Below are 56,780 nucleotides of genomic sequence, written 5' to 3'. Positions count from 1 at the left end.
ATATTGATTTTTCACCATTCTGATTGCCCCAGTGTAGACTCAAATATCAGCACATGCAGCCCTACTTTTTTAAAAGTTTCATTTCTTAGAGATCCTCAGTAAACCAACCCTTCTCCAGATTCTGTATTCAGAAAAGGTTCAATCCTATGTATGACTCTAATATCTTCCCTATTCTAGAGAGGGAAAACTTCTAAAGGATGGGATTATGGATTAGACTGTATTTATCAATTCATCAATCCTGAATAAATATAACTTGTGGCACTCTGCCTCAGATCATAACAAAAGAATAATAATGAAGTCCTCCACTTTCAATTTACACACCATCTCCAGGGTAAAAAGTAAATGCAGCATGTGTCCATGGATTGAGCCCAATATCTATTGGGACGTATCCTTTACCCCATGTTAAGTATATAAAATTGCCCAACACTAATAGTTTTGAGATGAGCTCAAGAAGTTTAGATGGTGTTAGAAAATAATTAGAAATTTTACAAGGGAAGATAGCGTTTCTTCATAATACATACACAAGAGGGCCTTGTAGACAAATAAGAAAGGAATAAGAAGAAACTAACAGGGATAAGGTGTATCAATTAGAAAGTGACAAATCGGGCTATATCTTATTTGGAAAGTTAAACTTGAGAATTTTATAATTGGACAAGCACAAATTAGCTATTTACATCTGACTATAAGAAGCTATTAATACATTCTATGTATTTACTTAATGTGCTATTTTTTAACTCTTAAATGCAAAGTTTGACCTGAGTAAGGAACAAACCATAGGGAAAAGATTCTGCTAACAATAGTAATGCTGTTTTCTTTGAAGCCCAGATAGAACTACTTGAATCTAATGACCTCTAGACTACAGCAATTCCTCTAGAAACGATCAAGTTATTCAGGAAAATCACCACTACCATGCCTTTCTAACCTTGACTTATAGTTGCTACACCATGTGAAAACCTGGAAGCCAGTTCTTAGAGAGAACTCAGGGAACACCCATTCTCTTTGCTAGCCAAGATTTAGTGATTAGGTCTGCTAAGTGTTCAGAGACAGAGTGCTCAAAGATTCATGTAGAGATTACTGAACAATAAGAAGGGGCTAGAACCATTGGCTGTCCTTCACTAATACTGTAATGGCCAGACCAGCACCTACCACCATATGTCCTTCTGCAAGTCATAGTAAAAATGACTATCACTCTCTTACCCATGTTAAATAACCTGTACCTACCCGCATTTGCCAAATCTTGACCTGTAATGCCTGCTCCCATCTACAAATCAATACCCACTAGCCTGCCTCTACCTAATAATGCCTCTACATTATTATTACATTGATTTCAACCACGCAGCTAATGCTATCCTCTCAGACAAGCTTTAGTCTATCATTAGTCTTGAAGTTACAAAGACCAACCTTCAATTTTGTTCCAAGATAAGGTTAGGCTCTTCTACTTCCTGCTTTTCATCTGGAAAGTGGGGCTCCTTGCAGCTATTTATCCCACTCAACGTACTGATGTGTTTCAGGAAAGAACCAAGTGATTGCTGTTGATAGCCACATCATACATGCAAGGTTCTCCGTCTAAAGCAGAGGTCTTCAAACTTGGCCCTTTTATGACTTGTGGCAGAAATCTGGGAGTTGAAGTCCAGAAGTCATAAAAGGGCCAAGTTTGAAGACCCCTGCTCTAAAGTCTTTAAAAACTCAGCATGTAACAGCTGCTGTATTGCAAATTACCAACAATGATGGCACTTGCATCTCCCTACAGCCTCATTAATGAGTCTGAACTGCCTCTTCACTGATGACAACACAGCCTTTTTCCTTTTTCACACCATCTCTTATTTCTAAACCATGGTAGGGATGCCAGAGCTGACAACATTCTGCTGACCATCTTATACAGGTAGTCCTCAACTTACAAACACAATGGAGCCCAAAATTTCTGTTGTTAAGTGAGACATTTGTTAAGTGAGTTTTGCCCAATTTTATGACTTTTCTTGCTTCAGTTTTTAAGTGAATAACTGCAATTGATAAGTCAGTAACTTGGTTGCTAAGTGAATTTGGCTTCCTCATTGACTTTGCTTGTCAGAAGGTCACAAAAAATGATCACATGACCTTGGAACACAGCAACAGTCATAAATATGAAACAGTTGTCAAACAGTTGAATTTTGATCGCATGATCATGGGGATGCTGCAAAGATTGTAACTGTGAAACATGTTCATAAGCCACTTTTTTAGTGCTGTTGTAACTTTGAACGTTCACTAAATGTACGTCGAGGACCACCTCTACATTTGTCTCCTTAAAATTTCTCCATCATATCAGAAATTTCAGCTGGAGGACTGTTTAAAAATTTGGATTGCCCAAACAAATTTGTATTTTTAATTTCTCATTTGTTTTCTGAATGTTGGATAAATGACTGAAATGTGAAAAATTTGGTTGAATACATGTAAGATTTGTGCTGTTTGATGATGCCTTTCACAAGATCCGGTTCCATCCCCAGGCAAAAGTGGCCAGTTGAATGGTCACTTGTGGTTGTTTTGTTGTGTTCTCAGTCACCATTTTGTATTTTGTATTATTTATTGTTATATTTTGTACTTATGTATTGTATTATTTTTTGTTATATGTTTTTTATTTATTGTGTTATATGCTGTATGATGTCCAAATCGTATACATGAAGGAATGAGTGAGTGAGGAATGAATGAATGCTATTCCAACAGAATTGTCTTGTGGACATGTGCATGTTACCCATACAATCTCAGGTTTTGAGATCATGCAGCACCTCTACAAACCTTTTGAACAGTGGTGGCTACTTTATGCCATAAATTTGGAACAGTGTTGTTCTCAAGCACAAACAAATGCCTTGTCAAGTAGCACTTTTAATTTACTGTTAAGTTCATAAATTTAAAAAAAAAAGTTTGGAGAAAAATAAAGTAGACTACTGTGAGGAAATACTCTCCATTCTATTAATTAAATTAGTTCAGGACTGAATATTTTCCTTACAGTAATTAAATGTATATTTTTGCCTTCAGCTTATGCCATTGGATCTGGACATTCTAATAAAATAGCTGCCTGAAAGCAGAAAATCTGTTCTCCTTTGGTGTTGAGCACAGAGTGATGCACTTGGAGCAAGAAGGCAAAGATAAATTGGTTCAACCATGAAGGCATTTGGAAACTGTGGAAATACTCATATGTTCTCAGCTTTATCTTCATTACCAGTTGCTGTGACACTAATATATTTTATAATTTATATCTCAATTGTCTTGAGGTGTCTCCTACAAAAAAAGGTATTAAATTATTTTTCACAAATAAAATGGCTGCTGAGACACGGTCCAGAACCTCACAGAAGAAGGTAAGACTCTGCAGCATTCCAGATTCATAGTACAAAATGAGATTTATAGTGTGCACATCAGTTGTCAGGAACAGTTTATAACTAAATAGGCAACTATGCAATCCAGGTATGGAGCCTGAAAGATGGTATGTGCATATTCTGAATCATATTTTGCCTTTCAAAAGTGGGCTCCCTATAAAAACAGTATAAATAATCATTCTGATCATTCATTTATAAAGTTTTCAGGATGAGAAATTAGACCTCCCTGCACACAGTGCATATTTCACATTCCTCCACTATTCTTTCTCAGACCCCCCCCCCTTGCACTGGTCAGTCTTCTTTATGCTGATAATTGTTTGGCAGCCTTCCATATTTGTGGGTTGTTCACTCATCACAGCACATGTAATGCTTGCAACTGCTTTTATTTATTCCTGGTATATGATTAATTAGGCCATCTGTCTTTTATGTCCACCACCACCACCACCCCATTCCTCTTCTAACATGTTGTCGGCGCCACACGGTTAGTCAAGGTCAAGAGCTCATCCCAAGGTCTCAGTCTTTTCCCCTCTGTTGAGAAAATAGCAGAGACCTGATATTAGCTCTTGAAACTTCCACAGAAATGGCATAGAGACTAAAGGTTGACCTCAGCTGGCATCAGTCGTGAGGAAGACAAATAGGGTAACCAGCTTCATAATCATAAATATTTGTGGAGGCACAAAGTTTGAGCCTAGTAAGACCAGGGAGATAATCAAGCGCAGAGTTTAAACTTTGTTGGGCAGTTACAAAGAAATGTAGTTTTAATATGGCAGTTTTATACTAATTTGTTGTTTATGAGGAATAATTAAAAGCATTTTGCTAAATTTCTGAATCATTAAAAAAATACTTGGGAAAAGTATTTACTTGGTTGTAGTTGAGAGATGACCTTTTGGAGAGAGCTTGTAGATGTAGAAACAATGTGTGGTTGTTTTTTAAAACCCCACCTTTGAAAATGCTCTCTCTTGTCCACTGTGCAGCAGGATGAGCCTCGTTCAAAGTTTCATACACATGAAAGATGTAGATGGCATGGCATGAAAAGAACAAAGCAGATCTAGCATTGGCTTAGTTTTAGAGTTTATAGGCTTAGCACAGGATTTGACAATATTATGATAAATGACACTAGGATACTTACAACAATATTAACATTTGTTAACCTTGTCGGAGTGCAAGGATGAGCAATTTTCTTTGGTCTGAGTGCTGTGTCATCTATATCAGCAGCCTTACCACTTTTCAGCATAGTCACAGCGTTTATGACTTCCTTTTCATCAATGTTTATTTGAACATGATGTTATAACATGTTTCACTCTCATTCCCATACAAATCTTTTTGGAATTCATTATTTCAGGTTCATTCTAATTTACCATCACTTTTAATTTTAATTCCATTCAGTCTGCTGAAAATTCTATCCAATGTTTCTTGCCATTAACTTCCAAAACAATTTTTAATTGTGCTCAAACTCTCTCTACTTTTTCTTTATCTCTTAACTTTAGTTGTTCCTTTGGTCCTTGATTTCATGCCTGTCTATACATATTATACAATTTTGTTATTTTGTTATTTTGTTTCTGTTATTTTTTTGCACCAGTCTATTTCTTATATGTTTTTCTCCCTTTGTCCATAAACTCTTCCTCATTTTACCAAGCATCTTTTTCATATATTTGATTCACATAACTACAATGTAGAAAGCTGAGGAGACCCTGTCTCATATGCCAGTTTCACTGATCCTAACAGTGGGCGTTTGAGAAAGACTCCCAGGGCGGATCTTAACACAGACAAAAACATTAGAATGAAAATGGCCTTTCTAATAATTTTTATTATGGCTGAAATTAATTTCAAATGAATCAGTATTTTAATTTAATCATCTCTACCCCCATTTTATCTTAAGATGTTGGAGCAGGACAGTGAAAACTCAAGTTAAAATCCACCCTGTTCTGAAGAAATTTGAGGGACAAATTCATTCAGGCAAGTTTGTTTTATGTTTTAATCCTACCAATAGTGAAAATATATTTTGGCTAGTGCATTTTAATCTAGACAGAAAAATAGAATTAATTTTACAGAGTAATTTGGGATTAGTAATTAAGCTAAGAGAGAAGAAAATATTAGGTTGAAGAACTATTTTTCCAACTTGTGAAATATAAATATCTTGATATTTGAATATACTTTTCAATGGAAAACTATGCACTTTCCCACCAAATTATGTTTGCTTTACAGAGGGTCGTAGTAAAATCTGTAACAATATCCCGAGGTTAAAAGGATATAAGCCTGTGTTGCATTAGACATGGTTGTATTAAAAACCTGGAGGAAGATGGCATACTTTTGTGTTCACCCATGAACAGAAATGATTTATGAGTTTCATCTTAGGAATAATTTCTGAGAGAACTTGTACGGATGAAAATGAGAGTCTTATAAAATATTTAGGAATGGAACAATTTGTTCATTGTTGTATACATATTGATTAACAATGGAAAACTGAGTTACATTTGGTAGGGTCAGCTATGTCAGTCAAAAAAATATACTGAGAATTATAATTCACTGAACAATGTGTTCTTAAATTTACATTATGGAGCTGTATTATAAATATGCTTACATAAAAGTTCATTTGTGTTCAGATTCAAATTTTATGTCTAATCCTGTAATCCTATTCATTTTCTTAATAACCATGTATTTGCTGTAAATGTGTAAAATCTCCTATAACCATGATGGTGAACCTATGGCACGCGTGCCACAGGTGGCACGCAGAGCCCTCTCTGTGGACACGTGTGCCATCGCTCCAGTCCTAGGCCTTCAGCTGGGTTTTATAAAACCTTTTCACTTTAGGCCTCCACTGCTGTGTGCAAAAAAAAAAAAAAAAGGTTCAATCAATCAGTCAATTTCAACTTCTAGTGGGAAAAAAAAAGATCTCACAAAGTTGGAATTGATTGATTGAGCTTTTTAGTCCTACCAGTCTGCCATTACCACCGCAGCCATGCCCACCCAATGGACCATGCCCACCCAATGGGCCACACCCACTCGGCACCCGATGATACATAAGTGGGTTTTGGGTTACAGTTTGAACACTCGTTCTCTAAAAGGTTCGCCATCACTATCCTATAACATGCATTACAAGAAAATAATTTGTAGCTTTACAGATGTTACTAACTTATACTTACTAAAACTTTATAATTATAAATTGGCAATGGTGATAGTCAGTGGGAATTGTAATGAACATATTTCCATAATGTTATTTGTGGATGTTTTCTCATGCATAATCAGTTAATTCTGTCACATCTTGCCAGTTATATGAAGTTATAGTTTAAAATATGTAACATTTTAAAATATATAAGATTTTAAATGTGTAAAACTTTAAAAGCCACAGATATTTTTTGAAATTGTGTTCATAATACAAGGAAATTACTAGTGATGTTCTGTGCTTTTCCTAAATTAACCCAAGTGTAAAATTAGAGAATCAGCCACATCAGTTTGTTTAATCAATGAAAATAGTTATGCTTCTATGAAATATTTCCATAGAAGTAAACATTTTCATGAATGCCTGTTATTTCATTTTAGCTTTCTCATTTTAGAAATGTACACTTCTAAGACATAACTTGGACATTTTCTAATCTCTGAAGCATATTACATTATCTTAACTCTGTGACATTAACATAATGATATATGTTAGTGTTATGTGGATTTTGAATTGGAATACAAGTAATAAGTAATGTCTTCAATAAAATGTTGACCTATTTATTTTTTTTTTGACCTGGCTTACATATTCTATTCACTTCTGTGAATTTGTTAAGTGTAAATTCAACAAATAAATAAAAATAAAATGGAGGAATGGTTCCTTGTTAAAAATAGACTTAATAAGCTACAGGAGTAAGCAACTCAATCTGCATATGCCTCTCAGCATCTCTTGCAGCTCCCACTGGAAGTTTGCAGATATTAAGGGCAAAAAATGGCTTCCTTAAACCTTGTAAAAACTTAAGTTACCAATTACAAAGCAAATCCCAAACTCTAGAAAATGCTAGGGAGAGGTAATTAAGCAGTAAAATGATTTCTTAAACTTCTACAAATAAAGCCCCCAAATACACACGCAATGTTGTCCATAACCATTCCTGTGACATTGCCAGTCAGAACCCTTGCAGCTCTAACTGAGGAGTTGAAAAGCATGCTTCTATTGTAGAATAACTTTTATCTCAAAAGTTAGGAGTTTCATATCAAGAAGATCCATATCAAAATCAGAGAAAATGACTGGAGAAACATATCTTCTTCATATCAGAATACACTTTCATGGAAAACTGACTGAACCATCAGCATCTGTTACAGGGGAAAAAAGGCCTTACATCCAAAGATTTTTTTTTACATATATAAAGGCTCAGTAAGTTGGGGATGCCTTTTTGTCGACTTGTTTACAACAACAGACAACAGATGGACAATTTCATATGGAGGTTTGACAGCATGATGGAGCTATATGTAACTGAAAGGCACAAGTACCTTTCTCAATACTTTCCAAAGTTGGTGTACAAGATAAATTATTCATGTCATACATGATTCTTATCACATCCTGGATCAGCAAACTGTGGGACTCTACCCTGGTGTAGATAAGAGATCTGTGGTACCTCCTCAGATGCCTGGATATCATGTCTCAAAGCCTGCATCAAGATATTGAATGGCACATTTCTTGCACAGATCTTTCTTCTTACCTGCCTGGATGGCTGTCCAGCTATTTAGAATTCATGCTGCTTGAAAGCTAAAATGCACTGCACTCTTCTACAAGATTCCATGTTTCTTTATATGGACTCATTATTGGTACTTGGGAAACTAATGGTTGCCCCCTTTAATCCCATCTGACAAATTCCTATTAATATTTTCCCTAGAAAATTGCCTCGATGGCCCTACAGAGCAATTCACTCTGGATCCATTTATTATTTTATTGGTTTTGATATGTATAAATATTATTCATGTTAAAAAAAAAGTAACAGCTCTATATAGGTTCAGTAATTTCCTTCTTTATAAATCAGAGTGCTAAGGGCTTCTTTCCATGATAGAAGTTCTTTATATTCTGAATCTAATTCATCACCTGAGCTAAAGATTTTACCAGAATTTCTTGGAGAGTCTTTTAATTTTGATTCTTCTAAATATATTTTAATTTCTATGGCAAATTTGTACTTTGGGTATTCAGAAAATCTGTGAATCACTATCTGGGTCCCCAGTGAAATGCTCAGGAGCCATTCTCCGCCTGTCCATGCATTTCTTGGAATGTGCCAAGTCCCCAGCCATATTTTTTTTAATTTAGTTTTCTAATAAATACAATTCTAGCATGCTGAAAAAGTATGACTCCAGCATATTGCAACTTGTATTTTTCACTAGACTTCAGAAACCTTATGCAACTAAATTAGTGGGTGAATACAACCTGCTTTCTTATGTTGCTGCACTTATTATGAAGCTTATTTTGTGAGATTGCCATAACCGATTTTCAGTATTTATTACACTTTTATGCATATAATTTATGTTGATTTGAATCCTATTAGTGCTGGAGCCCTGCAGGTCACTTGGATTCAGATATAACAGTGACAGATAAGAAATAAATGAGCAAGTAGAGTTAGCTTTATTCTGGTAAGCACACAAAGGGAGACACGATTCAGTTGCAATTATCTCAGATAGGGCATTCCACATAAAGTTGTGCTCAATATTGTTAATGTAAATGTTCCTTTGCTTGTAGCAGAGATGGTGCTGTAGAAATCTCATATAAAAACTAGCATGCTTGATTTCTTTAAAAAAAAATCTTCTAATCCAGGGGTCCGTAACATCTGGTCTGTGCCCTGGTCCTGGTCCACCGCCTGTTGGGAACCGGGCTGCACAAGCGGAAGGTGAGCGCACAAAGCTGCAATTGCACGAGCAGCACACATGTAAAACCATCCCCCCCCCCACTGATCTGCAGAGCTGGGAAGATTGGGGACCACTGTAATCAATCAGTTTCCCATAAAGAACTTGAACATATAGTTTACTTATTGTACTTGTCATCATTTGGCCACCTTATTTCTTTTTCACACCGTTGTTCTGTTGGTGGAGTAAAGGGTGATCTGGTAGGTTCTATCTGGTTGAGACTGGGAAATTTGGGTGATGTCATACCACTTTTCTCTGTCCTGCTGAAGAATCACTGCTACTGGCAGCATCTTGCTCCCCACAGCCACTTTCTCATGGCTTTCCTTCTTACCCATTCAAGTGGCAGCTGCTCCAAAATTCTTAAATCTTTCTGCTCCAATCAAGCCAGATTTGGGGGAGGGGTAGGTAAGTGCAGTATTGTTGTTGCTTGCCTCTTTCAGTCAGCTGATCAGGCTGTTCCCCTGGCTGCTCTCTTAGCTTATCCACTTAACCCTTTTGATTTTGGCCTCCCACTAGCATGCCAATCTGCTGGTTCTGAAGAGCAGGACACATTTTCCTGCAGTTGTTGATCGTCCTTTTCTTTTTCTTGACTCCCAGAATAGACATTACAGGAAAGCCAAAAGCAGGGTGTAGGAGTGAAGGATTTTCCTCCACAAATATGTAGTCTTAAGTCCTGTCCACTAACAGCAGAGGCATTGTTAATTCCATCTGTCAGCTCCATTTTCAGTGATAATAAGACTATTTTACAGATTCTTGTAACACAATACATTCAAATAACATAACAGACTGAAATGTTGTATTTTTCTGCTGACAACAGCAAGAATCAATCTGGCATAACACTAGAAAGAAAAAAAACTTGTCTACAAGGTTAGAATATCAAAATCTGCGGCAATGGAAAAATTGACTGTATATATTCATAACTGATGTCTAACCAAGTTCCTTCATATACAATAGAATATACCATACAGCAAGGAAAATTAATATCTGAAAACATTATATTTTATGAAAAAAGGGAAACTAAAAACTAAATTGAAAATTAAACAAAAAACTAATTAAACAGCTTTAAATAGAAATAAGTTGAAATTTAAGGTATGGTATAAAAATATTTAAGTAGCATTTAGAAGTTATAAAAATAAAATAAAAAAACATTTGAATGTTTTTTCTTATAAATACAATTTTTCCCTTTTTCATTTTCTTAAATTGTATTAAATTTCATCTTTTGAATTCTCACTTCTATGTAAAATTTGTGCAACAATACTATTTTTTAAATAAAAATCAACAATAACTTAGGGCAGAGGTCCCCAACCTTTTGAGCATTAGGGACCGGTTCCGTGGAGTTTTTCCACGGACCTGAGGGGGTGTGGTTTCATGTACTGCCTGCATCCCATGGATGGGGCTTTGCTTGTTTGTGTGGCCCAATTTCTGGCATGCTGTGGCCCAGTGCCAGTCCATGGACCGGGGATTGGGGACCCCTGACTTAGGGATTACACTATGTATGTTTATGTACATTTTCTATTCTATCCCTCTCCTTTTCTTTGTTTTTCCTGTTCCTTTATATATATTTATATAAGAAAAAAATACTGTATTTCACTTCTAAATGGGTAGCAAATTTAATCTATTACAGATTTATAGCACATTAATAATGATCAAATTTCTTACAGCATAAGCTTTTATGGACTCCATACCTTTGATAAAGCATATAGTACAAAAAACATACGTTTTAATAAAATAGTTCCCATTTTCATTCTTTGCTTTCTAGAAATCAAATGATAGGTGGATATAAACAATTTGACAACAAGAAGAGAATGAACCGGGTTCAAACGTGAATGAATTCTTAGTGTTATGATTCTTAATTGTCTTTATTCTCTTGATGAAATAGAAAATCAATTTAACTGTGAGCTATTGTAGTACATAAATCAGATGAACCATTTAAAATCAGTTTTATAAATAGTATAAGTAACATGTAAAGTATTTAGAACAGTGCTTTTCAACTTTTCACAGATTTTATCACTTTTAGGACATGGCAATATTGAATACCACCAGTCGCCTAGCAAGGTGTCAAAAACTTGACCAAAAAAAAAAAAGGGGAAAAAGTGATAAAGTACAGATAGTCATCGACTTACAACAGTTTGCTTACTGACTGTTTAAGAAGTCACTGTTAAAAAGTGACTTATGACCATTTTCACACTTATGACCGCTGCAGCACCCCCAGGATCACGTGATTTACATTCGGATTCTTGGCAACTGATTCATATTTATGATGGTCGCAATGTTTCAGGGTCATGTGATCTCTTTTTGCAACCTTTTGACAAGCAGTCAATGGGGAAACCAGATTCACTTTAACAACCGTGTTACTAATTTAACAACCGCAGTGATTCACTTAACAAATGTGGCAAGAAAAATTGTAAAATGGGACAAAACTCATTTAACAAATTTCTCACTTAGCAACATAAATTTTGGGCTCATAGGTTGAGGACTATCTGTACACCCTCTTAACACACTTTTAATGGGAAACTTGTGCCCATCTTTCCCTTTCCTGCCAAAACCTTTTATATCCTCTCCTCTCTCCCCCCTCCTTCTCTTCTCTTCAGTGCAACTCCAGCTGACTCCTTTCCCCCAGGCTAAGTTGCTCCTGGAAGCGCCAATCAGTTGAAGCCCCGTTGAAGCCCCGTGCTGATCCTGGCGTTTAACGGAGCCCCAGCAATACTGCAGCTCCAGCCAACTCTCCCACAGGCCTAGGCGGCACTGGTGCTGTTTTAGCTCATCCCCCCCGCTACACTTTTACATTTTTTTTTACACTTTTTTTACAGTGCTTTTCAACCTACCGTATGCGTACCATCTGCCAGGTGCTGAAGTACTACAGGTTGAAAAGCACTGATATAGAAAACTAAATTAAATCAATTCATAAACTTAGTTTCCCATATGCCTATTGCTAAGCACTAATATGCAAATTTCCTTATAAATATTTCATATAATCAATATGTGTGAAGTGATGGCACCTAATTCAAAAATGGTTTTCAAGAAGAAAATACATTATAGCATTAAAAACAATTATTTTATTGAAGCTGTTTTTTTTAAAAAAAAAATCATGTGAGGCAATTGAACAGTAAGATCACCACTAGAAAGCAAGAACTGGACTTGAAAATAGACATTTAAACAAGAAAAACATTTTACAAAAAACCTGCAGAGAACACATTTTCAAGCTACACATATGAAACAATTATTTTATAAAAGAATACAACAACACATACAATGGAATACAATGTACATACAGAGGTCACCAAGGAAATTAATATTATGAAATGGTCTAATAAGTATATTAAAGTAGCTGTTGAACAATGACTGCATATTTAGATTTATACAATTGCCCAATGTTGGTTAAAATATTTTACATTTTCTTAACAGACTGGCAGTTGTTGTCCGCTTAGCCATGAGTAGTATCATCTTCCACAAAGTCTTTGGCCATCTCTGCAGTGATCACATCAATATGGCTTACCTACATAAGAAAAAAAATATTTGGCAATTATCATAATTGGAAAAATGCAATTAATAATAGCATTAGTGAATAATTCAGTTGGTTGTCAGATTCCTTGCATGTACAATTTTGAATTCTGCACAAATAATAAATGGCTTAATATACAGCCATTGTTTTCAAAAATACAAATGTAAATGGCTATGACAATGAAGAGATATGTCTATGATCTCTTCCATAGTCCATGTCTATGAAGAGTTTTGCACTAATCACCGGACCATATTCTATGATATATGTACTGTAGTTCTGACATCATGATTTGTTACAGGTGATCTTTTAGTATACGTGCATAGTTTAAAAAGTCTAGAAAAATGGGTGTACAATTGATCTAAATGTAACATCATACTGAAATGTATGATGAATGTTTAGGATAACTTATCAGTTTGCATCATGTTCTTAAGCTATTTAAACCAAGCTAAAATCTAAGCAAATTTTTCTTTAAACAAGAAAAAATGGATAGTGACTACAAATACTTAAGAGACTGAATAAACACATACTATAACCTTAGTAACTAATGTTAACCAGCATACAATAATATTCACACTGTACATTTTAAGCTGCACACCTTATTTCTGAATTTTACACCATAGAATTTATCAGCAGATTCAAGCAGTTCTGGTCTGAAAGTTGTGGTAATGAATTGAGCATGTTCTGCTAATTCCATGATCATATCTGAAATAAATTGAAATAAATAAATGAAATAATCTGGAGGTGGAAGCTAGATTGATGGCAGACTTCACCTCACCCACCCTCCACTCCCTACCCATCCATCTTTTTGGTTTATCATATTAATGTATTTATTTTCATTGTGTTCCTTTGTCATTATTTACTTTATTGTTCTATTATTTTACTTCTGTTCTGTTTATACCTTTTCATTTTTCTTATTTTGTATTATTGTAAGCTGCCTAGAATAGCCCCAAAGCAAGATAGGTGGCAAAATTTTAACAAATAAATAAATGAATTGTTAAAAATACAGCACCTATTAGTATATAATCTAAAATTTTAACAAAATGAAACATCTGCAATAATCTTAGTCATCAACTAAAGCTTAGTTATTTTTTGATCCAACAGCTGGTTTCCATATGACTCAAGATGTAATGCTACCAGTGGGATATAAAGTTCCATGTCACATCAGTTTTTTAAGTAAGACCGTACCAATTTGTGGTTTGGTACTTCATATGATTTGGCTGATAGTTTCAGTAGTTTGGCTATGGTTAAATTCACAGTTAAATTACCAATTTAAATGTCAAAAGTAACGTAAGCATTTTATATGCCATTTTATGTGCCGAAGAGAATGAGAATCATTTAGTTCAAATATCTGACTGTTGTAGTGATGATTTCAAATATTTTGTACTCACAAAAGGAAAAAGAGCAAGAAAAAAAGAAAGAAAACCCTGCATTTTTTCTAATAAATTAAGATCTAAAGATAATAATTTATACTTTTCTAATATACTGTATATGAGGCATACAATGCTGCTGACTCTTTAAAAACAGTAATCAATACAGCACAACATTCTAGTACTCTTTCATTTCAAATGACTTCTATAAAGACAAAGATATCGATAATTTAATCCGGGATCTGTAATCAATGAAACAAAGAATAAAAGCAGAATATTTTAGTTTTTCACTTTTGTTCACTGAATGCACTTTACCTTAGTGTTGTACACTAAAATTTTAATCTTCATGTGTAATTAAATGTATGAATAACCTTGGGAAAGTAGGGGAACAGATAATGGAGAAAACAATCTGAAAAGAGAGGCACAAGTCACCAGTGGGTTCGTGTTCAGAGGATGAAATTTAGAAATGTAATGGAATGCATTAGTGGCCTTGAGGAAAGAAGATAAATGCTGCCTAGGACACAATCAGACAAGCGCCCACAATTGCTTAGCAATCAAGTGGTTAAAAGCAGTTGCAGGAAATTTGTACCTTCAGATGTGTAAGATTCTGTTAATTCTACTTACAATAAAGTAGAATTAGTTCACCTTGTGGTGTTTCCAATCTGGTTTACCTGGGCTGACATCAATGTTGTAAGTCCAAAGGTATAAACATCCTGCAGCCACTTTTAACTGAAAGATTCATTAGAATGGGTCCTGCTTAAGTTTCTTTCTTTGCTTCTTAAGCCACTGAGGATTCCTGCTTCTCTTATCTGACTGTACCATCTATCAACTATATACTCATGTATATACTGTTTCCCCCAAAATAAGATCTATCCCAAAAATAAGCCCTAGCTTGATTTTTACATGTACGCCTAATATAAGCCCTATCCCAAAAATAAGCCCTAGATCTTAACTAGATCCCAACCATTCCCTCCCACTGTCTGATTGTATGAGGTAGGGTGAGGCGCATGGGTAAAAATCAAGCTAGGGTGGAGGTGGAATGGAACTGCTCAATGTGCCCTGCACCCACTTACCTCAGGGCCCCCACAGCCAGGCCTCCCATGCCCTGACACCTGCTGTGCAGCAGCAGCCCTGTCTACTTCTGGTTGCTGGCAGCCGCTCACTTCAGGACGCCACTTGTTTCAGGAGACACCATGTGGCATCCTGACATGAGTGGTGGCACTGGCACCATGTGGCCTGCCACGAGTGGTGGCACCAGTGCAATGTGCCACAGAATGTCCTAATGCAAGCTGCCACAGAAGTTGGGCGGTGGCACAACTGGTGTCAGGGCATGGGGCTCCTGGCTGTGGCAGTCTAAGGTAAGCGGATAAGACATCCTCCGAAAATAAGTTTTATTAAAAACTTCCTAGTAAAATAACATGAGCTCTCTTTACACAGTTCATTTTAGCAGAGATTACAATAATACATGAAAGCTGATATTCTGCCACTGACTTCAGGTTTTTGTGCCAAATGCTTTAAGAATGTTTCAAAATATTTTTTTAAAATGAAACAGACTAGAGGGACAAATAAACTGAGCATACATCTTAATGCTCTCCTCCACAAAGGAGATATTACCAAAAGGTGTACTTGGTATCACATACTAATTTTGTTTTAGTAACACAAATAAGAGAAAAATTCATAGAAAGGAGCAAGTATACACAAGAGACTCATTTGCATTTATAGTGACCTGCAACTCTGTATCTGTACCTGAAACAGCCTTTCTGTGCTGGGCATCCAAGGCTTGGTCAATTTCATCAAATAGGTAAAACGGAGCAGGATCACATTTCTGGATTGCAAAAATCAAGGCGAGAGCCACTAATGATTTCTGTCCACCAGAAAGCTGCTGCATTTCTCTCATTTCACCTTGTTTACCAGTAAATGACACCTGAAGAAAACAGGAAAAAAAACCTAGTTTATTATTTATATTTACTGTAGCTCCCTGAGTCCAAAGGGGAGCTACAATACAACCTCCCCAATCAATAAAAGCATATAAAACCTAAAGCCACATAGAATAAAATGATCTAAAAAGTGACACAAATAATAATAATAAAACAGAACCCTCCCCCCATATATTAACCCCCTAGGCCTGGGATGAAAACCAGATTTTAAGAGCTTTCCTGAACCCTAAGAGAGAGGGCGCTATCCTTGTCTCCAGAGAAAATGCTAGACCAGAGAGTGGAGACTGTGACAGAGAAAGCACGCCTCCTCGGTCCTGCAAGATGACACCATTTAATAGAGGGGACCTGAAGTGCACCCATTTTGCCAGAACGTATTGGGTGGAGAGAAACAGGGAGATGTTATTCTTCACTCTTAAATATTATCAGCAAGTGACTTAGCAATAATGAAAGGCCATCTGAAAATAGTCTTGCTTTACCCTAATTCCAACGCCAGTGAACTGGTCTACGGATGGAACACTGCTTTGAGATCCTGATCCCTTTTCACTCTCAGCACTGCCTTCACCTTCATCTTGAGACTGACTACCTTCCACATCACCTTTCTTCATCACAAGTGTTGCTTTGCCCCCAGGCACCAGCTTCTGAAACACTTCACTGAAATTCTTTGACACCTTGATGAAACACAATTCAAGAATGATAAACAATTAAAAAATGAAGATGATTGACTAAATGATGTCTTTCAATGAATATACTTTTGATACGTATCTACAGAAATTTTATAAGCAAATAAATATATATTCATGGTAGTGAAAAGAATTTCCAGTTTCAGAACCTTCTACTCTGCAGAGGAGCTCTAAGCATACAAACTGTTATGAAAGTAGTTTAATGTACAGCAATTTTGAAGTTAGAGTAACTGTGATAGCACACACACACATACACACACAATCTGGTCTGACCAATAGTTTCAATTTTTCATTTTTGTTATGTTCATTTGTTTTATTGAAAACTTCATTTAAAAAATAAGCCAGATTCTTAAGCAAAAGATGATTTCCAAGAAACTGAAGATGCAACCATACAATGGGAAAGGTCTTAAGAATGAATATCTTGGATTATCTGTTGTGCTTTTTATCATAATTGCAAACATTTTTTTTGGCTGGGTCTTATGACTATAAACATCTGACAGTTATCAAGTAATAATGTTTATAGAAAACTTTTTTGTTCCCTAACTTTTAACATAACTTAATATATTTCTAAGCAGTTTACAACTAAACCCATTTCTTTTGGAATGAAGTTAAAATGACTTCAAAACCACTTATATTTCAGAAATCAAGAAAAGAAGCTAATATTTATTAAGGTGTTTAATTGCAAAGAATATGCATTTTCAAATGTTAGAACTATTGTCAAGTGATACCTGTTTGAAAGTCAGCTGGATCGCTTCATATTTTCTGAGTTCAAGGACATTCATCAATTCCATGATGGATTTGTAGCCCCTATCTAACTCTTCTTGACGTTTTATCAACTTTTCTTTCTGTTCTGAAAAGTTCACAAATTGATCTAGAGCCTTTTTATTAACGTGGCTATATTTTTTCAATTCTGTGTTGCATTGTTCCAGCTTGCGAAAGAGCTGCATAAAAGAGTTAAAAAATTATAAGCATATGATTATTACCAAACATCTATCATCTTTGACCATGAAAACTAGAAATATCTGTTACCTGCTTTAGGCTCAAAGTTTGGTATTTTTCAAAGGCTTCTTGGGGAAGAGAGCCCAGTTCTCTGATTTTCTTCATACACTCTTCTTTTTTCTTCAGAAGCATACCTTGCCTGTTAGTCATCTTTTCAAGTTCTTTTGTGTCATGATTAATAGCATCCATGTGTTCTTTCTCCATATTCTTCCAACGCTCCATGCTTTTCTGAAGTTCTTTTATCCCAGCTTCTGTTTTATCAATTGAATTGTCCAAGTCTATTAAAGTAAAGACAAAGTATAAAAATACTAAACTAGATAAATATATAAAAGAGGAAAATAATACTGAGGAATTATAAAGTAAAAAGTAGAACAAAGAAAAGCTATACTGATTGGGAACAAGGGAAGGAAGTTGATGCAGGGGCCAGAAGAAACATTAGTTCTGAAAAATGGAATGAACAAGTCTTAATGGCAGCAAGGTTTAGGCCAAAAGCAAGGGAATCAACTATAAAAATAAGGGCAAACAGTATACTGTTGAATCATTCTAAAACATTTGTAATATACTCAAAAGGCGTAAATCTGTTTGAAGAAAAATTTATAACACTTAGGTTGTCCTCATTCTATTTTTATTATTTGGGCTTTATTTTTGTCCTAACAACATACATATATGTTTTAGAATGTTTTAAAAAGGAAACTATTATTTTCTTTGCTTAAATAAGATTACCAACCATCTGATCGAGCCAATGTATCCTTTACTCGTTTGTTGATTGCCTCAAGTTCAGACGTTGTGGCTGTAAGAACAGTGCCACCTTCTGTCTCTCTCAGTTCGTTGAGCTCCTAAAGGACAAGAGTTAACAACATTTACATTCATCAAATCACTGCAATATATTACTAATGTTCAGGATGAACAGAAATTGCAGTCTAACAATATGTATAAAATCGCATATACAGAGAGAGACATAGAGATTGGGCATTTATTAAATCATTAGGCATTTCATGATATTTGAAGTCCTTAAAATATTTAGAGGGAAAGTGTCTCTGCTCAAGTTCATTTAAAATTTTAATTTGTAATATGATTTGTAATATGATATAATCAACTTTTTCACACAATTTGGAAACTGAAGACTGTTGCATATTTATATAAATTCTAAACCTCCTCAATCTTAAAAAGACCAGCTAGTGCACAAAAAGTAATGGCAATGAGCTAGCACATAAATAAAAGACATAAAATAGAATAATTCCAGCTACATTATTATAAGAGGCCAACACATCTAGCACTTATGATTCCCATCAATCAGGACCCATAAGCTTCTAGAACATCTGATTACGTTTTAACTATTTTCTGGAAGGCAATGAGAGTGGGAGCCATCCTAGCCTTGAAGGTTAAGTGTTCAATAGCCCCCTCCCACCATAATTTGTAGCAAATGGGAAGATTCAACCGGTATTTGTTCATATCATGCAAGCAGAAAGAGTCTGGGCTAAGCCTCATAAAAAGCCAGGTCTGGAGCCATATAAACAATAACTAGCATCTTAATTTCCAAGAAACAAATAAGTAAGCAGCTTCTGCAACAAAGATGTTAGATAACAGTAATAACACGTTTTAATAATTTTATCAGCGGCTGTATTTTCATCAGCTAGCATTTCTGGAGATTTTGAGAACATCCCCATGTAAAGTGAATAGAAGCAATCCATACAGGAGAATCAAGGATAATAGGAACTGAGGCTGCTTTACCAACAAAAGACCTCCTGACCACTAACTATTTTTCCAGCAGGAACTGTGATTCCAGAAGAACCTAAAACCAGATTTCAGATATGGTACAAACCTAGATAAAAAAGAGTTTCCAAGTTGAATTAAATTCTGTATCAGATTTATTTTTGAAATATAAAACTAATTTGGATATCAAGGCATAGTCCCAGAACTTAATTAGCCACTCTTCTGCACAAAGACCTGTATACATTTTTCAATAGGAAGTTGGGGGGGGGTGTTCTTGCAGCAGTTACCATGTATACAGCTAATTCAGTATATTTGTGGGAATGTAAGACATTTAGTAAAAAAAAATCTGTATCAAAATGTGTTTTATTTTATTATAAATTATTTTTTAATGAGCTGCCATCTTGAATTTAACAATAATTCTTGAATAACAGTAAGAATCACATTTGATGCCCATTTTTTTTTAAAAAAAAAATCTGCCCCGATACCACAAAAGGACTTTTTTCTTTTTGCCTTAAAAATTTCCCCCTTTCAAGTTAAACGTTCACCCAAAAGGTAGTTGGTAATTTCAGGGAAGTGTGGCTAAATCTAAACCATCTGGGTTAGGAAAGTGGGTTATTTTTTAAAGAGAGTTTAGAAACATATTTACTCCCCTTCCTCACAATAATGATATGCAAACAGAGCCACTATGTTGAAATCAAGATTTGTTTTAAAAATGGATAAAAAATAAAGTATCCTACCTGCTCAACTTGGTCTAAACGCTTTCTTAAATTTTCATTGAGGTAGGTTTCAACTCTAGTGATGATGCCTTCAAGCTTGATCCTCTCATTCAAAAGTTGTCTGTTTTCCTATAAAGCAAGAAATATCAATTCAATTTGCATAATATTTCAAGAATTAAGTAATATGGATTTTTAAATTACAATAAAATATTTCCACAAAAACTTTCTAAACCTCTCTGCTACTTTATATGAAATGCATCTGGTATATATTCCAATCAGGACCTTCTTAACAACAGATAAGTTAATCAACTACTCAAATGTTTTCAATCTCATTAATTTTAAGACGTCTGTACGTAAACTATCAGAACGCTACAACCAGCATTGAATTAAGATAAGAAAAAGGTTAATACACATGTACTGAGATTATATATCACACTAGGTTGTGGTTTGCTTAGCAATGGTTTTCCGACTAAGATTGATTCAGATACTGAATTGTAAATAAACCGAATGGTTAGAGTCAGACAACATGCTAAGTCAAAACTTGTTTACCATATTATGGCTTACAAAATATTTATAGCTATACACAGGTAAAAATATGTCTATATATCTGCTATAAATAAATACTTAGATTACTTAAGGAAAGTTAAACAAATTGTTATTTTTTAATTTAATAACTCTCAAACATAATTAAGACTGCAATTTGATTCTGAAACTTGAACATGCTTACTTGCTGTAGCTGTCGGATTTCATCATTAAGTGCATCAACACGTTTTTGGTCCTCTAAGCTAAGTTGAGATAACAGATCTGTTCCCAATTCCGCTTTTAATGATTCTCGGGTTGATTCCATAGCATGTAAACTTGCCTCTAAACTTTGTAAACTGCGTTGCTAAAATGAGATTAAGCCGAGTATAATTATTCATTCATGAAAGAAGCCTCCTGGTTCAATTAATTTTGTAGCTATTGATTTTTCTTCCATCACTTGCTTCTTCTTTTGAAACTATTTAGCATTAACCCTATTCTTTGTCTTTGAATTCTACAACTGAAATGCCTCCCAAATGGCAAACATTCTCAGATAATCTGTACCTTAGGCATAAATGTTTTTTCTGATTGCTGTCTCTTCTCTTTCAGCATCTTCATCTCTGACAAAATGCTGTCTCTGGAAGCCTTGAATTTTCTTTGCTGTGTTTCTATCTGCTGCATTTGATTCATCAGTTGATCAATTTCATTATTAATTCGTGCCATGCGCTAAGGATAAATTCTGTCCATTGTTAAAAGTGATGGATTACATATAGCCCAATATGCTAAAATGGTTGTAAGCTTCGTCATATCAATAATGCTTCTTTATATCATTGTAGAAGAATAAGTTAAATGTTACAATTAAAAAATCTAATTTGCTTAAAATGATAGATGAGTAATCATATCATCTATTTAACTTAGCCAACTAATTGCAGACTATTTATTTATTAGCAGAATTGTTAGGATTCTGGTTAGCAGAGAACAATTCCAATATACAATAAATTAAAATAGAAAATCATTATCACCACTACATCATTATCTAGCTATGATGACCAACCAAACATAACTAAAGTCTGAAAGTCTGCTAGAATAATACCGGTAACTTTTTCCCAGAAAACAAGAAGGCCTGAAGTTGCTTACACCTTCAGAACTAAAAGTGCACTTTAGTGCAAGGGGCGATGATCACAGAAATGTAACATTACTGGCCTGACCCTTTTAAATAGCCATACTATATGCTCCAATGGAAAGAATGTATAATTTATAAAAGCCAGAATTCTTCTCTTTTGGAAAGGAGAATGAGTTCTAGTCAACATTCAAAATTAATTTGTAAGATTAGTAAACAGCAAAAATGAATTCATAAACTATAGAGAATGCTACTCTTAAAGAAGTGCTTTGAAATATACACGCACAGAACACATATGAACACAGATCACTTAGGAGAGATGGGCAGTATAGAAATTTAATAATTTAATAAAAAATATCTTTTTAGGGAGTTAAAACATGCTTATCTTTTTTTAGGCTCTCACAACTACTCCCAGAAATTTCTGTATGTTTCCATAAAGCCGTTTGACTTGTCCCCTTCCTCCTAGGACAAGCATGTCAAACTCGCAACGTCATGTGACATCACATGATGTATCAGGACTTTTCCCCCATTGCCAGCAAAGAGGTGGGCGCAGTTTTGGTGTGACGCATCCGGCCCATGGGCCAGCAGTTTGACATGCCTGTTCTAGGAGAAGCCTGGTAAAAGTCATATCTGGTTTAGTGAGTCAAAACTGTATGTGTTCACCTGCATATACCTCCAGCTTGATGTTCTCTTCCAGGCCAAGTACCTTAACAGATCCTCAGCTCAGCAACAGAATATCCCCCTTTGAATTTCCAGACAATGGTTGTGAGGTACACATGCGTTCACATACATACAAGTATACCAATATGATGTTTTCATCATATTCAAGTCAACTACTCATTTACATACAGCACATCTCACAGCAGTATTTTACAGACAAGCAAGCAGATAATATATGAAGGATATTTTCAATGTTTCTGCGCAGATTTTCATTGAGTTTTGCTTCAAGTTCTCCAAGTTCCTCTTCTGCTTTCCTAACATCTTTTTGGAGTTCAAGTCGAGACTTTCTTGTATCATAATAACCTCCAGTTAAAGCCCCTCTGTGACTGACTTGATCACCTACAACAAAAATGTTCTGTTGAATAAAAAATAATTTTCAAACTGGACTGCACATGAAACAATTCACCTGACAGAACGTACTGTGATGAGTTACATGCATAAGATGAATCCAGATCAATGCACTGCTACTTCTATATGGCCAGGACAACAGTTTACCAGAATTTACTTTCAGCAAATTCTAATTGTTATTTCATGGGAACTGAGAACTGCAGTTTATGCAGTCAATGCTTAAACATGCTAGCCTCAAGATAATTGAATCAGTTATTACAATATAAGGAGTATTGAAATATTATTGAAATTTTTCTCAGTACACAAAAGAAATTATGACATTAGCAAACACAAAGCTCACTTATTTTAAGCTTGTCTTCACTCATGATTTAATCTGAAATGCTGGCACACTGGATTTAATATTGTATTGGGCAGATCAAATACAAAATATGTATTTACATAATAAATCAAACTGTAACAAACCATACCTTCCAAAGTAATACAATCCATAGTAAAAGCTCTAGCCAACTGTGTAGATACTTCCATGCTTCGACAAATAAGAGTCTTTCCAAAAACGTGTTTAAAGGCTTTATCGAATCTTGGATTGTACCTCAGTTTACTGATCATTGGAATAGCATCCTGAAAATAATAATCAAACCAAACATCTGAAAAATTTGCAAAACAAGGAGAATTTATCTTAGATTTAACAGATGCAGATTAAATAGACTGTATGATCTAACCAGAACCACAAGGAATAAAAAGCATTGAAATGCAAAATACAAATAATACTGATTATGAGAGAAATCAAAGGAAAATATGAGTTAAGGCTATTGAAGATCACAACATACAGAGAGAGATATTGTAGTCATATAACTCAACTACTAGTAAATTATTTATAGCAAAACCAACTTACATTTGTTTCAGGATATGCAGTATCTCTAACATCCAGTTTGTTCAGAGGAAGAAAAGTCACCTCCCCTGGTAGATTCATTTTATTGAACTCCATCAGTATTTTAGTACTAACCTCATCAGAATCTACAATGTGATAAAACAATCTGTAATAAAAAGAAAATGAGGGTTTACTGTAATTAAGACAACACGGTATATCCTATTCCTTATATTCAAGATAACCATAAAAAGATGAATAAACTATCAGTCAAATGTATGTAATCATAGCTTATAACTGAGTCAGGCAATTTTTGTTGTTTCTCTTAACTACTTGCTAAGCAGCTTGCTTTTGTATTGTTTCTTACAGTAAAACTATCAATATATGTTACAACCAGGCGGTTTATCAACTGCCTGCTTGCAAGTCCAAAACCGATTAAGGCTGAGAGAAAGGAACTAGCCCAAAGCTTCTATACCTAAGGGAGGACTAGAATCAGAATCTCCCCTCTTAATCCATCACCTTAATCACTGTAGCACACTGTCTAAAATGTTGATAGCAAGTACTGTTGGAATTCTCTTCAAAATATTTGAAGCCTATGCTTGCCTCAAAAAACCATTTATCATTTTAAGTGCAACACAAAAACACAGTTACAAAAAAATAACTAGTGATAACTATACCTATTTCCTGCAGTAACTTCAACACAGGTGTAGAAGGCCGGCTCACATTCAAAGTTATTCATTACTATTCCATGATAGCCATTCAAAACATGTTGATTAATGCCTTTACGACGAAAATGCTCCAGAACCTTGTTTATGCTATCAATGCCATTTAGAATAGCCTGTTTATAATAAAATAGAATTCATTGTAAATCCTGTATTCTGTGGAAATTGTCTATGTCCAAGGTCGTTAACACTTTTAGGTTTCACAACAAACTTGATTACCTTGTTTATAGCAGAGAACAAAAAGTCTTCAGAATTGCTATTACTTTATATGTATTTTATACAATTATGTTTAGTGTTTTTTCTGTACATTATAATATATATAGTAAATTAATCATTTACATAAATAGATGTGTTTTTTCTGCATATTATAAGATCATAAATTAATCACACACACACACACACAAATAAATAAGTTTGTAAAGCTATTACTATGTGAATACATATAGACTTAAGTAAATGTTTGGTGTATGGTGCTATTTTATATGGAAATCAAATTCTGATAAACCATGATTATAATTTTATTTCATCAAAGTTTTTAGTCTTTACTACTCTTTTTTACTTTCAAGACTCCTATCATTCTACTATGCCCCATAAGACATTAAGAAGCCTAAAGTATAAGAACTGCATTATTTACAATAGGTCTTTGAGCAAAACACTAATAATTATAATCATTATCTACCTTTCCTGTTGCTGCTCTAAGAAGTTGTTGTTTCTTCTCCAAATCCTCTCTCTTTGCAGCAAGAGCTTGCTGTTCTGCATTCTCTTCTCTCCACAAATAACTGAAAAATATTTTTAGAGATAGCTTTAAAAGGAGACAATATAAATATAATTTTTATTAATGTGCTATGCAGCATTTCGAAGTAGAATACCTACATTGTGCGCCCAATTATTATGCAAGTTGTATTTTAGAGGATTTTCTTATTGAACAACTACAGTGCTCCCGGTCAATCCAAAATGTTAATGAACCTCAAACCTGAATATTTAAGAGAGTAAAAGTGAGGTTTTGGCTTTCATAGGAAGATATCTGTGCAAAATTATTGGGCAACTATTAGTGTGCAGAATTATTATGCAACTGAGAAACCAAAATTTGGCTATCTCACTCGTTTATTTGCATCTGTTAAAAGTGAGAATAATAAACAAACAACTCAAAATGTACAAATAAACATTTCTGACATTTCAAAAAAACAAAAACAAAAAACCAGTGACCAATATAGCCACCCTTCTTTTCAATAACAGTCATAAGCCTTCCATTCATGGAGCCTGTCAAGTTTCTTGATCTGTTGAAGATCAAAGTTTTTGCAGCAGTAACCATAAACTTCCCAGACACTGTTCAGAGAGGTATACTATTTTCCTTCACTGTAAATATGCTGTTTAAGGGCCCATAAGTTCTCAATAGGGTACAGGTCAGGTGAGGAAGGGGACCATGTCATTATTCGTTCATCTTTAAGGATTTTAGTGGCTAGCCACGCAGTGGAGTATTTCGATGCATGCAATGGAGCATTGTCTGCATAAAAATCACAGTCTTCTTGAAAGATGCAGACTTTTTCCTGCACCACTGCTTAAAGAGTCTTCTAAAAACTGGCAGTAGGTTTGGGAGTCTATTTTGAGTTCATCTTCAACCTGCAAAGGTCCAACTAGTTCACCCTTAATAATACTAGCCCATACCAGAACCCCACCTCCACCATCCTGGCATCTAAGTCAAAGTAGAGTTCTTGCCCATTACTGACGCGGCCACGGGCCCATCCATCTGGTCCGTCAAGAGTCACTCTCATCTCATCAGTCCATAAAACCTTTGAGAAATCTGCCTTCAGATATTTCTTGGCCCAGTCTTGCTGTTTCAACTTATGTGTCTTGTTCAGTGGTGGTTAGGTTTCAGCATTCCTTACCTTGGGCATGTCTCTGAGCACTGAAACCTTGTACTGGGCACTCCAGGTAGGTTGCAGTTCTGGAATATGACAGCACTGGAGAATAACGGGTTCCTGGTAGCTTCAAATATGATTCCCCCCCCCCCAAATCTTTGGCAGTTAATGTGCGCATTTTTTTCTCAACACATTTCCTGTGACCCTGTTGACTATTTGCAACAAAACATTTGATGGTTCTGTGATCATGCTCCAATATCTTAGCAATTTCAAGAATGCTACATCCTTCTGAAAGACTTTTCACAATTTTTGACTTTTCAGAGTCAGTTAAATTTCTTTTTTGGCTCATTTTGTCTGTGGAAAAGAAGCTACCTAATAATCATGCACACCTTGATATAGGGCAGGGGTCTTCAAACTTGGCCATTTTTATGACCTGTGGACTTCAACTCCCAGAATTCCCGAGCCAGGCACACTGGCTGAGGAATTCTGGGAGTTGAAGTCCACAAGTCATAAAAGGGCCAAGTTTGAAGACCCTGATATAGGGTGTTGATATCCTTAGACCACATCATCCCTTATTACACAAATACACAACACCCAATATGCTTATATCCACTAAGCATTGAAGTTTATACAACTTGGACGTGGAAACTATGCATGACGATGATATGGTCAAAATACTCACTTGCCTAAATAATTGTGCACACAGTGTATATTTGAATTTTCTCATAATAAAACAACCTTCTCATAAATTATTTTAATTCATTCCAAGAATTATATTGTATGCTATATCATCTCTTTTGTCATTTGTCTTATATACTAAGTAGCACCTTAAATAGATTTATGTTTAATAAATTAGATCATGTAGGACCTATTTTTAGATTGTAAAATATTATCTGCTGCAATATTTGCCTTTAGAATTGGAAAATAATGCATACATACATAAAATTAAACTATATCCCTCAAACACCCAAATTATTTTCTGTGAACCACCTAATTCTATTTATTTATTCTAACAATTTTCAGCTTTTGGAAAGTGAACAAAAGTATAAGCTCAGGAAGTCTAATATTATCCCATAATGGTGGGGATAAATTAGTAAAACACATTAGGTTAGTGGCTTTCAAATTTTGGACTGTAACAAATTTGAAAAAAGTTGCAAAGGGGGTTGGAGGAATATTTTTCTACAAAGCAAGATTCTTAGCAGAATTTGCTTCAGCTTTGCCTGGACAAGCTTACAGATTTCCAACTTCATTCACATTAAGCCCAGTTCTAACATGTTTCAGCTTTGCATTTGCAAACCCAACACAGAAAAGTTGGCTTGCTATGAAACGTTTTCCCACTCTTCCTGGACAAGCCAGAGGATTTTTATTTTATACATGGATTACAACTTAGCTATTAAAAGTATATTGTGAAACCATTATTTGAATATATTACATTGCATGAATTACACAAATTCTTCCATTATTTTAGAGTAGCAAGACACTGCAATATTTGAGAACCCATAAATTAGTCTGCAATAAAATAGCACTATTGAAAATCTAAGGTGAAATTTTATTTCCTTCTACCAGTAGAATAATAAAACAGAAGTATTATTTTTGTTTTTTGAGTAGAATGCTGAGGGACACATTCAACGGGCAATGCAAGGATTATAATTAAATGGTTAATGCAATTGTTTCTCACCCATTTAATTATAATTTGAAGCAATTTTTAAAAGAGCCATATCCAAAGATTTTGGGAAGAAGTCTCTAGATCATGAGTGTCAAACTCGATCACATCACGTAACATATTGTTGCATATCATGACGTTTTTTGCCTTTGCGGAGCTGGGGTGGCCGTGGCCTGTGTGTGACGCATCTGGCCCACGGGCCGCCAGTTTGACACTCCTGTTCTAGATGCTCAAGCTAATCACCCTGGTCTAAGGTGACATCTTCATAAGAATACATTTTAACAATAGGGAAATTTATACATACATATTCTTACAAGCATAAATAAAAATGTAAAGACTCAATAAATTACTAACTTTCTTTCACTCTGTAGCTCATCTTTTTTGTTTTTCACTTCATAATATTTTCTGTCCAGTTCTTCAACACGAGCTTTCACTTCATTGAGATCTTGATCCAATTTCTAAAGTACGTAAGAAAAGTGTTTTAAATACACGTCACAATTTTTGCTAACTTTAACACTATTAAGCAACATCAACTTTACAAACAAGTTTGGAATTCAATAATTTTTTTTCAGCATTTAGATAAACAATGTAAACAAACAAGCAATTTAGATCGGTTTTTAGTGTAGCTGAATGCGAATAATTAATACAAGATAATACACTCAGTTATTAAATGATGCTGTAGCTGAAGTGGAGAGAAATGGATCACGCTGTCAATATTGTAGCCTACCACCTGAGATATGTTAAAAATGGTTCTGTGAGTAAAGGTACAATTGTCATGATCTTTACCGTAGAAAACAAAAAAGAACAATTCAGTGGTGGACTGAATACAAGTATCTATAAATGATCACAAATGAGATCTGATCTATACTCTGTAAATAGAAGTATCAGTTTATGTGGTTGAAACCATACCATTCATTACAATTAACTATTCAATTTTATTAAATTAATATATAGCTTTTTTCAAGATTAATAATGGTAAGATGTATAAATTGTTTTTTTATTAAAAATGAGTCTGTAAAATGAACATATTGAACATTAACATGATTAGTTGGCCAACAAAATATTATTTAACACTGAAATTATCAAAGATGTATTCAGGAGTGTCAAATACATTTTGGAAATGCAATCAATGTGAAGGCGCTTTTATCATCTTTGGTGGACATATAAGAAAGCTAAGAAATACTAGGATCAGATGTGTATTTTGGTTCAGAGAATTCTTAAAATAAATGTACAATTGAAACTAGAGGCTTTCTTTTTAGGCTTGACAGATGAATAGATTGAAAGAAAACATGGAATTTTGTTTCCTTATATGACAACAGCAGTGAGACTTTTGCATGAACACAGATGGAAAGTCTTACAAATTCCTGCACTGAAAGATAGTGAATTTGATAGAATTCACTGAGATGGCAAAACTGACTACACTGATTAAAAGACTTTTCCTTGTAATTGAAAGAAATAAAACTGAAATTTTGGGCCATGACAATTAGAAGAGTTTATAATGACAAAAATATTGTGTGTTAATATGGATTTTAGAATAAGAGATTAAGGTATTTTATATTTTATCTGTACTGAAGAAATTTGTTTTTTTCTAATTTTTTTACCTTTTTTCTTCTGCACTCCTAATTTTGCTTTTGAGCTTCTCTTTTTATAATTCGTATTTTCTGTTTCAATAACAATTTCAACAAAAAATAAAATTTAAAGGAAGAGTTGTTTTTTTAAAAAAAAAATTGTATCCATAAAGCATTTGCAGAATAATGCTCAACGAAGGGGAAGCATTTCTCCTCCAACTTACTACACTAGTTATCAGGGATATATTCAAAACATCCAGTTTCAAGTGGTTTATTACCAAACTGAAATATGGAAATATGGATGAAGCCAAGTTATCAGGCTTTATCTCACAAACAAGAATGAATCATTTTCACAAGCAATCCAACAACTAGCATGAGATTACTGAAGAAAATAAGGCAACCCAGTAAAGATTTTCAGCAACTTCAGTGATTTAAGAACAAGCTATGTATATATATGTTTAATAATATTTGTATCTGTGTTTGTATGTAAATACAGGGTTTAGTCTTGAGTCACTATAGTTTTGCATTCCTCTTTACCTTATTAATGGATTACTTAATCTGAGATGTAGTATGTGTGATTAACATTTCTTTCATAAAAAGAATCTCTGAATGATGTGTAAACTAGGACCTACGAACATTCTTGCTTAGCATTGTTTGTGAACAAGGAAGGTACAGTTTACATATTATATCCAGAAGTGTAGTTTCCAAGAATAGCTCATCCATCATTTTATATATATGAAATACAGGAATCAGGCTAAATTATGTGTATCAACGAGCTCAAATACTTACACTGTACTGTTCCAGGTTCTTCTCTTTGTTAGCCTCAGTATCTTCCAAATCCTTATGTATAGCTGCAATCTGTCTTTTCTTGTCATTGATAGCTTGATCTAAGGACCTGAGTTCTTTCTTAATCCATTTATCTCTTTCTTCTTTAGAGGTAAATTGACTTCCTCGGCCTTGCTTTGCATAAAGATCAGTTCTCTCCTGGGTAGCCTGGGCTAGTCTGTTCAAAGGTAATTAAGAGTTTTAATAGAACTATCATAGCCAAAATATATTCATTATATGAATTCATTTTCTTAAACTATAAATAAATGTACCATAACTAGTTTTTAATTCTAAAATTTATATGTATTCTTATCATTTCCTGCACATATAAATTATAGGAGACGTAATGTAATAAGGACATAAAATAGGATAGGGAACTTGTACTGACCAAAATTTACACTTTGGTGTTTTGTTTTGCATTTTCTGCCTTCCAGGTAAAGGATAAATTGTTAAGAGTTGTGATATAGAAAAAGTAGTATATTGCAAAGTGAGCATGGCTATAGAAAAATTAATACCCATATATATCCAAAAAAGAAAAAGGGACAACTTCCAGAACAAAGTAGCAGGAAAAAAGGTATTTGCCTTGATTTTGAAGTAACAGTTATAATCTAACATTTTTTTAAACCCTGCAGGGCACAAACATTGGGTATGGAGAGCTGTTTCTAAATATTTTTTCAAATTATTAGCTTTCACACCTGGCGATTCCTCGTTCTTCTTTTTCTTTTACACTGTTGAACTTGGGTTCCGTTTCTGCCAGTTCTTTCTGCTTTTCTTCAATTTTTTCAAGAAGTTTCTGTCTCTCCTTCAATAGTCTTTTCTGAAAATAAAGATAACACGATAGTCAGAAGTATGCAAAGCCAGTTTTGTATTACAATAAAAAGTTTTAATAACTTAAAAAATGTAATAGAAAGATGTTTAGAAACTTCCTGCTTTCGATGCATAAATATTCAAAGTAACATCAATACAATCTTGATAATAGAACTGTCAGCTCTGTCATTTACTATCATTTTCAGTAAATGATTTATAACTTAGTGACCACTGTAATCCTTGGGCAAGCTTTTCCAGAAAAACATGAAAAGATGAATGCTACATAGAATTTACTCCAGTTCATATTCTTTTGATAAATAGCAGAAATAAAGAAAAAAGATAAGAAAGTTCTTTCACTATGGGACTCTTACCCGTTGTTCACTATTTCCAGCAAGTTCATCTTGCAAATCTTTTGCTTTAAGCTCTAACTTGGTCCTTTGTTTTATCTGTTCTTGTCGCTCAGCACTGAGTTGCTCCTTCTCTTCTTTCATAGCTGAAATCTTTGTTTTCAGTTCACGGACTTGTCTTTCAATTTCCTGCATACAAACATGGTATTAATAAATACTAAGCAAAAGAAATATAGCAATTCTCAATATCTACATAACAAGATTTAACCAGGGAGATTCATATGGGAACTAATTTTGGGAAGTTTATCGCTGATGTTATCATTACATTACATATAAATGGAAATATGAAATCCTACTTGTCATATAGACAATCCATTTATTCATTCTTTCTGTATTCTACCGCAATCTTAGTCCACAGATTCAGATATTTTACCTTTCTTTGGAAAGTTGGAAATATCTTAAGTTATGTTAATTTTTACCTCCATTTTATCTCGAGCATCCTGTTGTGCATCTCTTAATTGCCTTGATTTCTCTCCATTTGTTTCTCGTTTCGCTGAAAGCTGAAAACATTCAATAATTAACCTTTGTATACTACTGGCAATGTAATAATAATACTATAGGCAATAATATTGCATAAAGCATAGCTATAAAAATAGTTTTTATGGAAAAAAAGGGAAATTGGCATTTATTTTTAACACACAACTAAAACAATAACTTACTTCATCAAGTTTAGCTCTGGTTTCATTTAGTTCCTGATTATAAATGGTATATTCCAATGCTCTCCTCATTTTATCCCATTTTTGATACTGAGCTAATTCTTCCTTCTCCTCTTCCAGAGTATGTAATCGCTCTTCAATATACTTCAACAGCTCATTTATTTTCTCCCTTTTCCCTTCTTTAAAAGTCATTCAGAAACAAATTAAACAAGAGCATTATTAGCAAATATTAGTAAATATGTGCCTTTTAATATATTCTACATGGAATGCAACCAAACTGAATCCTTTTAAGGGCAATATGAATACTTTATTCTAATAGTGAACAACCTGTATTCATATTTTGTTCTCAATGTTTTACTGAATGGTGGTGTCACATTTTAATAGATTTACCTATGTATGGAAAAATAATTAAATATACCTTAAATATATTTATGAACAAAAACACAAACAAAAACATCCTCCCCCCCCCCCAAGATAAGCATTTATTTAATGTCAGTTTCCATTAGAAAGTTTGTCACACTGCCAATGCATTGTCTGGGAGAGTAGCTGCAGTTTATAGACAGTTCTTGACTCACGACCAGAGTTGGGATTGGAACTTCCATGACTAAGCAATGTAGTCGTTACGTGAATCACGCCCAACCATATTTTTGTGTGGTCATTACCATGATTAAGAGATTCACGCAAATCTGGCTTCCCCATTGACTTTGCTTGTTATAAGCCCTCTGGGAAAGTCACCAATAGAAATAGGTGACCTCCAGACGCTACAATCATCACAAATACAGGCTGATTGCCAAGCACCTGGATTTTGATCAGATTACCATTGAGAACCAGTCATAATTGACTTTGTTCAGTGTCACTGTAAATGTTAATGATCATTAAATGAATGGTTGTAAGTCAAGTACTACCTGTAATTCATGTAAGTCTAAGCTGAACACTACTGCTTTACAAAATATATGTAAATCCAGAGGTTTAACTGTCATTTTTCCATGTAGGAGCAATGAATATGTATATGAATATAATACAAAGATAATAATTATCAGATGATGTTACAAATATCACTTTGTTTTAAATCCTATGTTAAATGCAGTCCCCAAATTAGTACAATTAAAATGTGTGAAATATCAATAAACTGAAATATTATGCAAACTCAGATATAAATTAGGTTACCTGTCTCCTTCATCAAGGAAATACTCTCTTCTTTACGTTCATCATATACTCTAGTTCCAGCTACTTCTCTGAGCAATTTTAGCCTCTGAGAATCAGGAGCTGTGGCCATCTGATTGATCTAGGAACAACAACATTTTCTTTCACTGTTTTTGTTTATATGTAGAAACCAAACAGGTAATGCACTAATGACTAATATGAAATATTAATGTGATTTTATAATTCTTATAATTTATAATTATCTTCAGACTAATCATGCTGCTCCAACTAGTGAGAATGTGAATATGACATCCTGAAGACATTCCCCCCTCAGTCTTTCCCATTTAAAAAATTTATTAGCCCGTACTCTTAAATATGTTTACTGTGTCATTTGCTGCAACTAGAGTGTTATCAAGCTATTCCAGACAAAATGTAGCTGTCACTTAATAATGATCAGTGCAAGTGTTATAATCAATACTTTTATTATCTCTAATAAAAATTATTACAACCAATTCATGTACTATAAAATGATTTGTTTGTTCTGAAAATGTTAATGGATTGATATTTTCATGGAAGATAAACCTGATCTGTACAATTATTCTTATTTTAAATTGTTACTCTTATTATGCCATAATGTAATAATATAAGATTGAAACTGGAAAGGAAAAACACATTGTATTTGAAGCACATAATAAACAAACAAATGGAGAACATATTTTGAATAGTTCAGATTAAGGAGAAATATAAATATTAATGAAAATTAGTCAATTAAAGAAGCAGTTTGCAACCTTTCTGGATCTACAGACTGATAGTGGAGGTGGCAGCAGGGGGGGAAGAGGGAATGATTTTTGCCTGTGCAACCTAATCCTGTGTGTGCATAAATGAAGCTTCTTGCTCTTGCCCACCACTTGCATGACCCAATACCAATCCACGGCCCAAAGGCTGGGGACCCCTGAATTAAAGTATAATTAGAACTCCTGTTTCAGTTGTAGTGGAAACTTTGAAGGTTATGAACTTTTCTTTTTGCAAAATAGTTAGTAGCTATTGTCATACCTTTCCTTGCTTAACAATATAATAGGGATTGCTGCGAGAAAATCCAGCACTTTCAAGGAGGTTCATGACATCATTTTTCCTAGAAGTAAATTTTAAGCCAATTTTATAAACATTGTACACAAAGGTAGCATAAAAACATTTAACTAACCAATGTCCTTCTATTAATTCATTAAAATATTTTTGCTTATTTGTTATTTTGAAATGGCATTATTCAATTTTTTCCAGTATTACCAATTCAATTTTTTTAATAAAATTTAAATCAAACCTTAAATTTAGTTCCTGCCTCAGAACTATAGTAGGGGAATGAGCAGCCATAACACATTAATAATCAAATGGAAAACAATAACTGGAGTGTGAGTCCTTTTTTCTCTACCCTTTTGTTTCGTTGATTCCAATAGGAACAGAAGTAATGCATCTCTAATGATAAGATTCTTACCACCACTGCTCTAGATACAGTATTTCAAAGCTTTTCCAATCCAGTCCAAAATATTTATTTATATATTTTGTCTTTTTTATTACAGAAGAAATAGTCAGTTTTTCTAAATAGCTATATACTGAGCCAGTAGGGATCCCTTTCTATCTGCAGAAATATTTCTATATCATAAATATACAACTCATTTTAAAGCCTTGGTAGTTACAATAGCTAATTTAAGTCCAAATGTTTTAAAATATTTTAGTTATACAGGTAGAAGATGGAACTTGATAAATTAAGGGATTTGCAATGAATATAAATATGAGCTGTGGTTGTGCAGTGGTTAGAATATAGTACTGCAGGCTAATTCTGCCGACTGCCAGCAGTTCGATTCTCACCAGCTCAAGGTTGACTCAGCCTTCCATCCTTCCACGGTCGGTAAAATGAAAACCCAGATTGTTAGGGGCAATATGCTGACTCTGTAAAGCGCTTAGAGAGTGCCGTAAAGCACTGTGAAGAGATATATAAGTCTAGCTGCTATGGCTATAAATATAACAAATAAAAATATTCAAAATAGTTACCTTGTGTACTAATTTAAAATTTCATATAGAAACATTTCATGCAGAAATCAAATTGCTTTCATAAATAAAACTGCCACTTACGTCACCATTTTCTTGTCTAAGAAATATTGGTCTTTTTTAGCTCCAATGACTCTGCGAAGAGATACCTCTTCCTTATCAATCTTAAAATAAGATAAAGTGCAAACATTAATTTCCTGGATATAATTTTTGATCAAGATATTTATATTATCCTTTTAATTTAAATAAAAAACCCAAGGACTTATAAAATAAAAATTAAAATATTTAACTTACCGGCAATCTGTTGTCTGAGTTATCAAAAATAATTTCCACAAACGCAGAGATAACCCGAGGTCCTGTGCCTTCCTAAAAAAATATTTAAGTTATCCAAGTTTTAAAATATTTTCTACAATGTTTTGGTACCCTATTTTTCAAAGCTTATGTAGGTATAAACTCTATTCTTCCTAGAAAATCTAAATATTTAACTTTGTGTAATAGAAGGCTTAATAATACAATCAAATCACTAAAATATTGTACTTTTTTTCCTTCACTAAATTAGTATAAATATTAGGCTAATTAAAAATAATTACACTAGCTAATTTTAAAATAATATTTTATGATACCAGTCCCAAGTTAGCAGTATTTTGGGGGGGGAAGTCTATTTCTGTTAATGAGAATATGTTTTGAAAAGCCTAAATACTAGGGAATGGACATATGGGTTAAAAAAATAAATCCATTGATTGATGAAAATAGTGAAAAAGAAGGGGAAAAGTAAAAAAGAAGGGATGTGATTAGAAAAGTATGTAAGAAATTACATGGAAAGATTTATGTGGAGGAGGAATGGCACGACTCTAGTATCACTTGAGCCGAGGTGGCGCAGCAGTTAGGGTGCAGTACTGCAGGCCACTTTAGCTGACTGTGTTCAGCAGGTCAGCGGTTCAAATCTCACCGGCTCAAGGTTGACTCAGCCTTCCATCCTTCCGGGGTAGGTAAAATGAGGACCCAGATTGTTGGGGCAATGTAAATATATATATATATATATATATATATATATACATTGCTTACTGGTGTACACCGCTTAGAGAGTGCTTGCACTTAAAGCGGTATATAAGTCTCACAAATAAATAAATAAACTTGGCTCCAAACCTCAACAGATTTCTCCAAAAATAATGTAGCCCTGGGTTCCCTTTCCTTCCTCACCTAATTCCATAATTCATCTCAATAGTTAGGACAAAGCAAAATAAATTCCACAAGTATTTCTTCAATTCTGATTGAAAGAGAACTAGGGAATGATTCAATTTATTAAGGATTTTAAAATCATGGGAATTCACTGGAGTTTACACTGCAATATATATGTATATGTATATATGCAATATATATACATATAATTGAAACAAATTATTTTAGTAATTATCAGTCAACATCTTGCTTACATGCAACAAAGCCAGCCTTTGCTCAGGACGAAGATGACTGAATTCATCACTGAGAACAAACTGAATTGCTGTAATAAAAAATACATGATTTAATTTGTACGCTATATTTTAATACTGAACTTCCTGAACATTTATTTTATAAAGTATTATATAGAAAGTACTACAGATTATGTACAAGTACTTAGCCTTTATATAGTTGTATTTGATTTGTCTTTAAGATATTGTACTGCTTGAGAGAAAATACAAATGTATATGGCTGTCATGCACAATATTATCTACGTATTTTTAATATAAACTGGATTATTTAATGCAAATTTGAAAGTTTATTCTTACCATAGAAAAAGTTGCTTTTTCCGGAACCATTTCTGCCCACTAAAAAGAAACAATAAAAATTATATAAATGTTGATGTCACTTCATTATAGGAGTATTTTAAACTGGTTTCAGAAGATAGATTTATAATTTTACATAAAATTACATCTATGAAAATAAAATTGCAAAACAGAATTAATTACCCACATTTAAAATCAACTAGACACTTTGATTTATTTTTATTTTATAATACTTTTAAACCACCTTCTACTATATGGACATTTTCCAATTTTTATTTATCCTATCTGTATCACAGTCTGACACACTTATATTCCTCCATTCAGACTATTTCATTATGTAACAAGCCTGGAAAACAAGCTGCTAAAAAGGGGAAAAGTGATTCCCATAAGGTTTATTAGCAATATAACATTTGAGTTGTGAGAGGGACCTTGGAGTCCTAGTGGACAATCATTTAAATGAGCCAGCAGTGTGCTGCAGTTGCCAAAAAAGCCAACACAGTGCTAGGCTGCATTAACAGAGTGATAGAATCAAGATCACGTGAAGTGTTAATACCACTTCACAATGCCTTGGTAAGGCCACACTTGCATACTGCAGTTTTGGTCACTGCAATGTAAAAAAGATGTTGAGATTCTAGAAAGAGTACAGAAAAGAGCAACAAAAATGATTAGGGGACTGGAGGCTAAAGCATATAAGGAACGGCTGCTGGAATTGGGTATGTCTAGTTTAATAAAGAGAAGGACGAGGTGGGACATGATAGCAGTGTTCCAGTATCTCAGGGACTGCCACAAAGAAGAGGGAGTCAAGCTATTTTCCAAAGCACCTGAAGGCAGGACAAGAAGCAACGGATGGAAACTAAGCAAGGAGAGAAGCAACCTAGAACTAAGGAGAAACTTCCTGACAGTTAGAACAATTAACCAGTGGAACAACATGCCTCCAGAAGCAGTGAATGCTCCAACACTGGAAGTCTTTAAGAGACTGGACAGCCATTTGTCCGAAATGGTATAGGGTTTCCTGCCTCAGCAGGGGGTTGGACTAAATGACCTCCAAGGTCCTGTACAACTTTATTATTATTATTGTTATGGATCATCACACAGTCAGCCAGATGTTCAGACTGGATTTGGCATTTTGTCTACCTATCGAGTCCTTACCAAGGACCTGGGATAGGCAGATGTGGATATTTGATGGTATTACAGATATCATCGCAGGATGGAAGCAGTTCCTAGTAAGTCCGCCTTTTGCAATTGTCTAATGGCAAATTTGTCAATGCCAATGGTGTTCAAGTGGTGCTTGAATTATTATTATTATCTTTTTCCAAACTATTTACTCTGGCACAGGAGCTTCAGGTACTTCATGTCTTAACCATACAGTTTGAATGAAATACAAATATAATCTATAGAAAGATTAAATAAATGAGAATTCCATTTTTATTTTAATACAGGTAGTCCTCAACTTACAACCGCAATTGAGCCCAACATTTTTGTTGCTAAGTGATACCTTTGTTAAGTGAGTTTTGCCCCACTTTATAACTTTTCTTGCCACAGTTAAGTGAATCATTGCAGTTGTTAAGCTAGTAACATGGTTGTTAACTGAATCTGGCTTCCCCATTAACTGTACTTATCAGAAGGTCACAAACAGCAATCACATGACCCCAGGACACTGCAATTATCATAAATATGTTAGTTGCCAAGATAGTTGTCATAAGTGTGAAAAACAGTTATAAGTCTCTTCTTTTAGTGCTATTGTAACTTCAAATGGTAACTAAACCAATTCTTTTAAGTTGAAGATTACTTGTATTGGTTGCATAATTATTTATTTTTATTTATTCAATTTAGACACCATCCAACTCCAAACGTATAGTGAGTGGCTCAGTTTAAGAACAAAATGTTGCACAACATTTTGAAGTTTTACTATACAAAAAATATTCAGAAATGTTCAGTAGTATTTGCATTATTTAAATTATATCTAATTAGTATTTATCCATTGTAGTAGAGAACTTACCAATGACATTATGTTTTGAACTGAAGGGATCTACTATAGTTTGATCTCTATAACTTCTAAATCCCTGGATAATTACCTGAAATAAGCAGAGTTATTTTTTTAAAAAAGGAAATGAGCAGATTAAATTATATAACAACTTGCAGATTTTAAACTAAAATATTCCAACATAATTAATCTACATTCATTCAGTACATATTCATTCTTGTTGCACCTTATGTTTTAACAGAGATCAATATTCCATATTGCAACATACAATCTAGGTAATATATGTTGAAGATCACCTAAGGTCTTAGCTAATAATAAATGTTAGTATAGAAAAGAAGATATGCATTCACATATCCCAAAAGCGCTCTGCTTATAGCATCACAAAATTCTTTATTCATTAAACAATCTAGGGTCACCACGCATCCTTATTATCTGTGCTATGCCCTCTACCATGTCTACATTGCACCACATATATGAAACAACTTTTTTTTAAAAAAAAAATGGTGATAATTTTCATTTCTGAGGTTTTAGATGGCCTGTCACTTTTCTATGTTCTCTAATCTTTTTCCTACACACTCATTCATCTAACAAACATTTTACCCCAAAACACATTAATTCCAGAATATTGCACAATTTTCCTAAAACTTATCTCGAGTTCTTCTATTATCATCACAAACTGGGACATCACATGCAATATTATTAGTCCTTCTTGCAAGCACATCTAGTTGACACAACACAGATGATACAACGCATTCTTTCTTCAAATGTATTACATCCTTCCACTTCTCAGACACACACAATTAATTCAAATTTATTTCATGCTCTCTACTTTCTTACATTGCAAGTTGCCAGATGGGCCTGTAGGTATTCACCTTCACTGCCTATCAACTACAATCCTTAATCTACACACTAATCTAAAGGTGTTTTTCAACCTTAACAACTTTAAGATGTGAGGACTTCAACTCCCAGAATTCCCAGCCAGCCATGCTAGGAATTCTGGGAGTTGTCAAGACTTGAGAAACGCCGACCTAGCGACTTCACTGTTGTCTGCACCCAATCATTTGGAAACACGTGTGGTGTATTGACAGTTCCTCAGGATGCAGCAACACACGTGAAACCATCTAAGTACAATGCACTGGGGCTTGTGGGGGGGGGGTCAAAGCCACGTCCCAAACCACCCATCCGAATTCATTTTCTTGATCTTCTGCCTCACGAGCAGTCAAATTTCTCCTGCAATCTTTGCAACTCTCCTTTGCCATTTCTTCAGATCGGCCCACAATCTTCCGCTTATTTCTTCCCGACCCACTAATTTTACGTCAGCGAAGAACTGCCGCCTCCCCCTTCTTGTCCTAACCATCATCGCGGCAAGGAAGACAGCAGCCCGTGAGGGATTCAGCCCTATGCTCCCCCCCCCCCAACGAAGGGCCTGAAGATGGGCCGCCCTTCTTCTGGTCTGCCCTTGAAAAGCCTTCCAAAGCAAAAACTAGCCCGAGGCCACCGAGGAGTCTCCACAGCAACGATCCGGGCCTGCGTTTCCTCTCTGCTCCTGCTGGAGCCCAGACCCAACAAGCACTGTCCTCCTTCCCTCACGCCCCCAACCCAAGCACCCCTCTCCCCAAGTACTCCTCTCATCAAACCCTATATGGCTGTTCATTTCTATTTTCCATGGAAAATAAGCTGCTACCCACAAATTCTACGCCCAGTGCGGAGTACCTGCTTAATATACATCGCAGCAGCACCCCTTTCCACCGATCAGCGCCCACCCGCTCAAGCCGCGCACAAAATGGCCGCACATCTCCCCCCCCCGCCGGTCCTCTTTGGAACGAACTATTTGACCAAAGAAAAGGGGGGGTCAAGGAAAGCGCCTTAGGAAAGGGGAGCGGGAAATGTCACTTTTTTACACTTTATGGAGATGTCAGTTATGTCAACAGCTCTGGCCTAACAGTCAGAACTCGTGGTAGACTCCGTGTTAAAATAACCGTCTCTTATATGCCCTGTCAGAATTTGGTTCAACCCATAGTAGCGATTTGGGCGCCAAGACAAGTACAGCCAATGGGAGAGGTTGGAGAGTGCAGGAGATAAATAAAGTCTTCGCGCTGTTTTGTGGGAGGAGAGTTTTCAATCAGCTTCGGGCAGAGAATGGGATGTGTTTTCATAGCCAAAAGTGCACCATCCGTGCAGGAAAGGGAGGTGCAACTGGCCTTGGAAGAATTGGAAATAAAACAGGCGAGGACTAAGAACAATCTAGTTCGGAAAAAGAAGGGATATGGCTATCATTTTGTGGCCTATCATGTTTGCTCTCATAAAGGAGCTGATATTATGAATAATTTATTGTTAATCGTGTGTGTTTCGGGTTTTTCATTAGGAAAAGAAAAATAGTTGTCTACCTGTAACTTTGAAAATATATGAGTGCATTTTACTGGGTTATTCATTGTTTTAAAATATTTTTATAGTGTCTTTTGTCACTACATAACCTTCAAAGCAGTTTATAACATCTTGGAAAACTGCAAAAAGCATTAAAAAGATAACAGTACTTAAAATTTTTATTAAATTTATTAACTGCCCATCTTACCACATGGTAATTCTGGGCTGCTTTCAATATTAAAAGATATTTTTACAAAACCAATACACAATAGGAATTAAATAAAAAATAGATTAAAAATATAAATGCACAACCCTAAGTCAGAGATGGAGAGGGAGGGAGTGGGATAAGGGAGGCAGGATTTGTTAGTCTCAACCACCCCCAATTTTAAAAATAATGCAGTATCAAAAAGCCTTTTAAGTCCCCTTTGAAAGCAGGGAAGGAGCAATGTGCAAATCTTTCACAAGTACAGTACCACAGCAAAAAGAACATCTCATCTCTTGTCCCATCAACTTTGCGAGTCCTTTATAGAGAGATTTAAAATCCATTAAAAGTTTTTTAATTTTAATTTATAACAGCCAATTATGTCTGAAAACATATTGCCAATCAGTTCAGCTGATATGGAATATGAGATATGCTATGTTTGGCAATCAATACAGAATCCCTAATAGAACTATTTTTAATGTTTGAAGCTTGTATTTAGATAGGAACATACAAGAAGAAAGAAAAGATAATTCCATATGGTAATTCTGAAGTAATGAGGCCTGTGATCAAGAATTGATAGAGACTCCCAAAATTAATCTGCAGTAGGCTAGTCTAATAACTGAAATTGGTTTTAGATATTATTTTTTCCCAGAAATCTAAGGACATCTGTTTTTGAAGCATAACATAAACTCATAGCTGCATTCTGAACCCAGCAACCCTTGTTTGAAAACAATCCCATATGGAATACGTAAGGTGCTTTGACATATCAAAGCTATATGCAAAGCTATAAATCAGATGCAAAGCTATAAATCAGGAGATTTTGATTTCTGGTCCTTTTTTAGGCATGAAAGTCAACTGGGTAATTTTGGACCAGTCACTCTTTCTCAGGTTAACCACCCTAAGGGGTAATTGATGGGAAAGTAGGAGGAAGAATTAGGTATGCTTTGATTTGGTCAAAAATGAAATCAGGATAAATAATTAATTAAATAATAAATAAATGTAGCCCACCAGGACATTGATCAATAATTTTACTTGTTCAAAGTGGCAAAATTGACATATCAATCAAAACCTATACATATAGAACAGAGCTCTCCTCAAGATTCCAGTTTCATATTTCCATTACATGCGTTCCTCCTACTCTGATGCCAAGAGGAGATCATGTTAACATAGATATTGCCGCTCAAGCAGTATGACATTAGCATACATTTATTGGGCAATTTGTCTTTCATCTCATTCCTCCCAGGCTGTAGGCTGCTGTCTTCTGCTAAATACTAAATACTTTACAAAACACTTTACATTTTACTCAATTTACAACCATTTATTTAGGTACAATTTGAATTCACAATGGCAATGTAAAAAGTGAATTAGGACCAATTCATGCATTTATGATTGTCCCAGCATCTCCACAGTCACATGATTAAAATTCTGGTTTGGCAACTAGTATGCATTTACAATGGCTGCAGTGTCCCAAGATCATGTGATCACCATTTGTGTCCTTCCCAGCTGGTTTCCAACAAGCAAAGTCAATGGGGGAAGCTGGATTTCCAGATGACATTATTCACTTAACAGTTGCAGAGATTTTCTTAAGAATCATGGCAAAAAAGCCATAAAATCTGCTGGGACTTTCCTTGGTAGAACCTGGAACATCACCAACTTCAGGAAAAGCTAACATCAATGTTTGCTGAACCAGTGTATTTAATGTCTGGATGAGCCAATAGAATGTTTTCTATTTCCTTTTTCCTAAAGGATTGACAGATCTATGGCCAAGCAATAGATGGCAGCAAAGAATTGGTCTCCCTTAATTGCTATGTAGAAATAACCAGAATATGTGCAAGCCAGACAAAACCAGTGCGTAAGTTATTCTTAAAGTCTTGATATATGTATGAGATGTATTCAGTTCTGAAGTATATATTATCCACATATTTTTTTTAAATAATCATTGGTGTTTCAACCATTAGATGGCAGCAAAATTTAAATTATTTTCTCTCTTGGCTGCCATTTTGTGGGTGTTTAGATTTATATAGTTGATATGGAGCTGCTGGGTTAGTAGATCAGCTGGAGTTTTGAAAAAAAAAATTTCTTCTCTGTGACAGTATATTTTACTATGGAGTGAATTTTTTAAAAGAATGAGGAGAGGAACTGAGGAAACAGAACTTTCCACTGGGAGGGGAAATGCCTTACTTGACAGCTATCACAACACAAGACTGGAATTGTTTATATCCTTAATCCATTATATGGTTTAAGCTGAATTTTGGAGTGGTCAGCTTCAGACTTTGTAGACTAACTCAGGCAATCTATTCATGGACCAAGGGATAGATTTTAAAAGGAAAGAGGAGAAGCAGAATTTTCCTGCAACCAAAACAAGTGCAGAATAAGCACCAATCTCAGAAACCAAATAAAGGGGACAAGTGAACAGCAAACCTGTTGGGCCAATTCTAGCTCAGCAGATCACTACCCTTGACTAGTTAACTTTAACCGTCCTCCTCTGTGTATTGTATATTATATAGATCAGTGGTTCTCAACCTTTCTAATGCCGCGACCCCATAATACAGTTCCCCATGTTGTGATGACCCCCAACCACTTATACATCACCGGGTGCCAGGGGCGTGGCCAAAGAAAAGGGGGAAAAATGGTGGACAGTCTTGTTTGGCGACCCCCGTGAAATGGTCGTTCGACCCCAAATGGGGTCCTGACCCACAGGTTGAGAACCACTGATATAGATGGAGGTCAGCTTCTATTTTCCCAGGGAAGACATTACTTTCACACTGAAACACCGTGAACTGCTTATGAAACAAGCTCCATTAGAAGGATATATCCTTAACACTTAGAGGAGCATCTTCAAACTGCAGTAAGCAGGCTATGGATGAGCCATCAGGTTTCTCCACGCTCAGCGCTTTCCATTTTTTTAGATTAAACTTCAGATTCTTGGTGGATCTCATCATTCATAAAATAGCTCCATACATAGTCTATACCAGGGCTGGCTCAGGAATTCTGAGACTTGAAGTCCACGAGTCATAAAAGAGCCAAGGTTGCCTACCCCTGGTCTATACCAGTGGTGGCGAACCTTTTAGAGACCGAGTGCCCAAACTGCAACCTAAAACCCACTTATGCATTGCCAGATGCTGGGTGGGCATGGCCACTGAGTGGACGTGGCCACCAAGCTGTCGGCTCGTGCCCGCTCGCTCGCTCGCTATCTGCAGCAAATGCTGCTTCCGCTGAAAGTTGCTCATTTTATAGCCTCTCGCCTATTCCCAGACTGCGCATGCGTGGAGAGGAGGAGGGAGCAGCTCGGCCCAGCAATGGCTCACGTGCCACTAGAGACAGCTCCGCGTGCCATAGGTTCGCCACCACGAGTCTATACATAGTCTATAATTTCTATAGTTTCTATAATCCCTTAGTAGGACTGGAGTTTGAAGAATTGAGCAGTAGAATCTTGTAGTGTGTCACTATATATTTTAACCCAAATGTCCAAAATATTACAGAAAGGAAGCTACCTTTATTTAGTAAATTTTGTCAGTCTTCTTGTCACAACTACATTGTCATGACCACATAATGTCCTGTCTTTTTTATTTAATTATTAAAATATTGATAAGACCTGTGAATAATAAAAGGTAGCTAGCTGGCTATACTGTTTCAATACACTTACATGATGTCATATTTTGTTCTAAGAGTCTTTTGTATTTATATATATTTAAAACTCTTGCTAACTGAAACCATATCTTTCAAGAAATTGTTCCACTTTTCCCTATTAAGAACAGTGACATGCTGTTGAGTTGAAAGGAAGTTATATATGTACACTCTAATCATGCCATAAATAACAATGAACTGGTTTGTAAAACATTCTTGCAAATGACCAAAACAACGCAATTTATCTCACCCATCCTTTTTCCATAGCAGCAGTCACATGTTCAGTCTTTCAGGATATTCAGTTAAATATCTATAACAACCTTATGTATAAATAAGTATGTGAAATAGTGATGCATCTGAAAAGAGATGAGTGACATATGAATGGGAATAGGTGCAGAGAAGTAGTACAAGAACAGCATCTGTGAATCTTCACAGAACTCCATCTGTTTCTCCTGTTTGACAGATAGAAAACTAAGACCAACTGTAGGTACTATAGCAAAAATAGCATGCTGACTGAGTGCTGACGAAGTCACAAAATAATCTGAAGGAAAAAGGAGAATAATTGTTAACTGTTAGTTCTGTAAATTACAGTAATGGACACAACATGAAAAAACGGTGGGAAGAAAATTTACAAGAGGAAATAGAATTTTCACCTTGACAGCATCTCATAGAAATGTAATTATTAGAAAAATCAATTTGTATATTACAATATTTGCAACTAATTCTTTTTCTTATTAGCTTTGCTCAGAACATAATTGCCTGCTTCCTGTCTTTTCTACAGTGAACAGTAGATATGGGGCAATTATTTTTTTTTTCATGTAAGCCTTTTACATCACAAAGCACCCTTAACATAGTTTATGCTGAGGTTACTGCCAATAAAGTTATTTATTAGGTGTTTATCTCATCTTGTTAAAAAATCTCTGTGGGTAATAATTTTTAAAGCATATCTAGGTAATATGTCAGTAAAATTGATAAAATCAATTCAATCAATTTAAACAGTGTTAGTCTGCGTATGCATGACCTTTTGTTAAAGACTTGCTATTAGCAGGCATTCTAGAATTCTGTAGGCTCTTTGGCTATTAACAACTATGTGGCAAACAGGAAGTCATCTTCTTATTTTTGTGAATCAGTGAGAAATATAAGCTTACATTTTCTTGCTTCTAAGCTCATAAAATCCTAATTAAAGGAGAGGAAACTATGGCAATTCTATTTATTGTTGGGAAACTTTTTTGAAAACCTAACTGTTTATGCTTTATATCATTTTCTTCTATGTAATTATTGTTTTCCATTATCTTTCTAGGAATCTTGCATGTGCAAATTATTATCAGTACTCCTCCCTTTATTTATCAAAACGGTACAATAAAGCATAGATGGATGGTTGATATTTTTCAATACACAGAATTTTTCACTTTGTTTTAAACAAAATTAAATCAGTATTCTCTCTTCTAGGCAAGTCAAACTATTTACTACAATCCAATTCCACTTGAGCACAAAGCATAGAGTTAGGCATAGAGCACTGGTGTCTGATTCCTTTAACTGCAGATCCACAGGACTAAACCTAAGATTTTCTCCATGCAAAGTCGGTATACAGTATATTTATTGAGTTAAAAAGCCTGCCTTTTATGGGCCAATTAGAGCCTTCAATATAGCATTAAACATATCTGAACAAGATGTATAGTAGAAATTGTGCTAGTTTAAGGTAACAAGTAGTTCCAATTCTGCTAGATTTAACATCAGAAATTAGAACATACAAATACTTAGGTTCAAATCTCAAAGATGCTTTTTCAAAAGGCAACTGGACCATTTTTTTTCCTTGAGGAAGAAGAACAAAATGTTTTGTTTCTCACCCAAGAAACTTCATCAGTTGTGATGGCCCCCATAACTGAAGAAGTTTTTTGGATGTGAAACAAAACATTTTGTTCTTCTTCCTCAAGGAAAAACAGTCCAGTTGCCTTTTGAAAAATCACTTTTGAGACAACTGTGACCTGGATGACTGAGAATCTCCACGGACACTTAGCTTTAAGATCATTTATTTAATTATTGATTCTTCTCCAGCTATAATCTTTATGCCCTGTATCTGATTGCCCAAAGTGACCCGTTATGGTTTTATTGGTTATGATCCATTGATAAATATACACATATTGATAATTCCATATATTTACTCCCCTGTCATGTTTATAACAGAATGAAATACAAATATGTGCTGGGACTCAGAATTCTCAACCAGTATTTGCACTGTCATGGCTGGATAGTTTCTTATCCATATGTTGTCTGACCAGAGCCAAATGCGCTTGGCTTCCACAACATTCCTTAATCACAGGGTGCTTTCCAGAAGATATCCTGGGACAATGTGCCACCATGGAAAAACAAAATAAAGAGGTATTGAGGAATGAAAGAAAAACAAAATTGAGCAGTTTGAGGCTTTTTAGACATCTTGAAAACATACTCAATGTAACTATAAATTTTAAGACCATAAGATTAGTTATGGCTTCGTGGGACAGATTTTGTACCTTAAAAAAAAAGTCAACCTAATTTTATACAGCTGTAGGAATATATGGCCATATTTGGCGACACGATTGACTGAGTCAAGCACTTGATTTAATTTCTTGCACCAGAAGCCTATTAGCCTGGAAGGCTTGTTCAGATCAGTAGTGGCCATTTTTGAATCCTTAGATGAGAGGCTGTTATTTCCCCATTTGTTTTTTTCTCTGCCAGAGTGAAACAATAAGCTGTTGTGCCCTACTTGTGTCTTAAAACCTGATCTTAAAACCTCCCAAAAGAATATGCTGAGATTGAACCAATGGCCTGTTGAGCTGAATTGGCAAACAAACTATGGCATTAAATTAAAAAAATAAATAAAAAGTTAGTCTTTCTTAGGACTGTTCTGCCTACCCCTTAATACATCATATCAGAAGGATGGATATGTATAATATAATCTTCTTTAGTCTGTTGACCTTCAAATGTGTTGGACCCTATTATCAACAACTAAATTGGCCTGGGATATGATTCTGCCTATATGAGAGAGATCAGGTTGGAGGGGGTAATTTGATTACTAAATTCAGAATAGTAAACTTCTGGTGAACTCGGAAGAGATCATATTGAGCTAAACAGCTGAATAGTCTGGCACACTATTAAGATAATAGGTTTTTATCATCAAAGCTGCAATTTAAATAAAAAAAATACTCCAAGTAAAAATAACTGGAAGGGGAGCTTTAAATTCCACACTCAATGGGACTTTCACACATGAGAATGAATTACCATTAGATTTGCTGTTTTTTCTACTTGATTCAACATATTTGCATAAGATGGGTTAACAATAGGAATCTCTCTGAAGCTAGCACTTGGTATTTATCTTCTAGCATATTCAGCATTCTTGGATCTCCCAAGATGAAACGAAAGATTCCTATCCTAGGAAATAGTGACATTACTTCAAAGAATATGAGCAGATCCTGGATATATTAAAGCAATAATTTAGAATAAAATCCAACAGTTTCATACAAGAGAGCTAACAGTAACTTAAACAATAGCATGATGAATTAACTGGCTCAACTTGATCTTTTCCTCTTTGCCCTTTTGCCTTTCATCAAAGGGTCCAGGAGAATTTACTAACAAATATGAGTAAGAGATAATTACATGCAGTTTAGAGTGGACATTGTACAAAGAGGAAGGACATGAAAATAAAACTTGATCGTTTTGAAATTTCGGGAGAATTCTGAAACAGCGCAACCTCCTTTTGCATAACTCTGATAATCAATATTTGTGTTGTTAAGTCTAAAAACCAGCTGGGAAAAGAATTATTTTCAGATATTGTATTGGGCAGGAATGGGGGATGGCATTGGGGAGAAGCCACTGAGGCTTCTAGGGAAGCTGAGGCAAATTTCCAGGAACTGTAGGTGGTTTTCTCTGCAAATATACCAGCCAATGAGCAATAGACAAACAAGTATTGGATTGTTATTAATAGTTGACAATCCTTATTTCCTGTCTTCTTGTCTGCCCAGAGATAAACAGCAGCTTGTAAACTGCAGTCACACTTCCTATATCTCAGGGGTGAAACATTATCAATGTGGGCCATTTACAAGTGTTTGGCAAGTCTTTTATCATTTGAAGTTTTGGAGGAAGAGATGGAAAAGGGAGGAGAACAATTATATGCAATCATAGGCTCCCCTCCCCTCCTCCAAGAGTTATGCAAAAAATATTTTCAACATAGCATTTATTTTTCTCTCATGTTAATTCATCAGCATTCATAAATCTGTAGAACAGTTGGGACTTTCGGAAACAGTTGTAAACATGTATTTTGTATCTCTATTCTCAATTACAATGACAATTTTTTTAAAAAAATATGTTTATTACTAAACCCATCTTTCCCCATTGATTTCCTTCTTAAGAATATTCATTCTTAATATTTTAATTACTTTATTGATCAGCTGCTGATTTATTGACCTGATCAAAGAGACTTGGGACGTCTGGATTGATTTTGATAAGCCATATATTAACCTTTTCCGAGTCCATGATAACTGAGTCAAAAAATAGAGGGTTTTTTAAAAAGGGAAACAATGATAGATTATCTTGTTGGGTAATCCAAATATTCTCAGAGTTTATAGCACAAGTAAAACATCACACTATCTTCAAAACACCACATGGGATAATAGTTTGAATCAGCTGGATGCTACTATCTGTTTTGACTACAACTTTTTCTCCATGAGTCAAAAGACATTTGAATGGAAAGTCCCACTTGTTTAGAAAAGTCCTTTTTATAGCATGTCAGTGTCATTAAAATTGTTTTAGAAAATCATGAAGTATGGCTACTTCTATTTCTATTTCCCTTTCCAAATCATTCACCTGGGCTTCTTTGTTGCTGACATACAGCTCTTTTATATATTCTCAAAGAGGAAGTTAAATAACTCTGTATAATTAAGCCTCTGCAGTTGATTAAATATCCTTGCCTGGCCATAAGAGTTGGTCATATGATAGGCACATTGCTGTTTGCTCATCCTGATATGTGATTCATCATTAGTGCGTTGTGGGATGATGATAGCACTACTTCTTTTTCCTTCAAATAGTTTTTTTTCTAGATGTGATGACAACAGCCATAAATGGCCATGCTGGCAAGGAACTTTAGGTGATGTGTGGCCCAATTTATTAAGATTGCACCTGGTTGAAGAAAATTTGACGTGCTTTGAAAATCATCCTCAGTATCCATTATCCTTAGTGCCCTCTCTTCCAAGACATTTTTTTCTCCTGGGGTGGGAGAGAAATTCTTAAAGCCTTTTCAATTCCCATGAAATGAGATGATGGCTGCTCATCTCTTTGAGATTCATTTTGCTCTTGGAGATGGAAATTCTATCCCAGCCACTAGTCAAAGAATGGCCAGTCCACTCCATAAGTTTTTTTAATCTTTAAAAAAAAATCACTTTAAGTAATAACTTTCATAGCTTACTTCCCTCCATAGGATAGCTTGCTAGCATACTGTGTGAATCCAAATCCACATTCCGAGGTAGCTCCCCAAAGACTCCTTTTACTGTAATCCTGGAAAAAAAATGAGTAAAGCTTCCATGTAAACTTGTGTTTTTCTTCTGCCTTGACAGTGAGCTCTTTCAGTTCTAGCTGATAGGGAAAATGTGGATGTGAGATTTTGTTTCCCATTCTCACACTGTTCGAAGTCAAAATCATTCAGTAAAACCCAATAAACAGAAGTACAACTTTATAAAACATTTAAGTGCAAATTTAAGTGCTTGTCTTAGACACAGCAATGGCCAGACCAATTTATAAAAGGGAGTAGACAAATTCACGGAGAATGAGTTACTAATAGTTACTCATTTTGATGGTTCTTTAGTAGCACAGAATCAAAGGCAGCATATTTTAAATACCATTGCTAAAAAGCAACAGTGAAAGAAGGCACTGTCATCCTGTGACTAATGTCCACAAACTCCTCTCATTCTTCCCAACTTTTTAATTGAGTCAAATAAGACAGATACTTGCTTCTAAATCTTTATTGTTTTCCATTATCAATAACATGTCTTTGCAACCTCCCTTGTTTAATTTCTGCTCCTCTTTAGTTTTCCAAGTTATCTCAGGTAGCTTCCCAAGGAATATTAAACAATCAAACATGTATATTTGCTAAATGTCTGGGTTAGTCAGAAAGGCCCCTATGGCTTTCATAACAAATAAAACAAAAGTACTTTCCCCCCACTATTCTAGGATAGGCCTCTTCATCAATGTGTCAAAGCATATTCCACAGCATGCATACCACAAAAAGCTAGCAAATCGCATGGTTGGATTTACTGAGCTTAACTTTGTCAGTTACTTGGATCTTAGAAATATAGACACTTCTGCTAATTTAACTGCAGAGATGCTAAAATACATTTGCTCAGCATATGCAATTAAGTCAGTATTGGAACTATTCACTGATGCTTTTTGATTTGAGGTACACAATATCTGAGGACAAGAAAGATATAGCCAAAAGTTAGTTCTTTAAATAGAATACAAATTTATATTGATGATCCAAAAACAATTAACTCAGGAAACCTGTTTCGAATGTGAAATAACTGTTTTTGATCCAAAATGCTCTGTGCACCACCAGTTTACACCATAAATACATTGAAGTTCATGTAGATTGAATAAACAATATTGCCATTCTGGTTTTTTTTAGAAGAATAAGGGATTGCTTGAAGTGTTTTGTGGTTTGAAATAGTTGGATATTCAGCATATTCACTAGTGTTCTATTAAACACGAAGAACGTATGATATGTAAAATATCCTTTTGGTGCTGTTCTCTACAACAATGTAATGATAATTGATAATGTTGATACACATTATTTCATTTAAACTTATTACTTCATATATTATTATAAGCAAATACTCCTGCTAATAATTGCTTTGTTGTCCCATGCACATATGAAAGGAAGATTACTGCAAGTCAGAAATTTGGTGTCCATATAGTATGTTGAGTGCTATGGATTTTCTGATATTTCATTAATGACCTAACATGAACTAAGTCTCTCACCATCCCAATGCCTATTTGTCATCCTGTCATGTTTTTTTATGTTTTATGCATTTGAAAATTTCCTTTAAAGTTCCATTACCAGAGAAGTCTATAGTTGCTTGAGTGGCTAAAGGTGGCTTATTGGAGAATGAATTACAACTCAAAATGACCAGAAATATTTTACAGAGCAATTCTATACATCCCTGTTCAGAACTAAGTCCTACACAATTCAACTGAGCTTACAAATGAAATTGTAATTTGCAGAATGAATGTGGCAGAATTCAGTAACAGATCTGAAATTACCTTTCGTGTTTGCTATGGAAATCTATTATCATTTTTTTAAAATTAAAAAAAGGTCACTTTAAAATTGGAAAAGAAGGAATAATTCTCAGAATCATATAATAAAAGAGAGGTAATGAATTTGCAGATGATCTAGTCCACTCTTCTACCCTGCAAGGAATCCATTATTTCTGGATTCCCAATAGATGGGTATCCATCTGTTTAAACACTTACAAGAAGTGTTTGCCTCCTCCTCAATGCAGTCCTTTCCAGTTTTTTTCTTTTTTCCTTAAAAAAATATTAACTAAAACAGCAAATAAAAAAGGAATACATAAAATTGCAAAAGCTGGAAAAATGTATGTTTGCAAAGATACCTACTGTATACTGATATACTGTATATGTTCATTCCATTGTTAAACAGTTCTTATTAGTGAATTTTTCCTGATGTCCCATTGCTTCTTGTAATATAAACCTGCTGTTTATTATCTTTTGGAACAGCCTTCCCTACTCCATTTTCTGCCAGAAATTTTTCAATATATGAACAAAGCTACTATATCACCTCATACTCTTTCTTTTCCCCTGGCTAAACATACCCAATTTTCTTCTTGTTCCTGATAAATTTTAGGTCTTTTAGGACTCTTATTTTAATTGCTGTTTCTGAATATTTTTCAGTATGCCATACTGAATGGCAAATGGATGCAGCCCAGGATTACATTTTCTTCTTTCTTTTTCTTTTGTAATTGTATCATTTTGTTGAAGTGTACTGAACCTGTGAACAATGCAGACAATCAGATCCTTTTTAAATGTATTGCTATGCAATATGGTCTCCTATATCCTAGACATATTCCTTAGGTTTTCCCTCTGAAATAAAAAGACCTTGCATTTGTTGAAATTCATCTTGTTGCTTGCTACTGATTATTCCAATCAGTTGCAAGCTCTTGGTAAATCTTAATTCTGTCAACTGAGATGATTGTTTTCTGTCCATCTTGGTGTCATTCATAAATTTAATTATATTTAATCATAATTTAGAAATATGTCAAACAGTAGAAGGTTAGAATGGAGTCTCATAATATGCCAATGCCTGTTTCCAACTCAACATAAATCCATAACATAAATCCATTGATATACATTCATGAGTGTTGCTCATGAAGCAATTGCTGATTTCTGCCAAATAACATTGTTTTCTAGATGCCTATGAACTAAATGCACAATAATCTGTCCCTGGGCTTTGCCTGGTATTGATGCCAAGATGTTAGGTCTGTATTTATTAGTTTACTTCTTTTTTGAAGATCTTACTATTTTCAAAATTTGCCTTCCTCTAATCTTCTTGCACCATGTTTGTTCTCCACAATTTCTCCAAAAATCACAGAAATGAGCTTCAAGATGACATCTGCAAGCTCCTTCAAGCTCTTGGGTGTAATTGATCTAATCATGGAGACTTAAATCTGTTAATAATACTCAAGGGCTGCTGTCTCTTTACTTTGGGTTCTCGGCTGTTTGTTGTATCAAATGTTCTGCAGAGAACATTTGGACTTAGTTCCTTAGTTCCTTTGGAAAACTAAGAAGACCAAGACCTGTCCCCTGTTCTGTATTACCATTTTATCATCTATAAACAGGAGGTCCAAGCTTTTATTTCCTCCCTATAACTGCTGATATATCTCCCAAAGCCATTTTTATTTCTGTAATTTCCACTGAAAACTTTATTTCCTCTAGTTTTTTAGTACCCAGTTGCAGGTAGTCCTTGACTTACAAAAGTTTGTTTAGAGACACTTCAAAGTTGCAACGGCACTGAAAAAAGGGACTTATGACCAGTTTTCATACTTGCAATCATTGTAGCTACCCCGTGGTCATGTTATCAAAATTTGGATGCTTGGCCACTAGTTCATATTTATGATGGGTTGCAGTGTCCTGGGATCATGTGATTCCCTTCTGACAAGCAAAGTCAATGAGGAAGCCAAATTTACTTAACAACAGTTTGACTAATTTAACAGCTACAGTCATTCACTTAACAACTGTGGCAAGAAAGGTCGTAAAATGGAGCAAACCTCACAAATGTTTCACTTAGCAACAGAAATTTGGAGCTCAACTGTGGTCATAAGTCAAGGACAACCTGTACTTGATAGCTTATCTTCTTGGTGATTATACCTATCTTCCATTTCTTAAGCATGTCACTTTTCACTTTTTTATGGGTCTACAATCATTTCCTGAGCTGCTCTCCATTTTCCCTCTATTTGGAATAGGGTGCAATTGTGTTTATAGTGTCTTATTTCTGAGAAATTCTCAGCATTCCACACTCTCTTTTAATTGATGAGCTCTGCCTATGGAATATTGTGTGCGACTTATTTAAAATATCTGGAATTGGCACTTCTGCAATCTAATGAATATGCTACTATGCACCAGTTTCCCCTTTTTGTAGTATTTTGACACCAAACATTAAGGAGATAGATTTAAAGCAGATTTTCTAAGCCTTCCAGATGATGAAATGGAATAGAGGGAGAAATTCATCTTTTTTTTTTTTTACAGTGTCTGTACAGTTTCTGCATTTAGAAACTGCAGACAAGACACTCTTTATTACTGGTAAAGGCAAATGAAGTTTATCTCATAACCTGAAAACAGTCTACAAATAGCTGAATAATATAAGGTGAAAGAACTAATTTCATTATTTCACAATACAGACATAAAAAAGAGGATACTGAAATCGAGAACCTCGGTTACTGGTAATGTCTTCTTTGATTGACATGAGTGATTCAACCCCTTCCCAACTAGATTCTTATGCCTTATTTAGAGAAATTAGTCATTTTCATAACAAGCTGGCAGTGTGATAGAGCACAAATGTCAGAGAAGTGAAATGTGCAAGGTTGGTGGCAACACCTCCCCTGCCCAAATGTTAACTTCCCCATTTTGGTGATAAATATTTTTTGGCAATACAAGGAGTGAGCTGGCATCTGCCCTCATCTTGTCAACAATAATCCACAAAAGAAAGTGCAGGGAAGAAAAAGAGCATGAGCAGATGTAATTATATCAGTTGAACTATACCAATTATCTTTTGGGTAAAGTGTAGTTTCCAAGAAACAGGACATCTACAATTCTTGGTCAGGTCTCCCACTGCCACAGAGAAATAATACATTTTTATAATGTAGCATGTGCCCTGCTGTGCCTCTTCTATCGCACTCAGGACAGCAAACAGAACCAAAGTAAATACAATACAAAAGAGTGGAACAAAGGTAATAAAAAGTAACAAAACAGTTAAAATCTATTTAAGAACAGCTGAAGTATTTGATCTTACAATGGCAGTATATTACTGAGATAGAAAGATGCTTGGATGGATATTTTAAATGCTTTCAATACTTCTAGGTCACTACAAAGCTAAGTGCTATTCTATGGGCTAGTTTAAATCAGAGGTCTTCAACCTTTTGGGCACCAAGGACTGGTTCTATGGAGAGAGGTTTTTCCATGGATTGGAGGGGTTTCATGTACTACCTGCATCCCGCGGATGGGGCTTTGCTTGTTTGCACAGACCAGTTTCTGGCATGCCGCAGCCCGGTGCTGGTCCACAGACAGGGGATTGGGGTCCCCTGGTTTAGATAACAGAATAACTGAGTTGGATGGGACCTTCTAGTCCAACTCTCTGCTCAAGCAGGAAACCCTATTTCATTTCATACACATGGTTGTCCAATCTCTTTTTAAAAACCTCTAGTGTTGTAGCACACACAACTTCTGGAGGAATGCCCTTCTACTGATTAATTGTTCTCACAGCCAGGAAATTTCTCCTTGGTTCTAAGTTGGTTCTCTCCTTGATTATTTTCCATCCATTGCCTCTTGGGTGTTTGAACGTGTCTTCAATATAATACACAGTGCTTTGGTTTACAATCATTTCAGGATTTTTCACTTCGGGGACTATTTTTTCCCCATAGATTTGCAATAGCAGAAAAAACTAAAGAATGTTATAACAGGAATGGTAAAATGTTTGGGCTGGTGGATTGGTTAGTTGGTTACATGATGTCAAGTTGTTGTTGACCTCAGCGATCACATAGATTTTCTCCAGGACAATCTGTCCCTTATCTGATCTTTCAGGTCTATCTAAGGTGCACCCATTATCAAGATTATGGCTTTTCTTGCAGGCTTTCAAACAAAACACTTGGATTCTTGTTTTATTTTCTAAGAATGTGAGGCCAGCATGAACTGCAAGAAACCA

At 35.0% G+C, this 56,780-nt stretch overlaps 1 protein-coding gene across 1 annotated transcript; it reads right to left on the bottom strand.

Moving 5' to 3' along the window:
- Window positions 1-12,242: 12,242 nt before the first annotated feature.
- SMC3 (structural maintenance of chromosomes 3) lies at window positions 12,243-40,933 on the bottom strand. Its single transcript, XM_039354518.1, has 29 exons — window positions 40,846-40,933; window positions 39,148-39,223; window positions 37,152-37,190; window positions 36,819-36,886; window positions 35,680-35,751; window positions 35,470-35,549; window positions 34,396-34,474; window positions 33,367-33,484; window positions 32,203-32,378; window positions 31,963-32,043; window positions 31,508-31,672; window positions 31,025-31,146; window positions 30,294-30,507; window positions 28,291-28,394; window positions 25,094-25,193; window positions 24,370-24,530; window positions 23,720-23,861; window positions 23,295-23,445; window positions 22,666-22,818; window positions 21,204-21,355; window positions 20,848-21,006; window positions 20,142-20,249; window positions 18,419-18,527; window positions 17,722-17,969; window positions 17,421-17,633; window positions 16,489-16,680; window positions 15,822-15,999; window positions 13,304-13,410; window positions 12,243-12,702 (listed from the first exon to the last, which is right to left on the bottom strand). The coding sequence occupies exons 1-29, from the start codon at window positions 40,858-40,860 to the stop codon at window positions 12,631-12,633; spliced, it is 3,654 nt and encodes a 1,217-aa protein (XP_039210452.1). The 5' UTR covers window positions 40,861-40,933; the 3' UTR covers window positions 12,243-12,630.
- Window positions 40,934-56,780: the final 15,847 nt, after the last annotated feature.

Source organism: Crotalus tigris, unplaced genomic scaffold, assembly GCF_016545835.1.
Source record: "Crotalus tigris isolate CLP2741 ecotype Arizona unplaced genomic scaffold, ASM1654583v1 scf7180000018556.678853, whole genome shotgun sequence".
In the NCBI taxonomy this organism is placed as follows: domain Eukaryota; kingdom Metazoa; phylum Chordata; class Lepidosauria; order Squamata; family Viperidae; genus Crotalus; species Crotalus tigris.
This window is presented reverse-complemented; position numbering and strand designations above follow the sequence as displayed.

Excerpts from the sequence above, each read along its gene's own strand:
- SMC3 (XM_039354518.1), bottom strand. Across the intron at positions 35,752-36,818 it reads AAAGGCTGGCTTTGTTGCAT|GAAGGCACAGGACCTCGGGT; the intron begins GTAAGCAAGATG and ends ATATTTTTTTAG. Across the intron at positions 31,147-31,507 it reads CTGGAAATAGTGAACAACGG|AAAAGACTATTGAAGGAGAG; the intron begins GTAAGAGTCCCA and ends CTTTATTTTCAG.